Raw genomic sequence first — 72,089 nt, forward strand, 5'->3', positions numbered from 1 at the left:
ACTCCAGTAAAAGTGAAAGTCACCTATTAGAATACTACTTGAGTAAAAGTCTTAAAGTATCTAATATTTACTGTACTTAAGTATCAAAAGTAATTTTCTGATATTAAATGTACTTAAGTATTGAAAGTAAAAGTACAAGTAAATGCTGTTAATAAAAAAGCAAAGGGTCAGAATTTTGAGAATTATGAAGTTTATTATTTTAAGTGCTGTGGCCACCATGACCAAGGACAAGGAGGTACAAACAGAGACAGCAGCCTAACATACACCATGTGTAGCTAAACTAGAAGATCAGACACCTGTCTCCCCCCCACAGATATACTCCAATCCTGTGGGAAACACTAGAAAAAGTAACCACCGTGGTAAATGAAGGATGGTAAAGTACAGATATCCAAAAAACCACTGGGTAGGAGCAGGGGCGCCGCTAGGGATTTTGGGCCCCATGAAAAGAATCTTTACAGGGCCCCCAACACAGCGGCAAAATTTTTTGATGCTATTTTACATACAATTATGCATTTTAATGGTATTTTTGACTATCATTACCATATTTGTGAAAGAAGAACAGCATGACAGTTGACATGTACAGTAGGGGAAGAACTGAGCACTCTGAATACAATGGAATTCATTTTGAGTCATTTATTTGCTGCACCACTGATTCTTAAATTGGAAATAAACTCTTCCATGAAAAAATAGCAATTATAATCAGTGGAGAGAAAAAAATCTCAGCAAAAACAAAAACGCCATCAGAATACAAAATGGCCATATATGATTTCTCATCATTTAAGTAGAACTTAATATATGAAAGAATGGCAAATATATATATAATATAACGTTGCCGACTGAGTCAAGCTTCCTTTTGCAACCTTTCAATCACTGGTCCTTGCTCAACTCTTCTCACCAAAAGCCCAACGCCGAGCCTTCTCATGTGCAAAATCACTTATCAGGTCTTTGAAGTCCAGCTTTCTAGCCAACTGACTCTCAATTGACAGCATGGCAAGACTGCAAAGTCTTTCCTGAGACATTGTGGACCTCAAATAGTTTTTTATCATTTTTAGTTTACTGGGCCCCCCTCCATCATGGGCCCCTAGAATCCGTCTCCTTTACCCCCCTGGATGCAGCTATGACTGTGGAGCAGCAGTGGGGTTCACCTGTGGAGGTGTCTTCTGTGATTGGAGAGGCTTTTGCTTCACCCCGCCTCCCCAACCCCACAGTGAACACACTCCTCCTCATTCCTCCTCCACCCAGACGCACAACATGAGCTCCCAACCCTCACAGCGGACATACACCGACACGGATGTCTCCACAACTGTATCCCGCTTCATGCTGACCGAAACAGCTGTTATTTAGGAGAAATCTCTCCAACACCACCCTTTTTTTTTTTGGATGCGCCATGCAATCTCACCGGTGGAGTTGTGGCGTTCGGCTGGTGGCATGGATGTGGGTTTGGAGTCTGGCATTGCTCGGAGCTCGGTGCATCCCCGCAAACGAAGGTAAAGTCTGACCAGTTAAAGGATCCATGTCTGACCAGTTAAAGGATCCCTGTCTGACCAGTTTGACCAGTTAAAGGATCCATGTCTGACCAGTTAAAGGATCCATGTCTGACCAGTTAAAGGATCCATGTCTGACCAGTTAAAGGATCCGTCTCTGACCAGTTAAAGGATCCATGTCTGACCAGTTAAAGGATCCATGTCTGACCAGTTAAAGGATCCATGTCTGACCAGTTAAAGGATCCATGTCTGACCAGTTAAAGGATCCATGTCTGACCAGTTAAAGGATCCGTCTCTGACCAGTTAAAGGATCCATGTCTGACCAGTTAAAGGATCCATGTCTGACCAGTTAAAGGATCCATCTCTGACCAGTTAAAGGATCCAGACTGTCGGGCTGTTTGACTGTAAAACAAAAAAGGTCGCCTATAAAAATTAATTTGAGCAGATTATGTGTATGACAGCTGTGTCTGTGTGTTCAGAGACGGTAAAAAAAAGATGAGATTTAAAAAAAATAAAATAAAACAGACCTTTGATCAGAGCATGCGTCTCTGAATTCATCTTAAACCTCGTCCTCTGCAGCTCTGCACCTTAAAATTGCTTTTTGTGTTTTTAAAATAAAAAAAAAAAAGTAGGGAATCAAGAATTCCACTTCAGTTTTGACATCTCTTATAGTAATGGGGAACTTTTGGATTTGTGCTTTGACATTTAACCTGATTCCTTTTTAAAGATTTATCCTAGGTTTAGCCTATTGTGTCATTCTGTCTTTTCAGATTTCGGATTAAATCCCTCTAATGCTGTGAGTTGAGATAGCTCGCAGTAATGTTACTTTTCTTGTCAGCTATTAACAGTTTCACATTGGCACCACCACATCATATGCGTGCAGTGAAAACTGTTAACTTCTGATTATCAAAGATGGGCATTTGCAACAAGCCTTGAAGATATGAAAAGGGAAATAAGTACAACAGTGTGTTGACGAGTCAGTGTGTCAAATATTGTTCCCACGCCATTGTCCGCAGACTGAGCAGCATTTTAATAGCTCGGGACGAATGCCATTGTTTTGGGGGGCTACTAGACAGCATTATCCTGGAAAGAAAGAACATCCATCAACCTGCTTATTCTCCACGTGGCAGATTTATTGGTTTATAGTTTAGATTCACAAAAGCAGTTCCCAAAGTGTGACCATGGAACAGTCAGGGGTCCTGCAGGGCATCTTTTGGCAACGTGTAGAATAGTTCAAGTTTACCTGAAATGTATAGGTTAAATGACTGTGGGATAAAGTACATTTTGTACTGTTGGAAACTGGCATACAAGTTGCAGAAAAAGAGTGAAAAGTTCAACAAACTCACTGGAAAGAAGTATTTTACTTCAAATCCATTCATGCCTATTACCCTTGAGCTTTGTTGTCTGTACCTGCAGTTTAAGATACTTGAATTCCTGCCTTGATAAAATCAAGCTTCAGGTTGTGAAAAGTGTGAATCAATGGCAGCATGGATCATAAGTTCAAGTTTTGTCTGCAGTGAGAGAAAAGAGAGATCTCACATCATCTTGAAATAAGCCAGACATTTGCTTTCTCTGCTGTCTTCATTTATCACACCTATCCTTTGTTTTGTGCGCTGCAACGGCACATTAAGAATTTTTTATTTTTATTTCCTGTCAGTGCTCTCGGTCAAATTTGACTGAAAGACAGCAAACATTATTTTCTTCGTCAAAAACAACAGTTAACACCTCACCCTTTTTGCCAGATTCCACACAAATTTTAGACCAATTTGGCACGTATTTTGTATCGCAATGGATAATCACACATTGCATGCATAATTGGAGCGAAGGGTGCTGCCCATAATTAAAATAGCCGCTATCCTCTCATTGGGCTCATTTATTGTAATTGAAAAAGTCACATTAAACCATTTTTCAGCTCCTTTAAGACATCTTTGGGTGAATCATTGGAGACTTTGGCCACTGATGTTTCAATGTGTCCTCACATTACACAGCAGACTTGCCTCATGAACAGAATAAAATAGCCCTGATGCCTCTTTAATGGCATTTAGCCGTGAGGACAGTTACGGGGTCCTCCGCTCATGACTGAAACTGCTGAGGAATACCGTACACACTCTGCCAGCTTGATTAATTCCCTCTGTTGAATCTAATCCATTCTTATTGAAATTGATCAATTCAAGAGAACATCTTGATGCAGAGCCAGATGCCTCACGTCTGTTGTAGATTCTTTTCTTTGTGTGTTTCATTAATAATAATGTCTGACTAATGAGGGGTGTGTGAAGTGACACTTTGGGGAGTTTAAAACTCATATCTTTGCTTTTATTGGTAATGGCTTTGGTGAAATGAGGGCGGTAGATTTGTGGTAGTCACTGTAACTGTTTTGATGGAAGTGCGTGGTTGCCCGCTTGCCTGTGGGTTCTGATTGAGCGATCCAAGCTAACATGTAAATGTTACATTCAAACATCATAACACACAGACAGGAAAATAAAGGCAAATGTGCTGAGCAAATGACTAACTTACTTTTTTACTTACCTTTTGGTTTCAGAAGTAAGAGGTAGGACATGGTTTCAGACAATATTGTATTAGGGGTCACTGAAGTCAGGTTGGTGCTATAACCAGTCACCTGCTAGATTGCTCCAAATGTGCAATTAAAAGTAAATGGCAGCCATGTGGCTCTCAAATATTCAATGATCCTTTCAAAGAGAATTTTATCGGCACTCCCCATGCCAAAAATCCACTCACTCTTTCAAATATTTGAAATATTCAGAGTACCCTTGAAGTAATGTCACCACAAGCCTTTAAATCACTTTACTCATTTCAGTGGCGACGACTTTTAATAAGAAGTTGTATAGATCATTGTCGCGGCTGAGCTCCAACTTCGTTGGTTGGTTTGATCCTTAGAGAGAGTGAACGAGGTAACGTATCCCTTATGATCTAGTTCAGCATCACTTATCTCTTCTTTATGGCCTAATTAGTTGTCTAATCGCCTCCTAAGGACATCTTTTATTATTCTCCGCAGAGCAGCGGGGACAGTAAGACTAGTGTAGTGTAGTGTGTGTGTGTGTGTGTGTGTGTGTGTGTGTGTGTGTGTGTGTGTGTGTGTGTGTGTGTGTGTGTGTGTGTGTGTGTGTGTGTGTGTGTGTGTGTGTGTGTGTGTGTGTGTGTGTGTGTGTGTGAGGGAGGGAGGGGTTGTGAGCGAATGTTTCTCGGATAGTGAACCAGCTTCCGCCTCATATTCTGTTCCGCTCACTCCACCTTCTCACTGTGGACGTCTATTATTTTGTTGACATCAGGGCAGGGTTGATAAGAGGATCGGCTTTCTTGTAATAAAGCTTATCATAGGACTGGACATATTGTGCTCAACAGCTGCTTTTAAGACGTCGATAGTATTTATGAGAGCAAGACTTTGGACGATTGATTGAATCTCTTGCATGCAGTATTTGTCTTTGCTCTGTATTGATGTTACACTAGGAAACTTCTCTTGCTTACCAAACTTACTGGTCTGTGATGCTTTATCACAACAGAGGGAAGAGAGATGGAAAACATCTAGTGATGCTGAGTCCAGTGTCTCCTGTAACGAGCTCTCACTCACAATTTAAATTTGGCAGATCTCGTGGGAAAATAATACATACATAACATAATCCACCATTCAAAATTGCTTGCTGATAAGAGTTCCACTACATCAAATGTGTAGACAACCCTAAACAGGACATATTGCATGAAAATGTCCGTTCCTCTAGGAGTCAGGCATTCTCCATACACCTCATTTGGTTATAATGACTGCTTTTCATTTTTATTGAAGCCCCTACCTTATTTGTGTCCTTGTAAATTTTAAATGAGTATATTGTGTGATTGAAAGCATGTAACGCAAGTCAAAAAGGGGCTGAAACAGTGAATTTACAAGTCGTTCAATATTCTGTGGATGTTCTGAAAGGTAAGATAAGATAAAATGAGATAAGATAATCCTTTATTAGTCCCACAGCGGGGACATTTACAGGATTACAGCAGCATAGAGTATAGTGCAAACAAGAGACATAGTCAAAAACAAGATCAAACAAGTATTATAAATAAGTAATAAAACAGTAAAGAATATTAAATAAGTAAAAAAAAAAGTAAAAAATCCACAACAACAAAAATATTATATAGGTAGATATATAAGAACAGTTACCATGTAACATATACTACTTTGCTTCCGTTAGTGCTGTACGGACATGTCTAGCTCTCATATGCTCCCATCACATGGCGACGAGAAGCTTGACAATGGAGCGTTCAGTTGGATTTCCTCTTTTATTGTTTGGGTGCACGCTGTGTCAGACACTGAACAAGCCACACGTTATCACAGATGAGATAAAGAGAAATGAACTCCGCCCTCACAGAGCTTGAGTCGTGTTTTAAGACAGAACTCACGAGATTCAGGGTCACCAGTGCTGCAGAAGAGGAGTAGTAGACGTGCTTTAAGGAGTGCAGTGGCCGGGGTTATTGCACTTGACAGCTTTCAACTGAAAGGCTGAGAAAGGAGGATTTTAATGGACCGGTAAGAGCTGAGAGCACCGTTGAGGCACTGAACCGCTTGTAAAGTTGGGCAGTTTTCACTCAACAAGATTCAACAAAAGAGTGTAAATAGATAATGGTAAATGGAGATATATTTTCTAGTCTTCCGACCACTCAAAGCGCTTTTACATTACTAATCATTCACCCAATCACACCCATTCATACACTGATGACAGGAGCTACCATGCAAGGTGCCACCTGACCATCAGGACCCAAGAACAGCCTGGGGAGCAAATGTTAAGGACACATGTGGACATCTCTAACTCATGAAGTGGCATTTTAAATCTCTAACTCATGAAGTGGCATTTAAACTACTTTTGTACTGAATTCCTGTCAACTTCTCACACTTCTTCATTTGAAACCAGTGTGATTAAGATTGTCACAATTCTCCAAACTCGAATTCAAATCTACACATAAGTCAGCCATGATGAAGCACCAACAACTTCACCGTCTTTAGCTGACTACATAACTTGATTGTAAACTGTTTTAAATTGGTCGTTAATCTATACTTAAGATTGCCTGTGTTTTTAATCTTTAACAGTGAACCTGCTGGATTCTCGCTCTGTGATGGGAGACCTAGGATGGGTGGCCTATCCTAAAAATGGGGTGAGTATGACCATTGACCAACTTTCGTTGAGTGGAAGTATACAGATGTGTTGTCCTTTGTGTTTTGACACAGTTGAAACACCTTATGACATGAAAACACACCAGAAGCGATGCAGTTCAAATATCTTTATAGTCTTAAAGAATGTGCATTACCCATCAGCAATGAATTAACGATGTCTAACAATAAACTTGCGTCCTATTCAAAACAAATCATCAGCTCCTGCTTGTGAGCTCAGTTTAGTCAGTTTAAGTTGTAATCTTACCTTCTGTGTCTGACCGAAGGCACCTGTGACGTTATTATTTCACTATGGAGTAAAAGGTTCTGCATTTGTTTTATCAAGGTTATTTCAGGTCATTTCATTACCAAGAACTCTCAGTTCATTATAAGGGTCAATTGAATTCATGAATAAGATGTTGAAAGTCGCCACGGGATATATTATTCTCAGGCCAGGAATTGAATATCCATTACCAAGTACTCCCATGGTTAAGGCTGATTAGAGAATGACTCACTAGAGTTGGAAAATACATATTTTGTGGTATTATATATTGTGTTTTAATGAAAAAGAACTAGCGTTTAAAAAAAAAAAAAGCATTAATATATTCTGGAGTTTCAACACTACCGCGACTCATGAGACAGTAGCTGACAGACAAATCTGCCACCTTTCTTGGGAAAAATTAAATTCCCCAACCTCCTGGGGATTGATAGTGCTGTGGTCGCTCTAAACAGGAATTAATTTGTGCATCCATTTGATCCACATGGAAAATCTCTCACATAGTCACAACTCCTGTTGGCAAATATGCAGCTATACACGCCGGACCAATAGTGCTGACCATAGCGTTTTTGTCAGCTCTGGTATTCAAATCACGGCCCACTCTGTGGCTGTATGTAGATGGGAGAGATAGTGCTGACAAAAGCAGCCGTATGCGCAATCATATTAATGAAGATGTGATTATGGCGTGTGGTTTCTACAGTGCAAGTGCATAAATAACAGCTTTCAGGGGGGACGGGGGGAGCGGAGAGAAAAGACGTGATAAAGCCATGTAAGGATCTCATAATTACATCCTCTCTTATTAGCTCTTAGGTTTTTATTCAGCTACAGTTTCAAGTGATTAAAATGTTGTTGTATTTTCGTTCAAGTTGACTGACACTAAAGGGACAAACATGTCTGACAAAATGAATAATGTATTCCCTGTTTGGCATTTTAAATAACAGACGTTATCGCTGTTGGACATTATAATTCCCATCGTGTTCAGCACGTATACGGCAGAACCCAATATGCAGCATTCTCTCACACAGTCTCCACACACACACACACACACACACACACACACACACACACACACACACACACACACACACACACACACACACACACACACACACACACACACACACACACACACACACACTTTGCAACAGCAATCTTCCACTGCTAAATAAGATGTTGAGGAGGCACAAAAGTTTTTTTGTTTTTTTTGTCTCATGTTCCAGATGGTTTGTTCAATCTCTCATTTTCTCCTCCTCGATCCCCATCATCATCTCTCCTCTCATTCTTCAATTTTTTGTTCAGCTCTCATCCCTGCCCCTCCCTTCCTTCATTGTCCCAGAACATTCATTTTTACTCCTTATCCCCATTTTCTTCTCATTCTTGTCATCTGCTCGTCTGTTCTTTATCTCTCCATCTCCTTTCCGCTGCACTCTTCTCCCAAAGCTTCATGTGCTCTGACTGTTCTTGAAACATGCGTTTTAGCAAAGGAGATGGGAGTAAAATAAGGGATTTAAAAAATTGTCTGAAATTTGATGGATGACCTTGAAATGTTATGACACATTTCACTGAACAGCATTAACTTAGTATATTCTAATATTTTGATTTAATAGCTTAAGTTGTCACTGAAAACCTTTCTCGTCTCATCTCTGATGAGCTCCTTGAACTGATTAGAGTTAAGTCTTCTTCTCTTCTTCATACACAGCCTTCTCTATTCACAAGCACAATAAACACTGAAATTATAAAGGCGTCATAAAGTTCCCTTTTTAAAAAAAGAAAGAACTTCGAAGAAACCAAGCTCCCCGTAACATTGCAAAATAAAGAAGTTCTCTTGAATACAAGTCCTTCATGGCTAGTCAGGAAGACAATGATTAACTGGAGAAAGAGACAAGAGGATCTCAAAAGTGGAATTAGTTTAATTTTGTCTCATATCCATATCTCTGTAAGTCAGCTACTGCAGCAGAACAGATGAGGTTGATGTGAGTTTAGGCCTGAGTCCAGAGAATAGAGAGAAAAAGTGTGTGTACATAGTTGAATGCAATTAATTTACCACTTGGGTAGAAATATAATGTAGGACAATATTCAAAGGTTATTTTGCTGATGCAGAAACAACAAAGAGGATTATTAGGAAGAATAGAACCACCAAAGTTTAAGAAATTAGCTTGAGGCTCCGAAATTGAGCACATTTGAGTTATAGTTGTAAGACACTGAGCTGGTAATAATGGAATTTCAGTTGAGTTTAGAGTTTGCATCCTTATAAATAATATAAATGTAGGAAAATGTAGGAAAAGGGACAAAAGAGAAGATAATGAAGGTTAGAAAAAAACGGTCGCAATATGGTTTCTTGCTCATTTGGGACTGTTAGGCTGTCAACCTTTTTTTTCATCAAATACCTCCACTACTACTGCTTCCTGTTCCCGTTGCATTGGAGCAGTGCTTGTTCGTAGATTGGGTGGGTTGCAGATCATATGCATTTTGGTGGATGCTTTTAATCTGCTGCTTCTTCAAGCATCTTGAAGGGAAAAAAATAAAGTAAGAAAAGTCAGGAAGGAAGGTGCCATTAAAGAGATGGATCCCACAATATGGATTATCTAATTCAGTCCATCCGTCTCAATTACCTTCCATTCTGATCCGTCTTTATCTCGAACATTAGTAGGCAATGGCCCCTGGGCCTGTAAAGAGGCTGACACACCACACCGACCTCAAATAACCTATTGACAGACGCTGACTGATGACCTCAATTCTTCTGTTTAAAGTTTTGTTAGAGGAAAACACAAAAAGCTTTAAAGGGCTTTATACGGTATATGAACTGAGACTGAACAAAAGTTGCAATTGAGACTGTTAAGTTGTTTTTTGTTGCCTGCTTGTGCTTTTCCAGTGAGCTAAACTATTTGAGGAGACAATCTAACTGTGATTCTTTAAAAGGTCAGAAAAACGTTTATCTCAGTTTCCCAGGGTCCCATGTGACTTTTTCTAAATGTCTGGTTTTGTGTAACAACAGTCCACCATCCAAATATATTGTTCAGTTTAAACATTTATTTCAAGAAATAAAGATAAACAGCAAATCTTCACATTGGAGAAGTTGCAACCAGAGAATATTTTTAAAGTTTTGCTTTAAGAAATGATTTAAACGTTTAATCAAAAGTTAACAGTTAAGTCTCTGAAGACTAATGTACTAATCGCTGCAGCTGTAATTGCAAATTTAATCGAAACAACTTTGCATTTTAACTGTGATTAGTTTTTATAAATCAAACCCCGGTCCTGTAGTTGTGATACATATATGGCAATACTAATACTGCTGGCTTTGGCCAAGTGTGTTATGTACATGTTGTTTTATGATATAATAAACTGAGATATCGGACTGACAACCCCTAAGAATTAACAGCTCTGCACTTGTATCTGCTTAAGTTGATGGTGGACGATTAGCTCAAACAGTCTTATGTTAGTGTGAGAAGCAAAAAAAAAAGAAGCAAAACAGAAAATAAGGTGAAACCACGCTAAATTGGTGTAACTTGTTTGGCTGAACATCTACCCAGAGAGCTCTCTTTCATCGACCGCCTCAGCATGTTCAATTGACCAAAGATAAAGGCAAGCTAGCATCAAAGGTGCTGAACACACTGAAAAAAATACTCTGGGCAATGGAGAGGCGCAGACACTCAATGACGGCTAACAGTTGGCCCGATGTGTCAGGGTCCTAAACTGTCCGTCCCTAATAAGGAAGGGCAGCGGCTGTTTGAACAGTTCAAGGAGTGTTTGCTCAGGGATTCGTTCTGCTGCAGCTCATAGGGCTATTTAGCAGGCATGGTTTTCCCTTAATGCACATGACAGTACCATGAAGAAGGGAAGACAAGGTGGCGTAAAAGGGAGAGGAGAACAGGGTGATACGAGAATGGCGGAAAACAGTCGAACAGTGTTTCTAGGTTAGACTTGAGATTGGATAATTAAAGGAAGAATAGGGGACACATAGGGGGGGAATGATGATAGACATGAATGACATGAAAAGTCAGAGAAATGAGGCGCAAGAAGAGTGATGTTGGAGTGAATTAGATGGAAGCAGAAAAAAGGGTAAGAAGAGTGATGTTGGAGTGAATTAGATGGAAGCAGAAAAAAGGTTAAAAAAACGTTAGGTGTGTGTGTGTGTGTGTGTGTTAATGTAATGTGTGTGTGTGTGTGTGTTTTGTGGGGATGGGAGGGTTTGGAGTTGGGGTGTTCTTGTAGGGATAAGGAGGCAGAGGGACAGTTCTATCACAGTGTCATGATGGTCAGCGGTAATGGGCGGTAATAATAAGTTGGGGACAGCTTTATAGACTTAGAGCCAGGAGGGCACTCCGCACAGCCACGGGCAGTCTGCTGATGGATGCGACACACACAAGGAACACACACACGATAGTCAACAAGACAAAAAGACACACACTAATTAAGGGAGCCAGAAGGATGCCTATAGGGACAGTTCAGTGTAGGGAGCAAACTGAAATAGAGGCTAGTGCTGTGTGAGGAGGTCTGAAAATTTAGAACCTGTGATTATTGGGACCATTTGCCAGCGTTGGGACCAAGGACTCCCAATCTGTACGCTCTTTGAATTGTATCAATTCACCCAAATTGCACCAAAACAAATCATACTGCTAGTGTTATCTAGCCATGATGATAATTTTGGTTTTATGTGTCAAGGTGTTAAGATAATTGCCCCTGAAGCGTCTGCTGCCACCCTAATATAATGTAAGCAAACAGCATTGTGTTCATGTTGTTCAATGCTTTAAAAAAAAGTCCTGCAATAATTCACATTCTTTGCTGTCAACATTTTTTTATAGAAGCTGCGCAAAGCAAACATTTGCATTATTTTGAGTTACTGGTATCTTGAGGAAAGAAGCAGCAGGAATCTTAAAAAACAAATATGTGGAAACTCCAGTGGGTAAACCCGAAAGTGTCTGTTTGGCTAGATACCACTAGGAACAATGTCTTTTTTTCTTAGAATTCTGGATGAACTGACGCTTTTAAGAAGAAGTTGTGTGAGTGGCATAAATGTGAGGTGGCCATATTTATTTTTAAACAAATGGATGGTGAATTGGGCTACAGAATCATTGAGAGACAAAAATATGTAAACCAAAAGAAGAGCTAATGTAAAATGTAACGTACAAAAAGTTTTTAGGTTTTAAAAGCTACACTATTGTTTCTACAGTTCCTCACATTAGTATGGGTGGTCCTGACCCAGCAGTGTTAGTATGTTGCTCCGAGCTTTGTGTTTGGCCTCATGAGGCCCGCCCCCCACATAATACCATGTACAATAGATTTAAAGATCCCATGTTATAAGCATCTGAACTTAGCTCATTCCTGGAAAACCATGCTCAAAGCCGTCACAATCCCTTCCTTCTGCACGGGTCTACTGTACCAAATCAGTCTTATTCTCCATAAATAATAGCCCTTTGTTTTTTGCTTAAGATCTCTCATTTCTAACCTTGCTTTGCGAGGAAATGTATCAACCATTTATGGGTATAATTTTCTGGAACCTTTTTAAACTCCTGCTAACTTGAAGTGTGTGTCAGTGCTCTTTTCAAACTTGCAAATGTTCAAGTGTCATATCAATTTACATTAGTAATCAAGCACTGTTATTACAGCACTGCTTCAAAGCAGGAGGATTCCCAGTGGCAACAAGGGCAACCACACTTTAGACACAGATACTGAACCTATTTGGTTCCAGGCAAAACTGGAGAAGGTCGTCTGCTAAACTCCCTGCTGGGCTACCATTGATGGTTGGTGTGTATGTTTGTATGTATGTGTGTGCGTGTGTTTGTGCCTGTGTGTGTTAAGCTGTGTAAAGCCCGGAGCAGGCTGGTGGATCTGTGTGATCTAACCAGTAAGAGGCTTAATGTCTGCACTGGGACTGACAGGGCTGGAGTCTGGGAGAGATCGGGACTCAAACAAGCACACACAGTTTTATACCCACAGCTACCTGTGAGGACCCTCGTTAACATAATGGATTAAGTCTAACCTTAACCCAGGCTATGTCTAACCTTGACTCTTAATAAACTAATAGTCAACCCCTAAACAGCTCTTTGAAGAATTCAGCTTAGTTTAAGTTGAAAATGGGTTTTTCTTCACAATATATTTAAGAAAGAAATATTCTTTCTGGCAATAAGGTTAGAAAATGTTGCGGCATGCACATAAAGGGTATCGTGTCATATCTGACCCATGTTCAGTTTATTTCTCCTCATAAAAGTTATCTCTTGAATATTGTCCATAAAAGAAGACAGGCAGACAGAAATCATTCAACTGTTACTTTTATTTATTTACAAATTTTGCGTTCTCTCTTCCAAGAAATCCAGCCACATAACTATCCATTCATGACATAAAATGCACATACCCCAGGTAAATGCATCAACATGAATTGTTTGTTAAAAAGGCATTTAACTATGTAACAGGACGTGCAACAGAAGTAATCCCAACCAGTCATAAACTACAGATTATTTAGGTATTAATACTTTTACTTCTGGCTACAAAAGAGTCAGAGACAAAAGCACCAACACACACACACAATATGTAATATATCAACACATAGGGATGTGCATTTTAAACACATAATGTCTAATAACACTTGACTATACCTTAATTCCTACACAAATGGTTCAGAAACTGAATGATAGTTCGCAGAAAACACAAGATTCAGACTAAAGCAGGGATGAATGAGAAGAATAAAAAAGACAGATGGGGAGCAAGACAGAGAAAAGCCAAAGACAGAAGGTTTGTACACAGCGACTACAGCAAGTGTTGATTAATATAGGCTATTAAGCTATAACACCAGATCATAGTCTGGTCCCTCTGGCCATATTACAGTGACATGACAAAGCGCCTGTATTAGCCATGGGAGAGTGCTAGTGATGCAGATAATAGCCACCTCCCAGGAGACTTGCAGAGGGAATTAATGCTGCTGTCTGACACACACACACACACACACACACACACACACACACAGACGCACACACACACACACGTGCTCGAACACTGGCGGAATCATTTACATATAGACGCAGACGAACACACACACACACACACACACACGTGCTCGAACACTGGCGGAATCATTTACATATATGCACACATACAGGCAGGCACGAACACACACACACACACACACACACACACTTTATGGAGGTATGGCTCTTCTCTACACACAGATGAACACACTTTTTTTAGTGCAGGTTAATCATTTTTTTTCGCTGACAAGAACTCCACCTCTCATTCATGGTAAATGCATATATATACCCCATAACACTATCTCATTCTTTTCTGTCTGTTGCAGTAGGAGGAAACAAGGTGGAAGGGATGAGGATTATTCCGCTATCTATACCTAGCCACACACACTAACACACACACACACTCTTTATAATTTCCTCGCCAGTGTTAAGCCTCTCAAAAAGGCAAAAGGTTGCGTAGCTCATTCTTACTACAATTCCATTGTTCTCAATTCTCTGTACATCTGGGTATCATTCGATATATTCCAATATTAGCGCAGGTAACTGAATTTTGGCAATACCATTCCTACTAAGTACTGTACGTAAGTAATATTCTGAGGTTCTTGTACTTTACTTGAGTATTTCCATTTTAGACCTGTTTATACCTCTACTTCATATCACTTCAGAGGGAAATATTTCACTCATACATTTATCCGACAGTTGCTTGCTACTTTGCAGGATAGAATTCTACCTAAACAATACATGTAAAGCATTAAAAATACAGTGCAGATTTAGAGATTCAACCAGTGTTTACCAACCTTTTATGTCTTGTGACATCATACAAAAACCATGTAGTAGTGTGTAGTTGGGGGTTTCTTGTCACATAAATGAACGTTCAAGGCTGAAAAGGGTAGTATAATCAAATATATCACAAAAGTTAAGGAAGTCTTGAATGTGAATACAATTTTGAGTATCAGAACCTTTTTTTCTTCTTTGCCACCCCATCATGTCACCATCTCTGAACTGTATCTTTTGACCCTCCAAACTATACTAAACTACCTGAGTGTATTTAAAGTAGTTAAACGTAGCCCCGCCTTTACAGCTATAACTGTAAAAAGCTGCTTATACATTGATGCATCAGTATTAACAATTTAATGATTATGTATAATTATATATCTAGACAGAGGATGATTTACTTTTTTTTATTTAAAATGCAGGAATTCTACTTGTAGTGGAATATTTTCATACTGCGGTGTTGGTACTTTTATGTCAGTAAAGGAACTGAATACTTATTCTACCACTCTCTGTAAGATCCCAAAAAAGTATTGAGGTTGGATACCCAGCTCTACTTTCCTGCTTTGTTGTATTTTTCCCCTCTTTTGTGCTCTTTCTTTATTAACCTCCGTCTGTTATCCGTCTCAGTGGGAGGAGATCGGCGAAGTAGACGAGGACTACGCGCCCATCCACACCTACCAAGTGTGCCGGGTCATGGAGCAGAACCAGAACAACTGGCTCCATACCAACTGGATCCTGACCGAGGGCGCCCAACGGGTCTTCATCGAGCTCAAGTTCACCCTGAGAGACTGCAACAGCCTGCCCGGCGGGGTCGGGACCTGCAAGGAGACGTTCAACATGTATTACTATGAAACGGACGGGGGTGAGGAGGAAATGGAGGATGGGGAGATGAGAGATGGAACGGGGATGACGGAGGAGGAAGACAGGGCGATGAAGGAGAGCAGGTACATCAAAATCGACACCATAGCAGCCGACGAGAGCTTCACCGAGCTGGACCTTGGAGACCGTGTGATGAAGCTCAACACCGAGGTCCGCGATTTGGGTCCCTTGACCCAGAAGGGCTTCTACCTGGCTTTTCAGGATTTGGGGGCCTGTATTGCTTTGGTCTCGGTGCGTGTTTTCTACAAACGCTGCCCGTTTCTGGTGAAGAGCTTGGCAGAGTTCGCCGACACCATCCCGGGCTCAGAGGCCTCGCAGCTGGTGGAGGTAGTGGGCCGCTGCGTCAATAACTCCCTGCCTTTATATGAGCCTCCCAGGATGCACTGCAGCACGGAGGGAGAATGGCTGGTGCCGATCGGGAAATGCGTGTGCCAGCCGGGATTTGAGGAAATCAACGGATCCTGTCAAGGTAAGAGGAGGGTTTGTGTGCAGAGCAGTGAACAAAAAGTAAAACAAATAGTTGATTAGCTGAATAATCGTCAGCACTAATTTTGTTAAGGGCCAAACACATCCTTAAATGTGAGAATTTGCAGCTTGTTACTTTTTACATAAAATCCTCACCCAGGGTTCACATCTTTGGTCTTTTGGGGTTTGTGGGTGCGTGTGTGTTTGCTATGGGTTGTGATCTTCATACTGTTTGTTTATTTTTATATCCATGCACATGTTTGTTTTTAGTATTGTGTGCTTGAGTGTGTGCACAAACAGGTTTTTTTTTTCTTTTACTAAGAGCGTTTCTCGCCTTGCATCTGTGCGCGCGTCGCTCCCTATCTTAGTGCAGGGTATTCCCCCGAGCCCAGCAGCACTTTGCTGCTCTCATCCAGCCGCTGTTCTGCTCCGACTCGAGCCCAAACATTCCCAGCGACGACCTTAACTGCCATTTCCACGGGCGCCCAGGGCCTCTCTATTTTCCTCCCCTTCACTCCTCTCCAATCTTCCTCTGCGCTGTCTTTTAAATTACTCAATTTTCAGACTAGAACACTAGACTCTACTTGTGCAACCAAGAGCATCTCTGAGCGGCGTGGCGAAAATCTCAGTCATTACAGCGGCTTGAAGCTGCGTTGAATTGAACATCGAAATGTGTGATTATTTGGTAGCTCTCGAGTGTTTCATCTCTACCAATCAAGTGTCAGCCTCAAGCAATGAACTAAAAGATTGCTCTCAAATGCTCAACTACACATGGCCCAATCTTGAACAGTACATACAGAGGTTTGCTTTTTTTTTTTTTTTTTTTTACACTTATCTAATTTGCACATGCATATTGGTGAGTGCGCATGTTCAGTATGATAAATCATGTCTTAGTTTTGATAATAAGATGAGGCTGGTTGGTGGTGTGAAAGGCTGCAGTGATTTCAGAGAGCACTTCTCAAATCACATTTTCCATTGAATTCATCACACCATGCCTCCAGAAGTAACCAGCAGCATCTCTCTTCTTAGCTATATTTTTATCGTAATCAAATGGTAAAACATAGTGTAATAAAGTGTGCACCATCTCCAGCTTAACTTCGTCAGACATGGAGTCTCTGTGGGGAGGTCATTAGGAAATAGCTGTCAGTGTGCCACTGGCCTGCCTGCAGTCATACTGCCACCGACTGTATGGAAACACAGACCTGTGGCTGACGAGGCTGAAAAAAATAAATCCAATAAACGTCTCTGGTGTTTCCATCCGGTACTGTGGATATCAGTCTGTGACCATGAGTATTAAAAAACAACAACCACATTTTTGTTTTGGGTTCATGAGAGAAGCATCTTTGAGGATGTTATGAAGCTGTACATGAGAGCACCAGTGAATACTGTACTCAAAATGAACATATGCTGTATGTGAATAGAATTAGAAATTTGTGCACTTTAGAATTACTCAGAATACAGAGAACTACACCTGTACAGTAGTGTCATAAAAAAATATGACTTTTTGGGCTCTTGGATTGGACTCGGACTAGCTTTTTGCAATATTGGCAACATGCTATGTCAATTCAACGTTGACATACTACTTGTACAGTAGTACACCAAATACTGTCAACTGCAGTTTGGTTCTCTCCAACTGACAGAGCTACTGGCACTCTGTCGGTTGTTCGGATCACACGCCACCTTAATCCAGACTGAAATATCTCAACAACTAATTAGACGTTAAAGCTTCTCAGGGGTTGACTTTTGACTGCCATCTCTTGGACAATGGCCCGATGCTTCAAACAATGCTCCAGGTACCAATCTAGCTTCAGTTTTCCACATGTAGTTTTCCATTTTTCCGCTCCTTACATGCATACACTGCCTTTTCAAAATAAACGTCCGCTTTCATAGGAAACCCCTTTGTTGGGTTTAGGAAACAAAACTACTTGGTTAGGCTTAGGATAAGATTGTTGTTTTGCTTATAATAAGTACATTTGTTCAGTATGCTAAAATAGGGATGCAATGTAGTAACCTTACCTTACTTGAAATAAGTAAACATTGACATTTGGTTTCATAAGGGACACCAAAACACTTAAACTGGGTGAAAGTCCTTATGTTTGACCCATTCATCCATCTTTCACAATCGTTAGCATGCTGATAGTAGCAGTAGGTAACGTCTGTAAGTGCAGCCTCACAGAGCCGCTAGCATGGCTGTAGACTCCTAGTCTTGTTATTCCTAATGATTCTTTAAGTAAAAGAAACGTATTTGATGGTGCCTACAAAATAACACATTTTGTATTGTACACCTCTATACCTCTGTTTATGAACACTGTGGTGCAGTTATATAAATATGTGTTCAAGTAATACTATTAACTATGGAATAAAGCCCAGTGAAAAGAGAAATTGAAATGCATAGTTTATAAGAGTATATGTTTTGCATGTTTTCCCAGTTAGAAATGTAGATATATAATCAAAAGTATCATCTGCATACTGTGCATTCGCATGTGACATAAGGAAGACATTTTTACATTTATGTTTTCTAGAAGGCAGATGAAGCTAAATTATATCATTCACAAGGTTCAAAAGCCTATATAGTTGGTTTAAAATGTATTTAAACTGTTCCATTGATTTAAAAAAATACTACGTGTATGACAGAGAAGTGGTTTGTGTCTGTATGGAGCTGGTGTGGGCAGCAGCGAAGATTAAAACACAATTTGTTGTTTCATGAGACATCAATTAAAAACCACAAGTGAGTCCTTTTTGGCGTAGAAGGAGCTTAAAAGAGACAGACAAAAAGTGGCATTCCCTTTCAACCTCCAAACGTGAAAGTGGTGAGTGGTTGTCAGTTTGATGACAATGTGATTAAAGTCTGACCCTGCCACCATGTTTGCGAGACGCTGACCGTACGCCTCATGACTGTTGTTGCAACAGAGCCAAGTTTTAAGGCAGACAGAAGGATTAACTGATTTTCATTTTAATGAGTTTTGCATTCCATGAAGATGAAGCTTTGTGATATGCAAATTTGATCCATTGGTTTAAACGTTGTAGAATAAAAACATATCCAGTGCTCACAGTAGAATTGATTGATTCTTTTCTTTTTTTTCTATCGTGGTCCATATGTACAGCAAAAAGAGAGTAAACAAACTAAATAGTGAGCTGTCTGAGTAGAACACCCTCCGAGCAATTATTGAAGCTACAAGATGATTTTCAGTTTCGTATGCAGATGAGACCGACGGCCTTTGAAAGTGTCTACAGAGAGAAACATGGCAGGATTTCCTCTCGCTGAGCTTTGTAACCATATGTGTTCTCTACTTTGGCAAACACTTTTTCATGTGCATTTTGCTCACTCACATCGCAGTATTAAGTGTTGAATTCTGTTTGGAAAGCGTGCCTGGACTCCATACTGCGAGGAGTTTGGTATTCAATCTCTTTATGCTTTTCGGGGACGGTTATGAACATCTGTCTATCTGAATATGTGAACCTGCAATGGGTCGAGTGGTTTCATTCCGACTCTATTATGTCTATTTTGTTTTTTTATAGTGTTTTAACAAAAGCATGCAGCGTTGATAACAGACAAGTTCTATTTTACAGCCTGTTCAGCCGTTTCAGTTAGTGCTTTAGGCATGTTTTGTCTTACAGTATTCTGTGAATCACTGGGTTGCAGGTCGGAGTACAGTACAATGTGAGAGAAAATGTGTGTGGATCCTGGCTGTATTGGCTGCATGTGCTGCCTAGTGGAGCGTGATTTAACGCAGCCTCGGTGAATGTAGGACAGGACTCGTTACGTACAGCTCTTCCTCCCCCTCTTTTGTCTTTTTCTTTCTCACATCTCGAGTTCTTTGTCTCACTCATTTGCTTTCTGTCTACACCTCACGCTTCTTTTGTCCTGTCTTTCTTTCTCTCACTTTCTCTTTTTTTGCGACTGCCTATCACTCATTGCCTCTCCATCCCTCCCTCTATCTGTTCCTCTTTACTGCTGCCACTTCATCAGCAGTCTCCTGTCTATTACACTTAGAAACCAAAAAGAACCAGTAATACTAAAAAAAGCAATCTCCCCCCATTAAATATCTGTCCATCTTTCTCCATCAACAATCTTATTCTGTCTCATTTACTCATGTTCTCTCACCAACACTCACACACATACACAAAAGTACATCTATGTTTATAGAATACATTTGGCAACAATACCGCAGCACATAAGGAGTTTCCATAGATGGAAAATACTGAAGAATCTTGGACATACCATTGTCGCTGTACAGCAACATCTCTAAAGAAATGCATTTTTGGATTTGTGTTGTTATTTGTTGCTTTGTCCAGCCTCAGTGTTTGATTATTTCAGTATTTTTTATTATATAAGAGTGAAAGACAATAGTACATACATTTACATACGAAGCGTGTGGCGATGCCTTCTCGTTATACCAGAAATGTAAGATATTGTGTCAGATGACATCCAAAGGATATTGTATGTGGTCGTGTGAGATGTATAGATGTAGGCACAACTTTAGCTGGGATAATTGGAGATAGCCCGCAGCACTGTCAGCCCAGCGCGACTGAAGAGAGTGGATGGGGGGAATGAGGGGAGAGCATCCCCGGCAAGATGGATGGATGGAGAGACGGAAGGATTGGAGGATTACAGAGAGAGGGAAAGTGATGGCAAAACAAGGGGACCCAAGATAAATTGAAGGTTTCTCACCACAGGGTGTGAGGGCAGAGAGACAGAGAGATGGATGAATGTTGTTTCAGCGGTGATTGCGCTAGAGGAAGGATAACTGAGGATAGAAGTGGGCAGATGGATGGGGGGGGGGGGGGTGTAGATTCAGTGCAGCCTCGCAGATGTGATTTAGGCTGAATGAACACTAGAAGTAATGTGGGAATAATGGCTAGATGGAACTATGGAGTAATGTTTGAATTGAGTTTTTGGAATAAGATCTGAATGGTTTGGATCATATTCAGGGTATGATGAAATCCTGGCTATGTATATCATTTTGTACATTATCCTCAGCTAGTTTATGTCATTTTTTTATCATTTGTTTTCTGTGAGAAACTAAGAAAGAACCAAGTTTGTAGTCTTGGCTGCCAAGACTGCATTCAAGCCTCTGCTGGATTTGGCTGCTCCATCTCCCTACCAGTAATATCATATGAAAACCCCAATATCATACTACAACAAACCTATGATATCATTTCATCATGATTACATTATTTATCATTATTTATTTATTTTAAATTTTTTAAATCCAGTTTTATTATTTTTATTTTTTTATTTTTTTTATTAACTACTAGGCAAATTCACTGAGGATGTTGCAGCATGCTGACAGGTTGGTCAGAGCTAGTTTAAGAGATTTCTGGGTTTCTGGGACCAGGATATGATGTCTGCATGTGCAAAAAACCTCACCATCAAAACCACACATATACAAAACATTAAAACAAATTCTAGCAAAAGGAAGTGAATGATTGTTTGAATGATGGAATTTCGGTTATAGACAATGATGATGTAATGGAATAAGTGCTTATTTAAAAAAAGAACATTAAAATGAGGTTGAATAGAGTGTTGGCTGTTCTTTGAATGTTGGAATAATGTCACACGAGCCTAGTGAAATGTTGTAATGCCACTAAAACAGCTAAGTGACACACTGTCATGATGGAATAAGGGCTGGATTCAATGTCGGTTTAATGGAATAAGGGGTAAATTGGATGTTGGATGGAATAAGAGTTGAATGCCATGTTGGGAAGATGAAATAAACGCTGACTGGAATCCTGGGATTGACGGCTTTGTGATGTTCGGATTCAGGCTGCACTGAATTCAAGTGACAGAAGAAAAAGACTTGGAGGTATAAGATGGGCAGCTGAGTCGGGGGGGGATAGAGGAGGGGAAGTTTGGGGAGGCTGGGAGTAGGGAGAGAAGAGGAAAAAGGATGACAGAAGATGAGGAATACGAATGACAACGAGGATGACTGATAGTATCATCAATTAAAAGAATTGTACGGTGATGGCGATAAACTGCCGCTCACTGTTAGAAGAGCAAAAACCATGGAGTATTTGGTTCCACGAGCGTCGTCTTAAGTGTGTCGTGGGTAGAGCTGGATTTCCCTCGACAATACTTTGTTTCAGTGTCAGGGCTCCCCTGATGTTCCTCTGTGTTTGCCTGCCTGTCAGACGCCACTGCAGCATTATGTCAAACTCGATCTGGTCATGGTGGAGCTGCTGCTGCTGCCGCCAGGAACTGTCTCACTGGCGTAGTAATGCGAGGAAGCTTTCTGCCTTCCCCCTCCAGGGAATTATGGGATAGCGAACGAGCGGCTCACACTTTCAGTGTGGTTGATGGTGACAAGGGTATTACAGTGGCTAACACACAGATACACGTATGATCGTGGCGGCATCTGCCATTTTAACTTTGTGTGCATATAAGGGTCCGACTTCCAACACCTCCTTGCTATGGGTTGCATTAGTTATTTAATTCAGTTGTTTATTTGAATATTTTTGTTTTAGTGTCATGCAAAACCTTTTGCTTACTTATATGGGTTTCACCAAAGTCATGGGTAAAAAAAAAAAGACATCTTCCAGTAACACATATTGCACATCAATCATTTTACTTTATAAATTAATTTACAGGGTTCCCAAAAAAATAATTAAAATAAGTATTATTTGTATTATCTTCCTAATTATTTCCCCAAATTATTTTGCTTAATTAAACGTCATTAATCGTTGATGGATGTGAATTTTCAGTGTTAGCAAATTAATATTATTCCCGCTGTCATGGTTGCAAGATAGCAGCCTAAAAATGCAGATGCTAATTATTTTCCGAACTCGCTGAACCTGAATGGCATCGCTAGTCAGATATTTGCTCCGCCTGTATCTATTGCAGTGTGCCTTTTGAATTTTATCATTTGAGCTATCAGTATTCAGAAAGCCTTACTCATCCCTGAGTTCCTCAAGAGACAGAAAAGCATAGTGAATGATCGCGCAAAAATCTGCAAGTGGCAGGAAGCCTTTTTTGATTCCGTCATCTCCTGAAATATGAATCGACTGGATTTATTGCATAAAGAGCTGCCATTCATCTTTTTAGAAACCTGTTCAATTGGAAGCCTCTTCCGGACTTTTTTCAATACACTACTCTCTCTCTCTCCTCCATCTTCCTTCCCAGCCCCCTCTCCATCACCCCATCATCTCAACGTGGTGACGCTGTCATGACAACTAAAGTGCTTCCTGAGTGCTTGTTGGGTAAACTGACTTTCCCAGAAGTGCTTCCTCCCTGTTACCCTCCCCCCTGCTAACATGCACACATATTCACATCTCTTTTTTTATACTTGTGAGGACCCTATTTGGTACAGTGCATTACCTAACCCCTATCTTTAGCCATAAGCAACATTAATAGGTGCCTATCCCCATTTGCCCTGATGTTAACTTAAACCTAATTCTAACCTCACCCCTAAAACCAAGTCTAAACCCTCAAACACCTTCTTTGAAGAAATGTGGGCCAGCCGCAATGTCCTCACAAAGATATAGACGCACATAGACACACACATTCCCGCAGTTGGTGAAATATTAATAAAATGCTTCATTCAGCCGCGCTAGCTTCTTTCCATGAAAGCCTGTTCGTCTCCAGAGTCCCAGTCAGTGCTGGCTCGTACGACCGGTTAGACCGGTGGTTGTGGACACTTTTGATGCATTTAGGTCAGGCGATGAGATTACGCTTTGACAAAACAATAACAGTTTTACAACATTGTTAAGAGTTTATTTAAGTCTGGGAAGAGGTGAAGGTGGAGTTGAAATACATGCACACTTGGCTTCAGATGGAGCAGAATTTTAACTAGCTAAACGGTGCAAGTATGCATGTTTTACCCTCCTCACTTTTGGAAAAAGAAAGCTGTATGAATTTGTGTTTGCCTGTACATTTGCAAATTCAAATAAATGTAATATTATGCTTTGCTTCTTCAGGAAAATTTCGATGAAAATATACAGCCACTGTAAAATATCCTGGCTATATGTTTCTAATACAGATGCTGAAAAAAAAAAAAAAGTAACACCAAATTGTCAATGTCTCTTAATTACCTGATCATTTATTGTAACATCTGGCTGTTTAAAAATACATCAAAACACATTTTCCTGGGAATGGCATGAAAGTGCAAACAGCATCTGGTGAATTTAAGTTCAGGCTTACGGTCACCACATGTGTGTTTGCCAACATATTAGAGCAATGTAATACTGATGTGCAAACAGAAGCACAAATGGTCTGCTTACTTGCATTTAAATGGGTCAAAATAAATGATTATTCGATTCACTACCAATTTAACACATCCATTTCCTACGCACTTATGTCTGACCTGGAGTATCGTAATGGCACCGAGATCCTGACCCTTGTACATCTAATCTGTGGGTGCTTGCAATTTGGGTTTGCAGTAGACGATCCATACATTTATCAAGTAAATAAAAATGCTGAAAAGGCAATATAACATGAAGTCTGGTGTCATTGTTGTTCAGCATAACATGACACCTGATTTAACATTATGATGTATTGCTCATGTTTAATCTTCCCAACTGGGGCAATAAATTGATTTCTGTTGGAAAGCTATTGTAACCTGCTGGACCTCTGGGTGTCGGCTTGTGGCCTGAGAACAAATGGGTGCTGAACAATGACCTCCTCCGCTACCCAACAGACAGGAAACCACCATTGACTTTATTGTATATTGTTGTGGTATTATCATCTGGCTTTGTTTGTGTTCACACACTGGCATACACAAATATCAGTGTGCATCTGCACACACACATGCACACATTCGCACAAAGACAGTAATGCAACAATAATGCATGGAGGTCTGACACTATCATTCATGCAAACACACATAAATAGACACGCACACACATGGTGTGTTTATGTTCCTTCAGGCCAGTAGCTCGCTGTGGGACAAATGCAGGAACAGGATATTTACTGTTTCCCTGCCTGATTTATTAGTTCACAATAGTATCTGTTAACCACATGGGCTTTGTGTTGAAACTCAGCCTTACCATTTTTTTGTGTTTCTTCTGTCAAAGTTTACTTTCATACCAATCCTGCTGGATCTGTTTACAGTTGGAAGAGTGACAGGAAAGATGGAAATGTGAGTCCATGTCACGTTCCATAAATAGTGTGAGACATTTGGCTTGTTGTTCGTATTTTGTCTGACCTAAAGCTATGTTTGGTATTCTGTGGTGGAATGTAACCCACAGTTCGAATATTTGAAATACAATTTGTGCAATTAGATATGATTTTGAAATACGTGCACCTTCCTTAAACATGTCCATTTAATGCCACGAATACTTCTAATCCACTTAATGTCACCAAAATATTGCGCTTTTTACTCGACAAACTATAGCTGCACTTAATTTACAGAATCTCTATCCACAACATTCGACAACCTTATGATATGATGCATTACTGTGGATTGAACTACCCGACCACATAGTTAAAATTGGCGCCACTTTAACAAGCTTAACACTAAAATGCTGCGTGCATGCTATTGCTGAGTAACAATCTAAAAATATGCAATATATCATGTAAAAATGCATAAATAATATGTACTTCAATACTATGAGTGCCCTTTCCGTCTGAACTTTGAAAGCATGAATTGTGTAATGTAGAAACTGCTACTTTTGTTCTATGTCCATCCCTGCAGACCATTTTCTACTTTCTATTTTCTACAATTTAGTTTTCTTACTACCCAAATTACACTATAAATGTCTTCAGAAGGTTGGTGAATACTACTGTTTGATCCAATTATTCTTTAATTATATTTCAGTTTTAGGTCTTTATTTTCATCTTTGCATCTTTGCTGTGTCTTCACCCCATATAAATGAATATAAATCCAACGTTCTGTTGATACACAGTATGTGGCCCTTAACTTTAACTTCTGTTCTATTCCCCCCTCCCCCCTTTTTCGAGTATCTCCCTCTCCCTCTGCCTTAATCGCTTACTCCCTCTAATCCCACCAAATGACAGCCAGTCATATAAATCAACATGTTTACAATGAAATGTTTCCAATTAAAGTGGACGCTCGTTAAGAAGCGTCAACGGACACCGCTGGATCCTTAATTGCCTGGGATGCCAGTGTGTGATGCATATTAATTACGTATTAACCTTGCACACACACAAATGCATGCAGGCACATTAGTGTGTGTTGCATATTAATTACCTATTACCCTTTGTGCTGTGCATTAAGAGCTGCGTGGCATCAGAAAGACAGCTTGCCCAAGGGCAACGCACGCACACACACACACACACACACACACACACACACACACACACACACACACACACACACACACACACACATTAATACCACCAACGCCGTCTATTCACATTGCATTCTCAATGAGGAATGAGCCATTCCAGTCAGCCGCCCATGACCATAACTAATCTCACCACAGCAAGTGTGTGCCTTTCTGTGTGTGCTCGGATATAAAGATGCATGCGTGAGAGGGTGTGTCCCTTTAAGACACTTAAACAAGTAAAGCACCTCATCCAAAGATCTAAGCCTTTCCTTTCATCTGGAGACGTTTCATGCTGGGAAATCTAACAGGATGTATAATGAAGAGATGATTAAATTAAGTAAAGAAAATAGATGATTTCAGAGTAAACAACAAAAAAACAACATATATTAAGCGAGTAAAACTGTGTGGGTTTGAGAGTTGAAATGTATGGTACTGGTCTTTTTTTTTTAAAGACTCTGGAAATCTGTACCTCATTTGCCTTTTTACTAAAAACATACACAACTTCTGGGAATTCTCCATCAAGAGATCCCAGTTGGCAATATGTGCTCCATATATGTATTTTTTTTAGGGTTATAGATCAAAGTTCATGTTTGATCTTTAAACAAGACTGTGCTCACTTCTTGATTAAGCGTGGGAACATTTTGCCAATGATGAAGCACTAAGCTGAGACTGATGGGAAAGGTCATTAGTTTTGCAGGTATTTAGTCAGGGACAAAAGCATTGGACATATGGAAATTTAGACGTGATGATGGCTCAAGATGAATGTAGTTTTTTTTTTTCGCTCTTTTCTGACAGCCACACCATGGACTGTATGGCTACCCTTCAGCTCTCAGATTCCACACCGAACATGCATGCATGGTGGCATTTTAATCGCTTTATCCAACTTTCAGCCCTCAGCTTGCTGCCCTGACCTTTATGCCCCCTTTTGCCTGTGGGTGGTAAATCCTTAGACACATAATTAAATGAAAACAGTCAAAAATGGAGCATGATATATCTATGTTGTCATTCCAGCTCATATTGCCATGTCACGTCTCACAATGCAGGCTTGCAGCTCATTTCCACACGTTCTGTGTTCTCTTTTCCTGTCAAGCATGGATAATCTATTTACCCTAAATGGAAATGAGCTAGAATTAATGATAATAAATACCTTAACATCTACACTGTTGGCTCGTTTTAGTCAATTGGAATTGACTTTCATTAAAGTGGCATGCAATGGTCGTTTTTTTTTCACACCAATTTGCACATTTTAATTGCAAATGTTTATATCATTCTCATAATCATTTGCAACTTCCAGGGGAAATGAATGCATTATTTTAATTTAATCAAAACGCATCATATAATCTTTGACACCACATTATCAGCAAATGTCTATTTTTCTATGCAAATGTCTGCATTTATCAGGCTGTCTCTTCAGCAGTAACATTGTTTAGCAAACAAATGCAGTTTCATGTTGACCCTTTTTATCCCTTTACAGAGAAAAATCTGGGATCAGATATCGAACATATCTAATATACAATATGTTACAGGTGTGTGTAGTGTGTAACAGGATAAAAAAATTAAAAAACTAAAAAGTTATCCTCCACAGTGACAGCTGACAAAACAAACAAAAACAAATCCACAGAAACTCAAAACTTAATCAACAGGAAATCCAAGTACGAGCCATCAAAGTATCGCACTGTGCCCAACGCATACTGTTTGATTGACAGGTGATCTTCAGGGTGTGCAGCATAGCCACACCAGGAGGTAAGAGTTAAAAGAATAACTATAATCATAGGCACACTGGCATGATATCTGACCATACTATCTCAAATTCTGAATATGTTCATAGGGTTTTCCATCTGTCAGTATTTTTTTATCATTCTGCTTATTATCTACTCTAAAGTCTATTTCACTGCCTGCAATGTGTACCCGTCTTTGTGAAATGAGCTGCCACCCCATTTTTTATTGATTTGGCCATGGGGGTTTGGAGGATGAAGTCAAGGAGAACTAGACACCAGACTATGGCAATAAATCTGTATGCAACCATAAATGTGTGCGTGGCAACGGGCTGAAGCAGACAAAGGATCAGGTGTGTCCTACTGCCCTGAATGGCGCAGCCCTCCACACACACACACACACACACACACACACACACACACACACACACACACACACACACACACACACACACACACACACACACACACACACACACACAAGCGCACACAAAGAAGGTGATAAGGTTCTACATCAGTAGGCTGCAACGGAGTGAGATGAAGTAAATGGACTTGCTATAAGAATCATACATTTAATAACTATGGATCCATTTATCCCTTTAACCACAAATTGAATGGCAGCCAAAATCAAGCATTTAGACCATCTTTTCACATCAGAATGAAATAAAACCTTAAAGACATACATTACTGTCTGTGCTTTGTTGAGCATGAATTATTTCACCAGCTGCATTATTATCTGCTCATTCGAAACTAGGCCAGCCACATGAATGCCTCAAAAGCAATGTCTTGAGCCGATCAACTCATAATTAGGGTATGTGTGCCATCATACATGCTAAAGCAATCCGCACGTACACACAAGGCCACACAGAGGCTTCTTGTGTGTGTGTTTTTGTGTGTGTCTGTGTGTGTATATATGGTGTATGTATGTGAAGCAGAGGCGAGACACAGAGCGATCCAGGGCAGAGGGGGAATTTTTCAGGCCTAATGTTCCATGACAGTGGACCAAGGTTCCGTCAAGGGGAATCAGAGCTATTGCCGCCTAACGCCTGAAACACTCCCACACACACACACACACACACACACACAGACACACACAAAGACACAAACCTTCCGCCCCACTCCTCCTTTGTCTCATCTCCTCTCTTCCCACCACTCTCTTCCCTCGTCTTATTTGCTTTTCACCTACTTTTTCCTCTCCTAATCATTATCCTCCTGTCCTCTTACCTGAAGTTTAATTATGAATTTGTTAATCCCAGTTGCAGCCTGAATGAGCTTTACAGCAACCACATTTAGAAACGGCGGGTGAAAACAACAGCTCCTAACCTTTACGCCCTTCGAGGACGAACATAGATGTAACATCTCCTCTCTTTTGTCCTCGACTCGTCTCTCTGTTCTCCTATCCTCATCAATAAATTCAACTCAAAGCTGTTATTGACTACACAATACCTATCGTCGCAATAATGTATAGAACTCTGCTTATCGACAGTCTAATACCCCATTATGATTACATTCCTTATTTGTATCCGTCTCCGTGCAACAGCAACATCAGGAGGAAAATGATGCTGTGATAAGTCGGTGATTGGTTGGCTTGGGGGCGCAGCCATGGCGACAGAGGTTGATGATGTATTTTCCCGTGTTAACATTCCGAGTGTGTCACCCCGCTGTCTACCTGCCCCACTTAGATCAACAGAGTGTATTTCTGTGTGGGAGGAAGAGAGATTATGTCTGTTTCAATGCTTCTTTGTGTATGTTTCCCATACGGGGCCGGATGGGTGCAATATTGTGCAGCAGATGTGCACGATTCCTAACCAGGTGATGGTCACTGAATTGAAGATTATGAATAAGAAGGGAAGCTCCACAATAGGAAAAAAAGAATAATCTCTTTTTGGTTAAGATAATAAAGCAGGGTTGCTCATGTTGGATAAAAGAAATAACCCCCTGAGGGAAATGAGAAGGAATCAGACTTTAAAAGGAACAAAGATGAATTAAAGATGTGACAACAAAAACTATGTGTTGAATGCGTTTCCTTTCATTTCAACTCTGCAGCTACAGTTGTATCTCTGATGAGAAACCTTAAAACAAACACAACCACCCAGGGAATTGTCGATGCTGACCTCCTTTTTTTTTTTTTTTTTTCAAAGGAACTAACCATGCTGTCCTGCTTTTTTCTCTCCTTTTTTTTCTTTACCTCTCTCCCCATGACCCTTTTCCCTTTCCTATTTGTACGTCTATTCTTATCATCTCATCTCATCTTTATCCAACCCCGAACATCCCATGGCATCCGCCCCCTCCCCTCCTCGCCTCTCAGTCTGCAAAGTGGGGTTTTACCGCTCGCTGCTGGAGTCCTTGGCCTGCAGTAAATGTCCACCCCACAGCTTGGCCAAGCAGACAGGAGCCACTGCTTGCAGTTGTGAGGATGGATACTATAAGATCGACTCCGACCCTCCCAATATGGCCTGCACACGTGAGGAGTTATATTTGCACATGCTTACGTTGGATTTTATAACTAATGTTCAAATTTTGGGGGTTCTTGGATGTCATGTTGCTGTAGTGACCCCTTTTATAACTTCTCTTTCCATCTCTCTCAGGCCCACCCTCTGCTCCACGTAACGCCATCTCCAATGTCAACGAGACCAGCGTCTTCCTGGAGTGGTCCGTTCCCATGGAGACCGGCGGCAGGAAGGATGTGCGCTACAACATCCTGTGCAGACAGGTCTTGCCAGATGGAAGGGGCTTGGAAGAATGCGGCCCCAACGTACGTTTCTTGCCACGACGGGTCAGCCTGTCAAACACCTCGGTCATGGTGGCCGACCTGCAGTCACACACCAACTACAGCTTCCTGCTGGAGGCTGTCAACGGGGTGTCAGAGCTGGCCAAAGACCACGCCAAGCAGTATGTGTCACTCAATGTGACAACCAATCAGGCAGGTATGTTGCGCCAGATCTGTCACAACTGTCAATACATTTTTTGCCAATCACAGCCTCCCCATGAGTTCTCCAATCAGCACCACAGTTTTTTTTTGTTTGTTTTTTACCCCAGTATTCAAACTTAGAAACTTTTCCCAACGCAAATCATCACCATTTTTTTCTTTGCACCTCGTTATTGAGACTTCCACAGACCAACCTGCTAGTTGGATTCCTGGCTCAAATATCTTGGTTTGCTAACAAAGACACCAGATGATCAAATTATCACAGTATATTTCCAACAATTCTGTCGCTGTGTTAATTTTGTCTCATGCGCCATCCTTGCAGTGCATGAGGGAGCATTGCACAGTGGAAATCTTTTTTTGTGTGTTTCTGCATTCAGATTTGTCATTGAAAAAGCAGCTTGGTCCCCTCAATAAGGCAGCGCATTCCATCAACAATCTTTGCAGGAATCAGCGGCATAATGAAAGCTCTTGATTTGCAGGCTGTTTGTGTATGGGGTGTCTAGTTTGGTAGCAGGTGGGGGGGGGTTTCTGCATGCCTATCAAAAATGCTGAATCTAGCTGATGATATTTTTATGCTGGGAAGTACTTTTATTCATCAACTCTGAGCAAAAAAGCAACCTTCAGCTGGTATAATGTTTTGTACTTGTAGCTGCTGGGAATATTCCATTATCTGCAATGCCAGAGCAGTTTAGAAACGCTGTGTGACTATAAAAATATGCTTGAGCAAGGCACTAAACGAATAACACTAAAGTGAGCAGCAAAAGTGGCCAAACATAAAAGACCAGTCTATTATTAGACAATGAAAGAGTCCAACTACTCCCCAAAGCTGTAAATAGTGAAAGCTTTGCTGGCTTTCCTTTAAATGGAGATTAAATTCATATGGGCTTTGGGAGTGTTTTTTAAGGTTTATGGGTGCTATGTGCCTGTGTAGTTTATTTTATTTGCTTGTAATGAAATGGGTAGCACATGGCTTAATGAAATGAGATAAATACAAGACTAATGCTCTCCTTCCCAAGGCTACCATCTGTAGGGAAGGCTAGAGAAAAGAACAGTTTTGAAGGAGTGTGTTTGTTCCTGTTTTCTGAACAAATGGTTCATTGGCAGTCGAGTAACTGTAGGAAGTAGTAGTAGCAGTAGGAGAGAGAACGAGTGAGGGCAGATGGTTGTCTGACTGTCAAGAGTACCGACGGCCCTCTAACTGTGCTGTCATTGTGCCTGTCAGCAGACTGACTGGATTACACCAGACTACAGAATCCACATTCAGTTTATTGGAGTTGCGGCTAGATTAGAGTTAGCCAGACACTGGACCAAATAGAGATTAGGGATTACATTAGATTAGATGACACATGGTTGGCAGAGTCACAGACAGATACAATGTGCTGCTCTTTGGCATGGATGTGGTACAGGCTAGGAAAAGGCAGGTTTTTCTATTTCTGTCAACTGTCAGATAGATTTACTTGCTTTAATTCGGGGACACAATAAATGTAAGAAGCAGTCGCTAGCACCGCTGAGTTTGTGCAGCGATCGATAGAATAACATTAATTAACGGAGCTGTTGTGGTTGGAAGGTTGTAGTCTACTGCACCACTGACCATATCCAGCATTATTGACGGATGCTGCCAGAAGTTTTGCTACAACTAATTAAACCAGGGATGTCAAGGTGTGCAAGCCCTCAAGATTGAACTCTTCAATTTGAACTTTTTTAAATGCAATGGGACATTATGGCGCTAGAGTTGTAGTGCTATGTGTCAATGCTAAATCTCTCTCCATAAATCATTACCCGATTAGTCAACATAATCCACAGACCTTGTTTTGAGTAGTTTCATCTAGGAACTGTGGTAATAAGTCATGGTTTCTTGAAAGACACATTGCTGTTTAATTTTTCAAATATTTTTTTTTAGATTTCTTTAAGTGCCCAAAGCCGAGTGCCATATAGTACTATTATATTGGAGAGAGGGCAGAGATGTCTGCGCGCGATATCTCCAAAACTAAGAAACTCACACCAAAACCATCATTATTGATAAATAGCACTACAGGTAAGAGGGAAAATGTGCATTTTGATTTTGGCGTGAACTGTCCCTTTAAAGCTCTCAAGTAATTTCCCAAAGTAATCAGAAAAATCGTGTTCATTCAATCATTTAATAATACTAAAGCATTAATTGTAATGAGCAGTTAAACATCCTGCCTCGCATCTGTATCACAGATGTAATTACCCAATGGAGACTTTGATCAGTGTTGTAAACATCTGTGTTTTTTGACTGAGCTTCTGCTTGTGAGGGTAAAAAGGCACAAACAAGATACCATGACAGAAGTACTGAGAGACGGAGTCAGATAGACAGAGACGGGGAGAAGGAGTCGGAGGATCTGCCGTTTGATGTGTGGGAAGTGTCACACTCGATAAGGGATCTGTGAAATAGGTGATTTCACAGTGTCCCTGTGAAGCCCTGCTGAATAATAAAGTGTTGGTACTCCTGAGGAGGAGAGGTGAAAGGCAGTAGGGAAGGACAGAACAACAGGACGGAGGTAGAGGAAGAAGCTGTGGGTATGATGGGGAGGTTGTGATAAGAAAAGAAAAGATGAGATTGAAAAAAGCGGTAAAGGAAAAGGGAAATAGAAGGAGGGAAAGTGGGGAAAAGGAGAGGGTAGACATTAAGTGAGTGTACACATTATGAAAATACTGAGATATTTGCTTTGATGTTTCCTTTCACACTGATACATAGTTTTAATAAGGTAGCTAACTATAAGCCATTATTAGGTTGTGAGAATTTACTTACAATAATAAAAATAAATCACCAAACATTTCTAAGCTTCTATATTTTAGATGTTTCTTCATGCCTTGTGAATAAATCTGCAAAGGTTTTACTGGCAGTAATGAATACACCGTTCATTCTACACAAGGAGGATGTGTCATTCATGTATCTAAATCATGTGAACAAATAATCTAATTGACCATAAATCGCCAATAATCACAGACAATTCAGTCTTTTGTCAGCAGATAAGCTTGATGATCATATAATGAGTTCCTGCGGTAGTCTAGCTCTATTATGCCTTTTCTTTCTGACCAGTTTTTCATGTTGTTCACAGTGTGGGAGCACTGTGTGGTAACCGCACACTAAATGCTCCCATACATTGTTTGTGCTGTTGTTGCCTATTAATCAAATGAATCGTGATGCATTACCTTGTGGGTGGTAAAAAAATAAGAGCACAGCCTGGTGCTCTGCCCATGTGTCTTACTTTTGTTTTTAGTCATCATAATGGATATAAAAGTAGTGGGGTAGTCAGGGTGTACTTTAGCTCTGCTTGTTGAAATGTATCACTTTTAGTGACTCAGAATAACATTTGGATACCACTTGTACATTTGGAGTCTCCAAATGGTCTTTTTGGACATCTGCCTGTAGAGTCACACTTCAATTTGAGTGTGAAAGTGTTGGTACTTTCACAAGAAACTTTACTAGGAAGTTTATTCTCAGATCTTTGGTTTAACTTATGTTTGCGTATAGTAAGTTTGGCTCAGGAGCTGCGGCCATTTTAATGTAGGTATGTCATTTTAGGTATTTTTTTCTCCCAAACAGGGAGTGGAGTGGGAGACATTTCAAAGACAGATGAGACATTTCAAAGATCAGAGCAGAGGAGATTGGCCATAGGAAGGGTTAGAAAAGAAGCCTGCCAGGGGTCACATGGTTCATATTGTTCCTTTTGAGTTTAAGGAATCAATCTCCTGTTAAAGTATATTATGCTTTTTGTTACGTTAAACATATGACATTTCTATCTTTTCACTTCATAGGAAGATTGACTTCCACCTGGTTGAGTTTGTACATTCAGTATTCTTTTAAACACATTGTCCTATGAATTATGCCTTTTATTAGTTAGACGGCAGAAGAGAGATGACAGAAAATACAGGAAGATAGATGGGGAATGACAGCAAAGGTCTGTGGACGTTACAGTTCATAGTCAGACCAAGAAGGCGTCCTATACTTCCAGTTATGACTTTTATGAAATCGTGATTGACTGAAATGTACCAGTTGCAACTGATAACATTGCAATATGTTGTTTGAGCAATCACTTTCGCAGCTGCCAAATGACTGTCACTGTTGCAGTTTTATGAAAAACATGAGAGTGAGATGAGATAGAGCAAGTAGGCAGGTGGTTAAATTGCAAATAAGAAAAAAAAAAAAGATGAGAGCAACTTTGGTGCTTTACAACCTTAATAAAACCATCTCTCTCTTTGTCTCCCATATCTCTTTCATTCTGTGTCAGGGTCTCTCTTTCTGTCATTCTCTGCGGGTAGTTAAAGGATAATAAACCAGATAGTTGAAGGTCTGTATTGATTTTGGTGATGCTTCAGACAGATAGCGGTCTGAGAGGGTTATGTTCTTATGCTCTTATCTGAGGCCAGAGTTGTTACACTGGAGGGCTGATCTTGTCCGCTGAATAGCTTTCTCGACCTGTCTCGGTGTGAAATGGAGGCTCCGGCTCGATTGAAAAACAGAAAATAGCATCACAGACATTTAGAGTTCATTTGTGGTCTGGGATACGGTACTGTAGGTGCTCATTAGCAGATGTAACAGGCACTGGAAGTGTTCAACCCAGGGAGTGTGATTCCTTTGTCTTCCTTGCTGCTAAAATGGAAGTGTTGCTGGGGCCCTGTCTACACGCTTTCACGATGTCTCTCCCTTTATGTCTAATCTCTCACTTTTTTGTCAACCCTCTCGCTTTTCTTCCATACCCTCCTCCTCTTCCTCCACCTCCTCCTCTAGCACCCCCTGCATCTATTCCAGCACCTCCCATTAGCTCTCTCTCTCTCTGTCTCTGCACTGGCGTTTCTCCAATCCGTCAGGTTTTAAAACACTTGTTTGTTTAGTCTCAGTCGTTGAGTTGTGGCACTAAAAGGTGTCATGTTGTGGAGCTTCTGCTGACTAAAATGCTGCCTTGGGTGTTATATATGGAAGTTGTCCGTCTGTGCTGTTTGGTATTTGGTGAAAAGGGAAAGTTAGGCCTGAGAATGAACAGGACAAAATTATGTGATAATTAGATCTGTTTGTCGTTATATTAAAGAATAACTTATGCGTTAGATGCAGAGAAAACTTTCCTAAACTAAAATAAGAAAAAACATGACTTTCTGGAATTTATTTAGATTTTTAGTTGATGCTGGAATTAAAAGTTAATAAGTCAATTAACAGAAAATTCAGCCAATTAAATACCAAATGCAGCATTATTGTTATTTTCAAGAAAATCAATCCAAACCAGCAGCTGGTCCCAGATTTTCAAAAACTGTAGTATTTGCCCATTCTCTCTGTATTTTACTGAGAGAAGGGGGGGTTATCACTGTAAATCGAAAACATTTTGGTTTTGCAATCAAAGAAAACCAAGCAATTTGAAGACAACCGTTATTTACATTTAATTTTTTGGAAAAGCATTTGAAAAATGATCACTTATATAAAGAGAATAAGGTATTATTTTAGCAGCCATAGGTCAAATTTATACATATTTTTATAAGTGGAATGGCACATCAACTTTATTTTATAACCCCATATCAAAAGTTTGTATAACAGAGGGCTCTACAATCTGCACACAACCCTCAATCCTATTTTGATTAAATATAGAACGGCAATCTGCCTCCATTTTTGGAGGATTTAAACTTAAACTTTGGTGTATTGTTACCCGCTAAGCTGCTGGGAAAAGAAGCCCTCTCTCTCATCATCGCATCCGAGCATTTATACCATTTAAGCGTTGAGTGTGTGTGATTGGGTCTCTGGTTTCAGGCTTTTAAGATGTTGCAGATAACACTTCTGTGCGACCATCCACTCAGGATACAGTTACTGTGTTTGTAGCAATGATTTATTCCCTGCAGAGTTCCGCTGAGGCTATTGAAACCAAAACGCTGTTTAGCATTTGCAGGAGAAGCACACGCACACACACACACACACACACACACACACACACACACACACACACACACACACACACACACACACACACACACACACACACACACACACACACACACACACACACACACACACACATTATCAGGATGTTGCCTGAGGGAGCATTTTGCTTGGTGAAAAGCTCTTTATGTGTCAGAGACTCTCCAACTGTCCCTCTGAGAGATGGGCCAACAGTTCAGGTTACAACTGGATGGCTCCACGATTGATGCGAACGCACACAACCGAGCTCACTTGACATCAGAACTTACAGAATAAACTCCCAACAATCTTATTATGGAAATTGAAACTTGGCAAAGGGCCCAAAACAAACCCAAATTTAAAGGAAGGTTTTTTTCCTGTTATCTGCAGACTGCCAAAAGTGGTACACTTAAAGCTGTGTGCCAGATGTGTAGTGTCATAGTTGGCTTCATGGGCTACTCTGCCAAAAGCTTCTGAATAGCAAGATATAAAGGGATAGTTTAATTAGGCACAGGTGGACCTTGTTGCCAGATTGCAGAAAAAAATGTTTTCTTCAGAGCCAGAGCTGCTTTGGAAACAGAATTAATCTCAGTAGTTTAGATAAAGCTCAATGGACAGTGACAAATAACCGCAGAAGAACTTTGGTAACTAACAAACTTGAATTCATGAGTAGAAACTCTGGGGGAAATATGTTGAAAAAATCACCCAGCATGACAGGAATAACACGGCAGCAAAGACCGGTGTACATCACCGTGTGGTTTCTAATGTAGTAAACCCCTTCTTTTCATCCACCATGTTTAAAATCATTTTTGTTCTTTTTTTGTTCTTTGATGTTTCATCTTCAGCTTAATATTTAATAACGTACAAAAGTCGCAGTAAGCATTACAACTAGCTTTGTGCATGTAAACATCAAAGCATGAGGTGTCTTCAAAAGAGGGATGTCTTATAGATGCTGATGGTACCTGACCGATTTTACAACGTTGGCACCGTTTCTCTTGTGTTCATTAGGATGTAATGTCAGTCGTGTTAAATACTAGAATTAATAAAAACATGCACTGGCATGCTTTATATTAAACTGCTGGATTTGTACTGCTGTTCCTGAAATTGGATTATGTCTTTTTATCTGTGTGTGTTTGCAGCACCGTCCCCAGTGAGTGTGGTGAGAAAAGGTATCACGGGGAAGAGCAGCATCGCCCTTTCTTGGGCAGAGCCTGATCGCCCCAACGGCATCATCCTGGAGTACGAGATCAAGTATTTTGAAAAGGTAAAAAGATCGTTGCTCCTGATACAAAGCTATGTGTATCTGTCTGCTGTCCTTGGGCTTCCTGTGGTTACTGAGTATTTTTTACAGATCACATTATACAGAATACATACAGAATATTATTAATTATACAGAATATACAGATTTTGCATGGCCTATTATGCATAAATGTATTTTATATACATTATACCACATGTATTCTTTTCATCATATATTAATAACAATCTAGCTTTATGATTAGTAAAGGGCAGAGCTTTACCTTGCTGCTCCAAGTAGCTTTTATCCACAGGTACTGCCAAAATCAATACAAAATTAAAGTTTGTTGTAGTACCTTTGTCTTCAAACTAAGTCTATATTGCATGCATTTGAGAATTTGCTCTAATGACCCCTGTCGCCAATGGAGCTTTGCCTCATATCAGCCCTGTGCTCCATATATTCAATCTGTTATATTTACGGAAATGTATCAACAAAGATTGTTCAAATAGGCCCTCAGAAATACAGCTGAATAAACATTCAATTTAGCTTGAAGTGTCTTTTATGTGGCCTCTAAGAAAACATTTGCCTCAAAAAGACTTTCATGTGACGGAACTTTAGCTCTTTTTTTCCCTCTCTCTTTAGGTTGGATTTGTGTAGAGGCAGCAATTTGATACTTCTATTCAGATCATTGTTCCTGTGCCCTTCCTCTTTTCTTTCTTTAGTCCTCTGCTGTCGTCTTTTCTGGGAAGGTCAGAATAAAGGCATACAGGAGAGCAGAGCAGGGTTTGTGGTCAGTGGTTAGCTAATGGCTTCTGGCTAATGGAGGGGGCATTTAGCTGTGTTTAAACCTGATGTGGTTACAGTTGGGAAACTGATCCTTGCACCCATGCTCTTACACACACTCGCACCCACACACGTACTACAGGTAGCTTATAGGGATGAACCGATCTGTCTTTTTCAGTCCTGATGCCGATACCTTTTGGGTATCGGCATATACCAAGTACTGAGCTGATACAAGTGTTTGATTAATAAGCTGTATGCCTCACATTGTGGAAGTGACTGAGATCGTTCTTTTATGTGTAAGGGCACATAAAGGCTTTACTTGCTTTCCTTTATAAAACAAACTGTAACACAGGAATTGCAAATCAATTGTTAACCTTTTTAATGCAGCGACACATTGGTCAAAACTTTAAACAGGAAATTGAACTCCAGTATAAAATGTATCTGATATATAGATATTAAATATAGTTGAATAGATCGGCCCCATTTTCACCTATATACAATATGCAAACACAAAGCTGTTTGTGCGGGCAGGAAGCCCGACATGTGCAATATCTGCAACAACAAATAATCATCAAGGCTATGAAAATATATCTATTACAAGTGAATGAATTACAACAACCCTCCTCCCTCTCTCCCACAGGAACAGGACTCCAGCTACACTATAATAAAATCCAAGGAGATTGAGATGGTGGTGGAAGGCCTGAAGCCCTCTTCAGTCTACATCTTCCAGGTCAAACATGGGTTAAAAAAATTAATAAATGAAAAAGGCATTGATGAATAATAATGGGCAAAAAGTACTTAAGTCTGAGATGAGATGAGAAGATGTAAATAAGCAATTAGAAATAAGTTGTTGAATAAAAGTGTCAAATGTAAAGTACATATGAATATTTATTTTAAAAAAAGTATGTGTGCTTTTTACTGTAGATGTGATATATTTGGATATGCTGCATTACAGGTGCGAGCCAGGACCTCAGCAGGCTATGGCGCATTTAGCCGACGTTTTGAATTCCAGACCAGCCCTTACTGTGAGTACACCCGAGACAGAGAGCTCCAGCATACAACTTCAGCTCGTACGTGACTCCCACCTGCTATCTTTTTTGGAGGCTGCATGAACAGCAGGTGGCAGGTGGGCCTTTGTCTTCGTACTATTTGTGTCTAAACCCACCTCTTTTCCTTTGGCAGTAACCGCCACCAGTGAGCGTGCTCAAGCTTCGATAGTAGCGGTGGCCATCACGTTGGCTCTGGTCCTACTGGCGGTAGTCGCTGGATTTCTGCTTAGTGGACGGTAAGTCCTAAACACACACCTGAAGGAACACAGACACAACCAGGAAAGCAAGATCTAAGTGTGCAGGTGTGAGCACATGCACTTACAATATATTACCACACACACCTTTCTTTCATCTTATGGGCGGCTGTGGCTCCACTGCTGATCTTAAAATGGGCAGTTTGATCTCCAGCTCCTGTGAGTAGGTGTGAGTGGGTGTGAATGAGTGTTTAGACTAGACCCTGATAAGCAGGTTGGCATCTGGCCTCTGCCATCAGTGTATGAATGTGTGTGGGAATGGGTGAATGTTGAGATGTAATGTAAAGTGCCTTGAGTGGTCGGAAAGGCTGGAAAGGTGCAATATAAATATAGTCTATTTACCACTTTGCACCTTTCTCCTGCGAAAACTCAGGTGATTAGCACAGCTGCAGCACATTAAAGGAGACATATCATGCTCAATTTCAGGTTCATACTTGTACTTATACTCGCGATACATTTTGAAAAAGCACTTCATTTTTCTCAGTATTTTCCCTGTCTGAAGCACTCCATTTTAGCGCCTGTTTCTTGAAACCCTCCTCACAAAAAAAGCCCAGTCTGCTCCGATTGGTGACTGTAATGTTGTGAAACTGAAACCTTATGGAAGTCCTGAAGGCTCATTTTAAGGCACAGCGCCTAAACCTGCTTTATTATCAAAATAGACATTTAAATCTCACTTTATAAAATAGTGGACATTTAAATGCTATTACCTGTGCTGACATAAATGTCTGTAGTGACACCACTCATCCTCTCATCTTTGGAGCAAGTGATATTGTTAGATGATGGGAATAAATATGCTCACTTCAAGGGAATGATGGCGAATACATTTTACAAGCACAGGACATTGTGACGTATTTTATTCATTATGATGAAAGAGGCTGCTCAGCGTGACACCTCTAAATACAGTTATTATCATTTTGTAAACCACAGCTGTCATGAACATTTCTGAATATGTGGATAAATGTTAGCTTAGTCAGAGGATAGCCCCTTATCCTTGTCTGTCCTATTGCTGACGAACAAAAATGACCAACATCAAATCTCATTTGTGACCCAGATATTTATGTGTTGCAGAGCAGAATTATGGGATTAGATACATGGCTTGAGGTTAGAGATTTGTAATAGGTCAGAAGGATTATGGGTTTTAGGTTATCGCTTCAGCGACAAGCCGTGGAATCTTCTCAAGTCTGGGGTCACAACTTTTGTCTGTTTAACATCAGCGTTTAACATTACACACTGCTTTAATGTTCTATCTGCAAGCCTCCGGTCTCATATGACCTTTACTTTACGGTGTCTTGTAATTGGTACAACCAATCTTCTGATTTCATTTGCACATATGCATACACACAAGTGACATGAATACAAATAGTGTATAGCAAGGGAAGCGTGCAAAGCGTGTAATCACTGGCCAGAGTAAATGTATGCAGTGTTGAGAAGACATCCAGTTTATTGTCCTCATATGATCTTAGTCCATCAAACTCTTTTATTTGTCTGCAAAAGTCCATTGAACTCTTGAATTTTTGTTTTGCATTTCCATCTTCATAAATCACATTTTACTATGACATGTATCTAGTTAACTTAATTAACAACTATTGTGTCCAAATGCCTTAACTGGACCATAATTAATAGAGCTGAGGGCAGTTTTACGAGGCTCAGAGTATGAATTCATGTAGTTATTGGACAGTATGATCAGATGGATAGACAGTGGGGGCTCTGGTAATGTTCAAGGATTAAATAGAAAATCGGAAGGAAACAGTGGTGATTTCGATTTAGCCGAACTGGGATGAGGATCGCCCTGGTTTCGTGTGGGGGAGGAGAGATGGAGGAATGCCAAATTTCTTCCAGCGATGGATTTAGAACACAAGCGCCACAACCCCCCTCCAACCGCTGTATCCCCCCCTCCCTCTCCCCTCCGCCTGTGTGACCCTCTAGACTACACACGCATGCATAGACACAGCACACATGTGTGGACACACGCACATACTCACGGATGCATGTACTGTATGCATGAGTTAACACACAGACGCACACATGTAGGACGTTGGAGGGCTGGCTGGGCGTGAGCGTTCTCGAACCCCCTTGACTCAACAGATCCGCCAAACTAATCAGCCTCGGGTGGACACACATTTACAAAACGCACAGACACACACGCACGCACAGAAACAGACTCCCCTCCCCCAGACTATCCAGCTGCGCGTATCAAACCCCTCCAGTCAAGCCTGGCTGTCCTATGGACATGACCCTTGTGTGTTGTGGGCTGTCTGTCTTCACACTCCAGAAAACTCAGGCATCTTAAATCTTCAGTTGAGTTTTGGTTTTACAAATACCATAAAGTGAATCAAGGCATTTACCTCTATAGACCATTGTGAGTGTGTCTCTGTGTCCATTCGGTCAGTGTCATATGTTTGAGAATGTGTTTGCGTGTAAAATCAAGACATCAATCCTCCTGGCCCATTTAATCTGGGTCATCTCTGATTATCTGTGATGCTTCTTGTCCAAATATTGAAATAGGGAAGCTTTGAGCACACACACAGACACAGATATGCATCCGCACAACAAACTCAATACCGATTTTGGCCTATACATCAGGGGATAAGCAGACGCAAGAGAGAAGGATATAATCTGGACGCAGCCAGTTCTTCGGGCAACTTGATAAAAAAATCTTTATTTTGTGCATAACCTTTATCGAAAAGCTGGAGACTGCTCTCTCTCCTCTGCCAGAAGTCAGAATTGATCTGTTGACAAGGGCTTTCTTTGAAAAATGTATTATTTGAAAACTGCAGTCCTTTGCTAATGTCTAAAAGGCTGGAAGTTTACACCGTTTTCAGCAATATTTTTTGAAAACCTAGAAAGGTAAGTTAGCAGAACCTAGGAGGAAATAAAAAGCTTATCTTGCAGTTAGATCCAAGTGTGATTGTACCGTGTGTTGCCAGAATTTGCTTTTATGTGTCTGGGCCATTTTTATGGTATTGTACAGGCTGACAGGTTTGGCTGGGCGGGACAAAATGCTGGGATCTCTGTCTGGTACCCTTTTCGTCTCTCTGAGTGTAAATGCCACTGTTTGCTCTTTGTTTAGATTTACGGTAGATAAAATGCATCAGGGCGTACAGCATTTTTATGCTATCCTGTACTATGTATTGGAAATGCATGAACTGTATGACTGAAACCCCCTGTAAGTCATCAGTTTGAACCAATAATACAAATATATTTAAAGGTGTTCTACATTGAAAAAAAGCAATATTAAATGTCGTTACATGTGCACACATAAGAACTGTGGCATGACATTGACTTTGATGTGTTTGTGTGTCCTCCCTCTCAGGCGGTGCGGCTACAGTAAAGCAAAGCAGGATCCCGAAGAGGAGAAGATGCACTTCCACAACGGTCACAGTAAGTTATCAAAGCCCAAATTCATTCTGTGTATGCAAGTTCATCCACCGTTTCCACTTCATGTACAGTAGAGGGTTCAGACAGCGGGCATGTCTGTATGAGTTTGTTCATCACCGTAGACGTGTGTGTGTGTACAGGGCCGCTGACACAGGTTTGGCCAAACTCTCCAATGGGCCCCCCCCCCCCAAAAAAAAACCACACACACACCTCTACTTTCTCAGTTTGTCGTGTGTGTGTGTATAGTTGACAATGTTTTGTCCTTGGATCTATTCTTTAAATGACTCAGCTACAGACCAGCTCCATGGCAGCCGTGTTGGCAGACGACACACAAAAGCTATGATGATTTATAGGCTGTGACAGCTTAATATATTTGGCCACATTTTTGGCATCGCATCCTGCCATCCATCTGCTGGCATCACAGCCGACAGTGACGGTGTTCATCAGCGCTGGAGAGCTCAGGAAAATAGAAAGTGTGTGCCATCATGGTCACATTGATTCATATTTAAAATGAATGTTAATTACTTACCATGCCTACACAAAGCAACTTAAAGAGTGTCTTGTTTCGGGGATAATTAAAGGGATGAATCATTATATTTTGTTCTCTAGTTGTATTTGAGTAAGTTTTTGTAAGTAGATTGAGTAGGAGTAAAGTTTTCAATAAAAGGTAGACTAAAGTGTTTTAATAAAAGGTAGAATAATCATAAGGGCTCCAGAAGTTCAGAGCTTGTACTGAATCCCATCCATAACAATATTAAAAGGAATACAGGGGTATGGAATATGGATATAATTTTTATTACAGTATATATTCTTTTATGATAATACAGACCATGTTTTAGACATATAGAAACTGACAAATCAAGATACTACTCAGTACTACTAAATCATTCAATATTGTTGTAAAGTAATCCTGCTCCTTGCTTAGCGATATTGCCTGCAATAGCCTTAATACAATTCACATTATGCATGCATGCTTTCTGGGTACAAGCCTGGATAAATGTTAGTGATTGTAAAAAAAAAACATCTAAATGGTAATGATGCCATGCGTGTGTGTCTGCAGTCAAGTTCCCGGGGGTGCGCACCTACATTGACCCCCTCACCTATGAGGATCCCAACCAGGCCGTGCACGAATTTGCCCAAGAGATTGATGTTTCATTCATCTCCATAGAGAGGATCATCGGAGCTGGTGAGTCAACTCTGTGTGCCTGTGTGTAGGTGTGTGTGTGTGTGTGTGTGTGTGTTTGTGTGTGTGTTTGTGTGTGTGTGTGTGTGTGAAAGTCTTACACTCATTCTTATTCTGAGGCGACAGTTTCGGGCACATTTCAGCGACAATAATGTCTCACAGAAAAAATGATGGTTCATTCTGAAGCGAACCTGTTCAGTCAAGCATTCTTAGGTAAAAATACTCTCATCCTGTAACAGCTGAATTTAAACAGTGCTGTATTCATGGACTGTATAGTTCTGCATTTAAGCTGTCTCCATCTTGTTTTTTTGCCATCGTTATTTCATTCTTTTGCAACCAAAAGTGATGAAAGAAGGTAGCGCTAAGGACAACCGAACACTGAATAAGACATGTGACCATAAGACCGTGGTAGCAACCAGTAAATCACAAGTTAGCCACGCCCTAAATCATACCCTGCTTTATTGTCTATTTTACTTTAAATGGCACCATCATTTACTAAATCAACATCATGCTCTATTGAAGATGACTTGAAACCAGAGACTGAGACCATAAACTGTTGACAATGTTTACTGAGGTAATAAATCAATTGAGAAGTTGGTCATTTTCTCATAGACTTCTGTACAACCAGACTTATTTTTGCAACTAGAGGAGTTGCCCGTGGATTGCCATAGTCACATCTGCATCGGTTTCACTTTTTGTACCCGGAGTTAGCCAACCCAATGTATTAAAATGCACGCAATGTACAGAAATAACCGTAATGATTGTGTCATGTTGTATAAAATGTAACAATTTCATTACCTTTACAATTTGGCGACATGTTTTCTTCAACCTGCATAAACATGTCACATTCATCTTGCGCGTCATTGTATAGAAGCATGCTCACACACATACTCAATTAAACCCACCACTGCTAGAAAATGACAGCTTGCGAGGCTATAAATGGTGTTTGTGTCCTGCTGACAGCCATGTCTATTTCCAACATTTGTGAGCCTTACAAGCTTTCCAACTGTACAGCAGCTTAACTTCAGTTCAACAATTATTTTGGTTTCTATGTATCTATCTGTTGTGATATTCAGAATTCAAAATTTCGTTGTATTGCAACTCCAACCCAAAGCAACATAAGAAAATGATTGCAATTGGTGGACTTTTTAAAAAACAGAGAAAAATGCATCAGCTATTAAAGTTTTTTTTCATCATTGGACAAGACTTTTGCAGATCAAGGTGGGCTGAAATGTTAAGGCCACAGTCAAGCTCTGTCTCTTTTTGCCTCAGGGGAGTTTGGCGAGGTGTGCAGCGGACCGCTGAGGCTGCCCGGGAAAAGAGAGATCCAGGTTGCCATTAAGACCTTGAAAGCAGGCTACACCGAGCAGCAGAGACGCGACTTCCTGTGGGAGGCGTCGATCATGGGGCAGTTTAACCATCCAAATATCATCCGTCTGGAGGGCGTCGTCACCAAGAGTGAGTCATCAGCATGTCTGTTTCTAATCAGACTTTGCACACTTTGGGTTTTGGTTTTGAGCCCTGCAGGATTTAGAACATATATCACAATGTAAACTACTGCGACTTCACATATGCCAGTTGTATGGTGAAGATTTCTGGGACTCTCAAGCTCAACTTGTCAGACGCCCTGATTTCTTCAGCCTATAAGCAGTATTTAGTCTGTTTGTTTTCCAACATCCATCAGACCCAGCTGTTCTTCATCAGTCAGGTTTGGATTAGCTTCGACAGCTCCAACTGTGAATAATAAAGCTCAGTTGTGCTTTTAGAACTATTTTGAATCATTTTAAAATGACCTTTGTTCCGACATACTATTTATGTATTTATATAAGTAATATAGTAATAGCACAATTAAATGTAATTTTTGTGAATAGTTGAATCAACTGAAAAGAATACAAATAAATATGTGCTACTATTTTTGTAGAGAAGTTATTTTCTCATATTTTGCTTCCCAGGCAAGCCGGTGATGATCATCACCGAATACATGGAGAATGGATCACTGGACACTTTCCTCAAGGTAGGACAGAGGGGGACAAGGATGCTTAAGAGAGGGAAATCTATGAAGAAGGGATTGAAGGATGATAAGTCGATGGGGAGGAAGGGTATGATAATTATATACAGGAGAAGATGATGGGGAGTAAAGAGGATGGGAAAGAAGAGGAGAAAGGCTATTGTAAACCACCACTGATTCTCAAGAATCAATTCAAAATGAATTGTTTTCGCAGCATGTTTGTGGTTTATGAAAATGAAGTGGTGTCGGCTTTCAGACACAGATCACTGTTGGTCTGTCCTGAGGTAATTGGCAAATGGGCACGGCTGGAGAGCCACCACTTGCTGCTATGTCAAATTGGGAAGACAATTATCACAGTGGTGGGAAAAAAATAAAGGTTCAATCCTTCGAAACAGGAAAATACATTTATGAGAGCTGTTTTCAGTGGATATAGACGCACAACTGTGGGAGAATATGTCCACCAAAGCTATCATTATTCCAATTCAATACCTCATCATTCTACATGTTCAAGCAGAAATTAACTAGAGGAGAATATGTGATAGCCATGAATGTCTGCGTAAGGACAAAGTGTTTTATGACTGTGAAAAACATAGTGAATGAAGTTGAAGTTGACAGGTGTCAAGGGGAGGGCAAAGTTACTTTGTCATTTACTGAGGGTGGGGTAAGTGTTTTCTCGAAAAACCCTTTAGGGAACAACAATAAATTACACTGAATAATCGCAGGAGGCCAGTCTACATTGTTCAGACTTGGAAGTTACTCTATAATTTTTTCAATGTTTACTAGCCCGGACTGCGAGACAGATCACTTTGCCAGAATATATGAAAGACATCTGAGCACTCTGGGCTGGAATCACGTCTGCACTGTCTAGACAATTTGGACTTCACTACGTGGAGAAGGTGGGCTTATAATGAAGGCTGGCAAACCTCTGAATGAAATGATCCCTCTCCAGAGCACTTAAGTCTATTCACTGGTTACAATGGCAAGATGCTCAGTTGGCAGATAAGGCTAAATCCTGAATGGAAAAAATGGGGTAAACTCCTGCAGCAGATGGCTAATAGAGAGATAAGAGAAATAAGGTCTGTGTGTGATTGCATGATGTAAATGGCATATTTCAGCACTGCAATTATGGAAATTTTGGAAAGGTGAGAATAATGTGGTTCTCGACCAGAATGTGTGGAATGGGCAGGATGCTGTGAGACAAAAGACAGAGGAAGGACGTGCTGCAGGGCTTTGGTCAGTGGAATCTGCTGCCCAGTGAATCTTGGGGAATGATGCTCCTGGATGGCAAAGGGAGGCAGAGGAGCTTGGAGAGCCTGTGAAGTAATTACATGGATGTCTGGTGTACTGAGGCTGGGTAGAAATGACACAGCCATGACAGAAGCCAGGGCTGGACTGGCTCCAGGATGAAGGGTCACAGTTACGGACAATGCAGCATTACGCTCGTAACCCACATCTTTGGCTTTACATCTCATTTCACATGTAAATGGGATGGTGTGCTGCTGAGGATGGATGGGGAAAGTAGTTGCAGTAGTGATAGAAACTGAGGTTGAGACCGTGATGGGAGAAGGCGTAGAGGAGCTACATGTTTGCTGTGGAGATTTGGAGAAATGATGAGGGGAAGGTTGAATGTGTTACATTTGGTTTGGAGGAAGCTGAGGCTTAAACAGTCAGAGAGATATCATTGGGAGAAAACAAAGAGGGACCCTGTTGGAAGGGCTTTCTGTTTGATGGAAAGAGCAGTTACAGTGCTATAATTGACTGTTTTTTTATCAGTATTTTATGAAGGCATAATAATGCATTTGTCTTAAGTATTTGGCAGTCAGCCTATTTTATGTTCTGTGGTAGCTGTGTTTACAGCACAAGAAAGATTGCCCATGGACCGAAGGCTACAAGCTAAAAAAATAAAATAATCGGGCTGTATGTTGGGCTGGGTAATAATTTATTATGATAATTTATCGGCTTTCGATGAAATTGTATCCTGGTGAAAAATGATATCAAGATATTGTGATAGACAATGTTATTTTGTTCTAAAATGAAAATAAAAAACACAATTTCAAAGAAAATCTGATGTGAAATATTTTGGGGGAATAACATTTGAATTTGATTCTTGTTACATCACACCATCATCATTGTAATATATTATTGTCTTGATCATATTACTCTTTATTTGTGTGCATGAATGGTGCAAACATAGTCACTGTATAGTTGGAAACACTTCATGTTAATTTGCACCAAAGCTCTTTATTAAACTAGAAAATGCTCAATACAAAAATGGGCTTTACCATGCCGTTCTTTCATATAGACTTATAGATTTATTGAATTACCAGAAAGTATGTCATACTGTGATATATGTTGTGATCTTAGTTTCAATGTGGGTTATGCTGGCGCCACTGGTTTTGACAAGGAAGGCATGGAATAAAAAAGACTACTGCATCAATTTTAAGACTTTTTCAAAAGGTCTTTTTATGAGCGAATCAGTGTCATCCTCTTTTAAGTCTGCCAGGAACAAGAAAGTGGCTTTGAGTTGCTCGAGGGAGACGAGGCTTGGCGGTGTCTAGAGAGTGAACTAGAGGCAGTGATTTCATAAAACATGGTGTGACTCTGGACAGCAGGGCAGCAACAATCTCTGTGCAGGATTAGAGGAAGCCTTAATCATAGTTTGGGGTACAAAAGTGCACAGGTGATATCAAACAGGGAGAGAAATGGCCATCATCATTGCCATAATATGAAGGAAATTGGTATTATTAGAGATACATTATTTGGAATTCATATTTCAAGGAATGAGAAACAGAAAAACCTCCACTGTGAGTTAAAGTGAATTATTATTATTATTGTTTTCGTAGTAATTTGCCTCTGCACTATACTTTTGCTCTGGTTTATGCTTTTAGATGCTTGTTTAAGAAAGGAGATGCACTTATGACTTCTGGTGACTAGTAGTTCTCTTGAATACCTATGTTGAATACACTTCCTGTAAGTCGCTTTGGATAAAAGCGTCTGCTAAATGACTGTAATGTAATGTAATGTTAAAGTTGGTTGTGCAGAGGTGTGTCTTTGTCACGATACTATACTGTAACTTACAGTAATTGTGGCATTAATGGCTTTCATGCTACAAGGTAACTTTTACGCGGCCATTACTAAAATGCTGAGCTATCATTTTTCAAAGCAGTGGTCATACGTGTCCTCTATCTAACGCCCTTTTTATATTATTTTGCAAGTCAACCACATATTGCAGGCTACACACAGAAAAGTAAACGTTCTGCATTGAAGCACATTGTTTCACTGAGTTTTGAAGACTTGTTAATGTCAAACCACGCGGGAACTTGATCAGCATTACAGAACCAATACATATATAATGCAGAAATCCAATGCAGTGTAGACACTATAGAGAAGCACTGCATTGAATACCTGCTATGTAAATAAAAGTGCAGACAGAGAATCCTGTTTCATCACCATTTATGTTGCAGTTTATTGTCTTTTGTTTGAGTGGATTTGCAACATTGTGGATTTTAAATATGTCATGTGATTAAAAAATATCCCAAGTTTTCCTTCACCCCCCTGTTAATGCTACCTGTTCCCTGCTCTCATAGACTACAGTGGTGTTACTAAAGATACCAGAGCCATTTAATCAACAAGTCTTTTTCTTGTCTGTCCCTTCTTTTCTTCAGAAAAACGATGCTCAGTTTACTGTCATCCAGCTGGTTGGTATGCTGCGGGGCATTGCTTCTGGAATGAGGTACACAGAGACACAAACAAAAATATATTACAGTACACATCATCAGGGCACAGTGTTTAGATATAATCCTCCCATTTCTGTTGATTAATGCAGATACCTGTCCGACATGGGCTACGTCCACCGGGACCTCGCAGCTCGTAACATCCTGGTCAACAGTAACCTTGTGTGTAAAGTGTCCGATTTTGGGCTGTCCCGAGTCCTGGAAGATGACCCGGAGGCGGCGTACACCACACGGGTAAGACTGGGCACTTCTTGAATGTGTATAATAGGGGTGCGACTAGTTTTTTTTACTTTCATTGTCACTCATGGTTTCAAGTAATCAAGGCCAAGATGTTGGTCACAATTTCCCGTACCTCAAGGTCACGTCTCAAGGATATGTTTGACAATTTACCATGACATGAAAACCAGATTAAAAAGCAGTGAATCTTCACATTTAAAAGATAGAACCAGCAAATATTTGGCAGGTGTGAAACTTAAACAAATAATCAATGGTTGTCAGTTTTCTGCTGATCCATTAATCGTATTGTAGCGACCCCTGGTAAAGAAAGCTACGAGACATTATCTTGCTTATTTGGATTTATTAGCGGACAGTACACAGGCTACTGTGGGCCGTAGCCTGCTCCCAAACAAAAGATAACACCGCTAAACACAGTCTTAACTGGCATGACAAACCGCTCCAGCACACAGACTAACTCTTCACAGGTTAGCAGGACAACACCAATACATCCCACCTCACTTTATCTGCCAACCCCAGTTATCCTCTCTTGTGCCAACTAACCCCCATAGGGTGCTAACATGACTGACAGGTTTGACAGCTATACGGGTCATGAGACCTTCACTGACCCCCTGAACTCCGTAAATGCAATAACCATTACACTTATCTCGAGCAACTTCTTTCTGTAAACACAGTAACACTCATAACATAACAGGTCAACATTACAGTCACTCAATCTGTTACACTATATGTTAGCACTAGTGAAAAAGAGAGAGAGAAAGAGGAAAGGTAAACTAGCGGGCACCCTGTTGTGTCTTTGAGGACATTTATATTCATCCCGTGTGTTTCTCTTCGTGTGTGCAGCATATTGTCAAATTTTGGATTAAGTTGGAAACTCTTACACAAGAGTCTCGCTCAATCTGAATACACACACACACACACACACACACACACACACACACACACACACACACACACACACACACACACACACACACACACACACACACACACACACACATGCAGCAGCAGCAGCGGGTTTTAAATTGAGCTGTGTGTCCCGGGCTGAGTGGCGTCCTGTCAGCCAGAAACGGGCTGCCTCCTGCAGGAGGAGGGCCAATTAATACTCAGCTCGGTCTCCGCAACACTCAATTAGCACCGAGTCTTGCTGCCTTCGTGCCAAATATCCTGTCACTCCCCTCTCACTGCCAGGCTATATCTCTTCTTCCTCTCTCTCTCTCTCTCTCTCTCTGTCACTGTGTCCCTCTCTCTCTCTCTCTCTCTCTCTCTCTCTCTCTCTCTCCCTGACAGTGGTGAGAATAACATAATTCACACCCTTCAAATAATCAGACCCTGAGACATCCCACTGCTGTGTTCATCAATACTGCATCAAGCTAATTTCACTACTCATCAGCCGAAGAAACACATTTTCCTCTGGAACTCAGCAGTCATCCTGTGAACTTTTTTCTATTTTTGCAATGAAAGCGCGATAATGAAGATGAGGAAAGCAAGCAGAGAAATGCCAAGCCCCCCAACAGTTAAGACAGGGGATTTGTTAAAGAAAATGAAACTTGGAACTTGTTCCTCAAACGGCATTCATTAGTGTAATTGTAGGTCGGACCACATGCGGCACAAGTATCTCAATTAAAGTCTGTTCTTTGTTTTCGTCTTTGGAATTTTCTATACACCGTATCAATACACCGGAATGTCCTTTTACAAGTACAGCACTGAGCTGTTATCGATTTAAACATGTTAGTCTTATTTATGTTAAGCACCACATCTAACTGAAGTCACAATTTCGAAGCTTAGTTTCCCTTTTAATCCAACAAGGTGTTTGCACTATCTGGTGAATGTTGTTGCGTGTTGCTACAGGGCGGGAAGATTCCTATTCGCTGGACAGCTCCGGAGGCGATCGCGTACAGGAAGTTCACCTCAGCCAGCGATGTGTGGAGTTACGGGATCGTCATGTGGGAAGTGATGTCATACGGAGAAAGGCCATACTGGGAGATGTCCAATCAAGATGTAAGTTTGACGTGACGTCGTCCTTGGAAAATATTTGTGCGCATGCTCTATGCATTTTGTTAGTTTGAATTTGTCTTGTTTTGAACTAGTCGCCCCCCAATTTAATCACCAAGTGGAAGAATGTTTTCAACCTTTTGGGAGATGCATGCAGGGAAAGCAGGATTGTAAAGCAGCCATGAAATAGCTAGAACAACTGATAAAACAGTCTCAATTCAATGTCAATTCAGTAGTTGTTCTGGTGCTTTCAATAATATTACATGATCTTCATCAGCAAGTTGAGTTTGCCCAGAAGTCATGGAATTATAAATGGCCAAATTTTGATTTTTTTCTATTTAATAACACAATATATCTTGTTTGTTTAATCTGTAGAAATGAAATGACAATTTGCTGTTTTACGGGGGGTTATGTGCCGGACTTTTTCCTGGTAGCAACCAATAACTTCCAGGAGTATGGTCGCCTGGCAACTGCCCAGAGCCAAGTAAAAGTCTGGAATTTAACAAATGAGATGGACCATGAAATTAGTGACTTTTAGCAAATTTGTTACCATTTGACAGAGCCGTGCAAGCTATTTCTTTGTATTTAACAGGTTGCTATGAGAGCAAATAAGCGTATTTCCAAAAAGGTCAAACTTTTGCTTGAAGGAACTTGGAAACAGCAGTTGAGAAAAACTGCAAGTTCCAAGGTCAAGAATGAATTTTAAACCTAAACTGGGACGGTCTTTCTTGACCTTGGGGTTGCTTTATATGTTAAAGAAGATCGTGATAGATTTCTTATCACATTTATATTGGTATTAGTTTCATATTTATCAAAAATAAATCACACAAAAATGCATTTTCTACTGTTTTAGAGCACAAAATATTATTTTATCCTGTTAACTTGGGCGATGAAGACATAAGGGGGAAAAAAGACAAAAAGGTGAAACGTACATGTTTCCTGTCTGGAGGCTGAATGGAGGTTGAAAAAGGGAGGGCTGTGCAGGAACCTATTATTACGAATCTATTACTGCAAAGTGAGAACAATGAGAATGAATAGCTTCAATGGAAACACACAGAGAGGCATTGCGGGTTGTAGCGAAAAGGCGTGCGTAAGCAAAACAGTGGAACAGGTGAATACACATGGAGGTGCAGAGCTAAGCAGAAAAACAAAACAGGGAAAATAGAAGCCTGTACACTCACTTAGGCTATCTGTATATCTCACATTAGGGTTTAGGATTGTTTGGAACACTTGTTAAATAAATCGCAGCAATTTTGGACTCATTGGCCAAAATGAGTTGTTGCGGTAGTGAGTTAGCTCTACTCAGCAACCTGAATGACCTGTGTGTGTCTGTGGATCAGAGAGGAGACGGAGAGAAGAAGGGGGTGATGAAAAAGAGGAGGAGAGGCCAGCACCTACATTACACTGCAGCCCGGAGGTCATTTTAATGAGGAGACCTGCCATCGTGTCACAAATGCCGATGAGTGGGAATGTATAGCATTTGCCTCAGACGCCGCGCACGAGCACTCATTTCCCACCCCACCCACACACACACACACACACACACACACACACACACACACACACACACACACACACACACACACACACACACACACAGGCAACATATGTGCTCACAGCGCTCCAGTGACCTCTGCATCCCCTGCTTCAGACCCCTCCCTCCTCCATTCGGTTATTAGGCTGTCTGTCTCAGAGAAGTCTAGGGAGGGTGTGGGGGGGAGGGAGGAGAGGAGGGTGAGAGGAGAGGCGAAGACGTTTGATGTTTAATTGAAAGCGTTATGCTGGATTTTCTCTGATCTGCGCCAGAGAGTGCAGGGCTCTCGCACTCCTCTCTCTATCTCTAAGCGCTCTCCTTCTGTTCCCCATTTCTACCCTTTTCCTCCTCGCTGCTTCCTCTCGTCCTCTCATTTGTCTCCCCAAAAATGCATTGTTGTTCCTTTCCCTCTTGTTGCGACCGCTCTTTCTTTCTCGCCCACTTCGGTCTCTCATTTTCCCTCCTCTGATCTTTTTTCCCTCCCTGCCAGTCAGCCATGTGTAGTTCCTCTCCCCTCTCAGCGCGCCGTTCTCTTGCGCTTTGGTGCGAGCGTACGTGCGCTTTCATGCATGCACGTGTATTGGAGTGCTATCAGGTCTGTGTTTTGTGTGAATTTGACACAAGCAAAGGCTTTCTGAACTCAACAAATCAATTCCCTCCAGTGTCTTGCACTGGCAGAACTAGGCTGAAAACTCCAGATTTCTTTCCACTGCAGGGTTTAACGGATAGAGAGAGAGAGAGCCATGGTTTATTTATTATTCATCTAATTCAATTCCCCTCCCAAAAAAACAACATTTCTGTGATTCAGTGCTGTGTCTTGTTACTTGCGGAAATGATTAACTGGGCAATGCAGCGTATCAAAGACACAAATTATGTCTTTTTATGATGTATTGCTTCGTTGATCCTTGCAGGGGGGTTTGTTTTTGCTTGCTTACTTCATGGAAGTTTGAGTGCAGGGTCAGACAGAGAGCAGGAGCATCCCTGGAGCAAACTTCAGGGTTTTGGAATTTGCTCCGCAGATTTCAAATTGGAAGCGACATTACTTCAGGTGAAGTTTTGTCGGAGTCCTGCTGTGAAAAGGTTATTACATGTTCAGGCGTCAAACAGGTTGTGTCCTCTCCATACCATGGGAATGAGTCTCCTTCTTCAGACTTTGTCCATGCAGTAGCTGTCTCACATTTGCCATCTCTCTTTCTCATACCTTTTTTTCTTCCATCTCTTTAAATGTTAGTAGGGTGGTCTTGTGGTGCATCTTGCGTCATCATATTATGTCAATAGTCCCTCTTAAAATACACAAAGACAGCTTTTTGGTTTATTGTTGTTTACTGCGTGGGCCAAAATCCAGAGTCTTTTGAAACAAACTTGAAAACTGATCATCGTATTTTAAACATAAATCAAGATTCTGTAGCTGCACAGTTTACATTCTGATTACCAAAGGCCAGGCCAAACAGGGTGAGAAATTGTTTTGCCATTCATGCCATCAGTGCAAACTATGGCAAAAGGGCTGCTGTAGCCGCCGTATGAGAGCAGGGCCGAGCGGCTGCCATTAGCTAACCAGTCGAGCACGATCACATACACTAAAAGGCCCGGCTATGTCAACAAAGCATGGAGAAGCTCAGATAACAACACACACAGTGGGAGAGTGCCTTTATTCTCAGGTAGACATTACTCCACCATATCTTTACTTAGACAATAGTTGTTTGCTACTCTGTTAATGCTCTGGATATTACATTTTGCACCTTTAAAATGCAAGTCATCCTTTGAATAGGAGGATTGAGACTTAATGACTCCCACTAAACCTTGTGGACAGCCTTTGTAACTCTCTCTCACTCCATCTCACACCTTTTCTCTGTTAGCAGATCTTACTCTGAAACTAAAACCTAACCTCTCTTTGTCTTTCTCTATCCCCCCTTTCTGCCTGCAGGTAATAAAGGCAGTAGAGGAGAGCTATAGGTTGCCGGGTCCTATGGACTGCCCTGAGGCTCTTTACCACCTAATGATGGACTGTTGGCAGCGAGAACGCAGCAGCCGCCCCAAGTTTGATGAGATTGTCTGTCTACTAGACAAACTAATTCGCAATCCAAGCTCGTTAAAAAAACTGGTCAACTCCTCACACAGGTATGAATTCACAGTGCAAAACAACCAGACTTTTATTTGGAAGAAAGTCTCTGTTGAGAATGTACTGTTGTTTTTTTTTTATTATTCTGAAGGCCAACACTAAAATATATATTTTTGGATTCAACCAGTAGATTGCAAATTGTTACACTGATATATTAATAGGATATTCTTTCTGTTCAAAATGTAATTGTATTCAATACTTTAGGAATTGATTTTAACACCTACTGCTAGTAAAAGGCTACTTAATGTAAGCTTGTGTTTATTTTCTTTTCAAGAAAATATATATTTCGGTTATTACCAACATTCTTGAAAATGCCTTTTTCTTTTAATTGACCTAATGGTTCTTTAGTGACATAACCCAGCTCTGCAAGCTAATAGACTCGTTACCATTCAGATGAAATAGAAATGGAGTCGTTATTGAAGTCTTGTGTAGCCGCATAATTAAGGTTGGACATAGTAGCAAACTGCTGCATGCCTGCAAAGTAGACGAGAGAAATGAACGGCTCGATTTTCCTAAAACCACACATTAGTCTGAATTGTATTCAGTGGGGTATTATCGTAACATTTGGATATTCAATTAGTATTTCCCCACTATGCACATGCATTGCATTAGTGTATAATGGCATGAAACGGCTATAAGTGCTGGGAAGCAGACATTTAGTCAGACACCTTCATTACCTGATTTCTCTACTGAGATAATGTTTTCCTATTACCAACACACACACACACACACACAGACACACTTACAAAAACATGCAGGAACGCAGTTAATAAATCGGTGGCATATCTAACAGCCCATGCATGACATATGACAGTTAGCCAGATTAAAGGGACGCCAGTCCTTGTTCCACATGACACTCCTATTCTCGCTACAGCGTGGAGAATATTGTTAGCTTGCATGAACATGTCTGTTTGAAAGCGTGGAGAGTGAGCTGAATGACAAAGAGTATTCAATGGACGGCATTTGCAGCTTTGCGTGATGATGCATAAATAGCATAACAAAGCCACGCTGGTGACTGTCAGGACTTTTGAGCTCAGCCCTTGGCTTTAAAATGCAGTCGAATGCACAGTGAATCACACTCCTTATTATTTAATATTAATTGTGTGCTTTTATTTGACTACTGTCTAACTCTTTCTTTTACTGTATATTCATCTTCCTATGTACCAGGGTTTCCAACCTGTTAGTGGAGCATGCCAGTGTAGAAGGGAACTGCAGCACTCTGAGCCAGACCGTAGGGGAATGGCTCGATTCCATCAAGATGGGTCGTTACACTGAGCTCTTCATGGAAGGAGGTTACTCTTCACTGGAGACAGTGGCTCAGATGACTTCAGAGTAAGGTCACTTCCACACACACGCAAGCATAAAGAAGTACCACAACATCTAGCCATGCAGATGTTTTTAGTTTTATTCACTCAGGGTTTTAGATATTTGTCTAAGTTTTCTGCAAAACTAGTCCTGATTATCATTAGTTTATATAGGGACTATTTCTGTTTAAGTGTTCCTTACAAAAACTTTTGGTGAACTGTCAATTTGAAGTTCAAAATCTTGTTTAATGACGTGATCCAGACTCAAAAGACAACTATTAAATGCTTATTGCAGAACATCCTAAAAAAGTATATTTTTTTTCTTTCTATGTTTTTTTTTATTCACGGAAACAACTGACATTGTCACTAAATGTTGTGAAGGTCGAGACTAAATTAGGATGCAGGATCTGTTACAAAGTTGCAAGCTTGTGAAAAAGTTCTAAAAAGCCTGCACCCTTTACAGAACTTTAAAGATAGATATAGCTAAAGAATATCAGTGTGACTTATTAATGCATAACTCGGGGACCATCCGGGAACTACTGTATCAGTATAAATAAAGGTTTTAAAATTGCTTTAATGGGGATGATTACAAGATCTGAGCCTTGTGAGAGTATTATATATTGATTTTCTTAATTGCAACAACAATGTGCTACAATATCTATAAAAATGGCATCAAAATGCAAGTTTTAAAGGAAACATTTTTAAAATTTTAAAAGTACAGTGTTTTTTTTACAGCATCATATATTTGTTAGTAGAGTGCTTGATAATGTGGGCCTATTGTTTCTGTGCTGTTTTTCAGGGATTTGCGAAGAGTAGGAGTGAACCTTGCTGGACATCAAAAAAAAATCATCACTACTATTCAAGAGATGAGGGTCCATATGAACAACACCAACTCTACTGTAAACATCTGATGGATATGTACAGGCACGCACACACATGCAAATGCACACATATAAACATACACACAGTATATGGACCTAGTATTTGACGAAAAGACTGAGATTTGCTGTTGGACCTAGAACGGCTTAGCACTTTCTACGGACAAAGAAGCCCAGTGTTTATGGATCTAAACTGGAGGATCCACATTTTTGTGGTTCTTGTGTGAGGAGTTTGCTTTTGGTGTCATTGTGGATTTTTGACATTGCAGCACTAAAACCAAACTGAACTGAGCTGAGTGGTGCTACATGAAGGAAAGATGATGGTGAGCTAAACTGATCTGCGTGAAAAGTTTTAATTCTAATTATTCCATTTGTGTGAATCTTGGAGATTGCAATATCTCTGTGCACTGTTTGGATTCTTTCAGATCAAACGTGAAACACAGACCGCAGATCTTGCCCTGAGAGCAGTCAGCACTATTTGGCTGTATCACAAATACAGGGGGTTTCATGCAGCGGGCTCAAACTTAACTTTTTAAGCCTGTCTCAGGTGATCTGAACCCGGTGGATCTGAACTGTTTCTCTGGCAATTTACTCTGGAAGGACAGTTCTATCACGAGTCATTGAACTAAACATCATTCTCAGGCGGGGAAAAAAAGTAATAGCATTAGTTTCAGTCTTAGCTTTGCGATGCTGATGTGCTTTGGATTTTGTTTTCCTATCACAGGCACGTCTTCATGCGACAAGACTGCAGTTATAACCCAGCTTTACAATTCGTGAAAGGTCCAGACTCATATTCAGCATCATGTACTTCATTGTCTTACAAAGCGATGCAAGACCAGACTACATAATGCGACCTTCATCGTATAAAGAGGATGCAATTTAAATTACAACAAAGTAACAATGAAATCTTCTGGATCTTATCGAACCTACAAAAGAAAGTTGTGAAAAAATACAAGGCTTAAAGCATTATGGTACCCTATAACTGCTCTTCTGGCTGAATGTATAGCACTACACAAAACACAACGCTCTGTTGCCACATCATTCTGTTTTGTTTGATATGAAAATGCTGTCAAACAGTGATAGAATGTGATCAATCTCATCCTTAAAAAACAGCTTCTGATGAAGCTGCCGATTGTTAAAGATATTCAGCTGGCTATCAGTCATCTTTGCCATGAAAATCTGTAGGGATCTCCACAAAGATTTTGATGGGTTCCTAAAGAACTCATTTAGCAATCAACTTCATATAACTGGATACTTCACGCATGTTTTTAGTGGAGCGTTCACTCAGATGCCGGGCAACCTTTGTGTAGGTCCACACAGCTTCATTTCAGAGTCTAGAAGAACTGTTTACTGTGAGTGATTCTACTGGAACTTCTGCTGAGACCCCAATGGATCCTTCACCCAGATTCTGATGAATCTTAATGCAGGACATTCAAATGGAACAGTCACAGAGGTTCTAATGGAAATGTCACATGTTCAAAGGCACTTCCGGAAGAATTCAGCTGGAACATTCAATCCAACGGAAATGTAATTACATGGCAATGCATGGAAAGTGGATCCTTATTGAACGTTTACTCATGTGATAGTGGAACCGCCACTAAGATTCCAGTGGGACTGTTTACTGATATTCCAATGGAACCTTCACTCAGATTCTAATGGAATCTCTACTAGGATTCCAATGCAGCCTTCACTCAAGAGTGCACTCAGATTTTCATGGAGCCTTCACTAACCTTCAACAACCTTCAGGTACTGCAGAAAACCCTCAGCAACTTCTTCAGTTTACCATGTCGTAGAGTCTCTCTCCACCACATGTCTGCTACACCACAATAAACCTCACTCTAACAGGACTGCTGAAAATAAGGAGGCAATATTGATCCACTTGATAATCATCTATTTATTTATACTTGTTTAAAAAAAAACTAAAAATGATGTAGACAGTTTGTTTCATCATAATACTCTTTATTGTACTACTGAGCAGCTCTGCCTACATGTCTTTCATGTATATAATGTATAATATATTTAAAGCAGGGAGCATTGTTTCTTCTGTCTACCATTATGTGGACAAGTTGGTATTGATCAAGCATCTCAGAGTAGTACACAATAGTACATAGTTACAAATATTCTAAATCAGCATTCCTGCTACTAAGACCTGGGTCACTGTCAGGCGGGGGCAACCAGCACCTCTGTGCCCGTGGGAGGGTGCCCCAAAGGGTATGCAGAATTATCAGATGTTCATGTTATGTTGTTGGTGATTGTGTTTCCTTTCAAGTTTTTGTCCAAGACAAAGAAATATTTTCAGCGGCCCTAAATGAGACCGCAATTATTACTCTCTTGTCTCTAAAAGCCAGAGGAGTGTGCACAGGGATTGGTATATGAACTTCTGGTATGGTTTAAATGTATACAATGATGTCAATGATCAAGCCCTTGCTTTAGTTCTCTTTTGGTATGATGTATTATACATTGCTACTCAGTGCTTTATTGCTTAAACTTGACCCTTTCCACCGTTGTGTTCACATAAGCATAACTGAGTTCTGACAGTATACATATATTATATATCCTCTTTGCAGATGACATGCTAATATTTTCTTTGTTATACACAGTGCAGTGCAGGTGCTGTGGCTTAAGAGTCGAAACGAAATGAGATTGTAAAGCTAGTTTTATAAGAAGTGGTATCACTTGACTGTATGAAAAGCATAGAAAAGCACACAATAAGAATGTAAGGTTTTAAAGGAGTATTTCACTTTTTTATAGAATATGTTTCGCTTTTTAAAACCCAGACCTCCCGCTGACTTCCACAGGAGTCCAAGTAAAAGGCCTCAATGGCCAACTCACTTGTGGTGTTTAAACTTTTCCACCTGCTGATCAAGATCATACTTCTTGACCGGTTTCATAAAATAATGTGAGTGAATTGAATTGTTCTTCTATATGGGTATGTGTTTTTAAAAGTCGAAATGTTTTAACAGAGTGAAAGTTTGCTTGAAAGCTAAACATCTGCATAGTCTTTTTAGTCTACATTTATCATTTTGGAGGTTTGGCTCCTGTTTCTGCGTTAACATACAATATTGTAGTTTCAATGCTGGCAAACAAAAGCCATTTTAGATCTTTGGTTTTCATACCTTTTTTTTTAAAACATAGTGGACTTTTTTTATTCAAACAGGTTTTATCCTTCTCGTCATCTAAAGTGAAATCACTTTTTTGGCAATAAAACATATATACTCTAAGTAGACTATTGAGGCTATGCAGATCTTTAATGTAGAGGGGGGAATGCATCAACAATATGATGCACCTTTTATAATTGACAATATAAGGCATGTACAGTGGAAGTAATTGTGCTGGGTGGTTTCTTCAGTCATGTGAATACTACAGGCGCTTGATGAAGTTTCACAGTGTTTTGTTCCCACCCAAATTTCATGGTATTGGCTTTTTACAACTACCCTTTTCAACTTAATTTTCAAATTAAAACCTATGCCTGGACCATGAACCGTGAAAAGTACACCCTTATAAGTGCCTCTCATCTTTCGAGCACCATTTTTTCCTCCCCTGCCAAATGCTATGCCCAAATTGTGCCCCAACTTTCTATGTATTTACTTTTTGCCAACAATATCTTCAGGCAATAAGAAGAATGTCAGACAATGTGTATGTTGGAACTAATTTAATTTGCACTTTATGAGAAATCTTGTGCCCTTTTTGTTTGACTAAAAATGTCCATGGGTGACTTTTTAGTGTCAAAGTTTTTCTTAAATATTAACTATACAATTATTATAATTACTGAGTTCCCTTATGCTGAGTATATCACTTTATATTCTCAATGCTTCCCATAGTGTAACATCTGACAGTTAAGCACAAGGCATTGTTAATATTTTTCAAAAACAAAATCAAAGTTTTAAATATATATTGAAAACTAAAGAAACATTGATGTAGAGCACCATTTTATTGTGTATGGCACACCGATACACCTTGATAACGTAAGCAGGGGTTTGATAGAAATCTTTTAGGACAGTGAGCAGATGATATGACTTTGTGCAAACGTCAATAGCACTAGCCCTTGATGTCAACAAACATTTTGTCTGAGTGTTTTTGGCATTATAGCATTATCACTGCTAAGTGTGAAAGCAGGTATTGATTGGTATATCTTGCAAACAACAATACATATAAAGTTATGTTGATAGGTTTTCCTGCGCGAAACACCTTCATTAATTCAAATGGTTTAATCTCAGCAGTTTTGCAATGGCATGATTTTATCCTTGCCGTCTCTTGTTAAGCAATTTTCATTTAGCAGTAAGAAACAAAGCACAGCAAACCAGCAGAGACTTGTAAAGATGTATTGATGTGTTGTTAATCTTCAATATCTGTCAGCTGGAACTCCATCAACCAGGCAGTGAAGTGTTATGCAGGAGCCAATTTTTTTACTTTCAAATTACATTACGTAACATGTTTGATTTAACATCTGAATAAAAAAACTTGTTTGAAGTTGACTTTCAGAAGAGGGTAATCTAATTTTAAATCAATATAAACATGCATTTCCATAACAAGTTGTTGCATTGTACTCATTGGAGTTTGTTGGAATTGGCTCTGTGATAAGAATACTGCATAAAACATCAGATAGAAGGTTAAACTGAATTCTAGCAAATGTACAAAAGCAATACCTGATATAAATAGCACCTGATATCTGACTGGTTTTAAGACATTTTCTAATTATGAAAAACATAGTGTTGGCTTCTTTCATAACCACAAAAACAAAAAGTGGGTGGGGTTATATCTGGGCCACAGTTTTAGTAACAGTCCTGATGTTTTCCTTGGACAATATATTACTGCTTTTAACAGGCTGTTTGAGCATTTCCAATATTAGACAGTTTGAAATTTCTTTCAGACAATGAGAAACTGCAGATAAAAAGTCATGGGCACAAGACTGAGTAAGACAAAAGTCTTTTTTATGGTATGTTTGGGATGAGCTTCAACTGATTTAACATCTTTAGCTGAAATGTGTCATGACAACAGCCACACTGTTGGGGGCGGGGATCTCAAAATCTAACCCTATTTTCCAATGGCCCCACCCACTTCACATCTGTATAGTTAACTTCTCAGGAAGTGGAAAATGTATACATTTCTTGGGACATGGAGATGTTGTCTTAGGCAAAAATGTGCAGCTCTCACTGAAAGTATCAACATACAAAAGCAGATATGCTGTATTAGGTTTTCCCAGGTCAAAGACAACAATCATGTTATCAGTAACTCACACATAAAGTTTTAAAGATCTGGATAACTGTTTTGTGATTCTTTGAAAGCACAGTAAAGATACAATTGATGTGCTATTGGTTTGTCTTTGAGACTGTCATGTAATATGTTTGTGTTGATGTTTTTGTAGTGTGTTATCAAATTCTATATTTTTGCAATAAAACCTTTTAAAAAATATCAACTATTGAGGTAGGTGTCATTACAATGCCTAACAGCCAGGGCTGCTGCTTGATACAACACATCCACAGGTAGGGTTGATTCATTATTGATTGTATGTGTATAGAGTGCTGCAGGAATGAGTCCTAAAAACCTGGTAATGAGCATTTTTGCAAAGACTCCCTCGTCTTTTTTTTTTTTAATAAGGTCCGTGGTAAACTTACGTTTTGTTTTACAATATATAAAATGTCTCGTTCTTGTGAATTTTTAAGCTTTAACATGTCTTAGAAAAAGATGATGCTAACAAGTTGCTAAATGAAACTAAAAAACGTCATCACACCAACTAGTCTGCCTTTACAGCCTCATGGTGTATATTCTTGCTCATGCGACTGTCGTGTAGTTTATTTAAAGCCCAACTTTGGCTTTTTTCCTTCTGACGATTGCATTGGCGTTGATTTGTGAATATTATATTGACGACAACGTTTAAGTATAATAAACTTGTGCTCGCTGCAGAGCTTATTTTCTGCAACAATCTGAAATACAATAGAAAATTCCCTTTTGGCTTTTTGTCAAGGGAACTAGTGCAATGCTAACTACCGAGGTTGGCCTACAAAAATGTGTCATCCCTGCAACATGCTATGGCATCACTACCAGGGTATAAAATGTTTTTTATATCGGTTATCTATGGGCTCTTATGTTCTAATAATAATGTTCTACTAATAGACAGTCTCACTACATTACTTATTTTGCCATGCTAGAGGCACTTTGGTCCAGACTGATATATCTCGACAACTATTGGATGGATTTCCATTAAAGTAGAGACCTCCATGGTCTCCACAGGTTAAATGATACAGAGTTTGGTGGTCCCCTGACTTCCCGCCTATTACCATCATCTGGTCAAAATGTCAATCTGTCCAATACTTTGGTTTATGACCAAAAATCTTTAGAATAAATCAACATTCTTTTCAAATGTGGCTGTACTTTATTTGGTGTTAATTAGCAAATGTACATATACCAAACAAAAATGGCAAAGATGTAAACACTATACCTGCTAAACATCAGTATTTTAATGTTGTCATTGTGAGCATGTGTTACATTAGCATTTAGCTGAAAGCACTGCTGTGCCTAAGTATAGCCTCACGGAGCCTGGGTATCGTAGGTTGTTACTGTCATTGCTGTTCATCTTCACCAGTTAATAGCCCAAAGTATAGGCTGTAAACTTTATTGTAATGTTCTTTGTTAGGATTATTGTTTTGTTTGCCTTTATATCCTTTGTTGGTTTCTATGTTATGAGCTATAAAAACCTAACAATGTAATTGCTAAAAGAAAATGTCAGGCAATGCAATTAGACACGGTTTATTGGTTGGAATACCGATTGTCAGGGTAACAAGGGAGCTAGTTAGCAGTTTTCTCTTTGTCATGGTGGAGACTGAGAGGGACTGAAATGTGACATGGATGGATTAATGAACAGAGAGGCTGTTTTTGATTGAAATTAAATGAAATACTGCCCTAGTAAAGAGAGTCACCCTAAATAACACAGCCCACATCCATGTGCTGAGCTATTTGGTGAAAGTTACTGTCAGTGGTGCATCATGGCGTACAACACAATCAAGTAGGCTACAGTTCATGGCTGGGTTATAGTGATTATGAGCTGTGAGGCTCTATAAAATGCACAATGTTGAAAAACCTGATGATGCAAGACCAGGCAATGATGTGTGTGTCAGAAGCATTAGCTGCTGATGTCAGCAACTCATGTTATTGTGTGTTCGCTCTAGGGTGAGAGCCTTGCTAACAATTAGCGTACTTTTTTTTTTTGCAAACAAAATCATATAAAGAATGGAATGAATGGTCATTATGGATTATTTGATTTAAATAATTATGACGTTGTTTTACAGTAGAAAATGTTTTGCTTAGTATCCTTTGCAATACATAAAAACAATCAAATTCACACGTTTTATCATACATTTTTTGTTAACCTTGAATCATGTGTGAAGGTGATGCAGTTCTTACATTGCTAAAGTAGTTTATATGTAAATATCAGCACCAAATGGTTGTGTGTGCGTGTGTGTGTGTGTGGGTTGTGGTGTAAAATCAAGGCTAGCTGATCTCTGGGGGAATCCATTGACTGCACGGCTCAAGGTGATTATTACACTCACACACACATAAAGTGTATGAAGGTGAAATTAGCCATCACACCATCAGCGTGGCTATTACCAAAACCTCTGTATCAGCGGCTTGAAGAAAAAGGAGCTGCAGGGTGTGTGTGTGTGTGTGTTTGTTAGTGTGTGAGTGTGAATGTGAATGTGTGGTTAGGTGTGTGTGTGCGCGCCTCTGTGTGCGTTGGGATTGCACTGGGGCCATATTTCCCACTGGTGCTGACTGGGATTGTTCTTGGATGGGTGGACTGGTGTCTGGCTTTGGGCTAGCCCTGCTGTCCGTCTGTATGTATGACGTCCTCACATACCCGCCCCTCCTGCTCGTCTGCTCTCTCTGTTTTGACCGTCCCCGTCTGCCCGACGGCCGCACGCCTGTACATCTTCATATCTGCATGACATTCAGTTTGTGACTCTATTAGGTCTTCTTGTCTGGTTTTCTGCTTGCTTTTACATCTCTGCCTCACTCTGCCGCTCTTTACGCTCTCGCTGTCTATTACACTGTCACTGTGTCGGACTAAAGTCAGTTATCCTAGGGCACGATAAAGTAATTTTCTATTGAAGAGGTGTCAGTGGTCCAGGCGTCCCCAGGGTCATTTGAAAATCATTGCCGAGATGCCTCTTTTAATCATTATGAATGACCTTCAGCAGAACCTTAGCTGTCAGTGTAGGCGAAATGGTGTGGGTGTCTGTGAATTGATCGTCTTTTTGTGCAAGTGTCAGAATGTGAGCATGTCTGTTGGTATAAGAATGCATATCTTTGGCTCTGTGTGTTTGTGCTCATGTGCGTCTAAATGTGTGCCTGTTTCTGCATTTAAGATGATGGATGTGGGTGGGCTGATTGTGACATTTTGTGCAATTTCATCGTCTAAAGAAAAAGGTGCTGTAGCAGATTTTACAGTGGGCTTTGTGTTAAAATGGCAGTGGTGTTTTTAAGCAGACTTGACCATATATTGTTTGATTTTTTATTTATTTTTTACAGGAAAAATATCCTCCCCTGAGTTGAAATAGTAACTGCTTGCTTTTGTGTGCGACTATTCGTGTGAGCATGCTTGCCTTTTCTGTAGATACAGCATTTCCTTTGCATAGAAATCTTAATTACAAAATAATTTAAGTTTTGTTGTTTTACTTTTCAATGATTTTATCAAGAAATGTAATGAGCGTAACAGTCTACTTGCTACCTGTGAGCTTTAAAAAGCGTTTTAGTTTGGGGAGGTTTTGGGAGCCGATATTGTCATTGATAAAAACATTTTTATTTCCATTTAAACAATTTCAATCCTTGTGTTCTTGTGGCATCATGTTTTTCTTATGTCCAGGTCCTGACCTCCTAGCTGTCAAAATGTAATGTTTGAAATGACTTCTCATGCAGACGGGAGCTCAAGGTGCATATGGCCAGATAAAGCCACTCGGTTTCTTTTCTTCCTCCGTGTAGCGGCCACCCTCAACACCCATTAAACCGTTACTGGAGGTCTGACCCAGACCAAATAAGCTGCTGGTAAATAGCCTTATCCATTCTGCTACTGATCCGAGGAGCCTGCCATGAGAGGGCTGTGTGATGTCAAGTGGCTGGCAAGGACACACGTTTACACACACACACACACACACACACACACACACACACACACACACACACACACACACACACACACACACACACGCAAACACACTCACTCACACAGAAAACCTCAATAGCAGTAACAGTCTGGCAGGTCTTTGTGTAGCACTGAAGATAACTCACACACACTGGCTCTGTCTCTCTCTCTCTCTCTCTCTCTCTCTCTCTCTCTCTCTCTCTCTCTCTCTCTCGCTCTCTCTCACCCACAGTATCCGTCTCCTTATTACAACGGCAGCCAGAGGGACGTATTTGTCACTCGCCCAGATGTTTTTCCAAGGTCCTTTATTCGAAGTAGTCAATCATATGAGCAGAAATGTCCCTAATGTGAAGTCCCTTTGGCACAAGGGCTCTTTGTGTGTGTCTCAGCTTGTGTGTGTGTGTGTGCATCCATGCGCGTGTGTGGAAGGTCCGTCAAGGTGAGATGAAAGTGCATTTGACCTGAGACACAGGGGGGTAATATATGTATAACAACTACAATAACTTGCACACAAGCAGGCAGTTGCTGTTTCCCTGGTCTAATGAGGTCTGTCACTCTGGCACACACACACACACACACACACACACACACACACACACACACACACACACACACACACACACACACACACACACACACACACACACACACACACACACACAGGGTTTTAAGTGACTTGGCACACACTCTTTGTTCCTATTTCCTCCATGAAATTAAGCATCTTCATCCCACACAATTTCATTTGTGATTGTCTTGAATGCTCACAAAACCCATTTCCATGCAAGTTATCTGAAGTGACTTTATAAAAATGCATGTACTTTGACGCAATTTAAAGAAAAAAAATTAAAGGAGAAACAGTGCCAATATGTATAATAAATAAATATATCTTGTCAACCAATAGTCAGACCATATTTGTGTATTTCACAATCGAAGTGCTAAAAAAAAAATGCAAAAGCAGGAAAATGATTTGAAGAGCTGTGCTGTATGGTGGGCACTGCCTTATTTGGAGGTTGTCAGCCCCCTCAACCTCGCTCCATAATGAAGAGGTGCTGCCTGCCCACTGAGCTGTCTCGTCTGATAATTATTTTGACATTACCCACTGAGAGCTGGGGGGGAATTGTCCTCGACAGAGTCTGCTTGCCATACATTCTCCATAATCAGCCTCGCCATGCATGGGTAAATGTGTCCATGCACTGTGCGCGACTATGAAGCCTGTCTGTATGTGGAGCAGCATTGGGGACAAGATGTTACGAATGGGCTGCAGTCACTTTACTATATAATGTTATAAAGGTGCATGATTCAGTTCAATCATGCAACAGTGACGGATCAAATTGTGAAACTCAACAAACACAAATCTGCAGGCTTTACTTTTTTATTAAATTCTAAAGGATATCTTTGTCTGTCACTCTTTGACTGCTGCTTTAATTGCTTATGTCTAAAAGTGATATAATGGCATGCAAACATAGTGTTAAGGGAAATGCAAATAACTGGACTGGAGAGTTAATTAGAGATTTCTTGCTATTTTTTATATCAGATTCACTACAACACTGCTACTTCAACATGCAAAGCCACATAACTTTGTTTAATAACCTTGTGATATCCCTCACAGTGGTGCTTGCACGATGCACCTACTCATAATTCTGACATGTTGCATGCAGTAATGCAGAGCAGCAGCAACCCCCCAGTGAAAGCACCCTGAGGGAGAGCAGAGCCAGATGTTTCTCACAGTTTCAACATGTCACGACATTTTTTGTTTTTTGTTTCGTTTAAAATATCTTCATTCATTAACTTTATTTATTATTAACTATAGTGAATAGTTAATCTACTGATCCTCATCATTTGGGGGATTCAAATCTGCATAAGTATATTCGATTAATTCATGTTATGTTATTTTGGATACGTTCAGTTAAATGTTTAAATAGGTCGAATTCTGTTCATTAAAATCCAATCAGTTCCAATCGGTAAATAACAAATCCTTTGATCCCAGAAAGTGTTGGTGCATAAGATGATTAAAAGCTCACATTTAAAAAAATTCTAATCAAAATTGAATCACAATAGAGCACAAACATTTGAAGCAGCAATTCTGTAGTTTTTATAGAAAATGTAATTTCCTAGTCATATTACGGAAAAAAAGGACACCCACTTATATAGTACATGATATAAAGATTTGTGGTTTTCCTCAGATATGTATAAACTGGAGTTAATAGCTATAAATGTCTGTGAGAAGCACCACATTTATCTTAATATACACTGCGCTCTGCATAGATAAACTAATGACTGCAATGCATCACCTGGATATTGTATTTCAGTGAAAAGGGTGTGTGTGTGTGTGTGTGTGTGTGTGTGTGTGTGTGTGTGTGTGTGTGTGTGTGTGTGTATTTGAGCGTGTGACTATGTTCTTCTCAGAAACTCTCCCTTCATGTCTGTTGCATATTCTGCAAGTATCTTGCTCAGCACCATATATTGTAATGCATCATATTATGTGTAATGAAGTGACCCTCAGTCCAATGCCTTCTCCTTGGAATTCCATATAATGATTTTGAATTGTGAGGTACGTTCACTGGCCAATGCACATATATTTCCAATGCACAGTAGATCAGTGTGATGCTCATGCAGCACAGGTAAAAGTGTATGTGAGCAATTACTGTCTCCCGAAGAATTAAAAATGGTTGACAGCGACATCTGTGGATCACCGTGAGAGACTTGCACACTGTCTGGTGTTTTTTTTTAAATATTTCAATGCTTTGAGCAGAATAAATTAAACACCATTCGCCTCCATTCTTTTGGGATGGTATTATTAGCTGAAAAGATGGATCATTCTGTAAAAGTATCTCACTAAAGATACATGTGTGAACTGCAGCTGTATTGTGATCCCAAATAATGGGGAGAAAAAATATTATTTGGATGGACACTCACTCACAATGGACAGTTAAAAAAATTATAAAATTGATCTTGCAGAACTAGAGATCATCTTTTTAATCCACACATTATTTTCCTTGTCAGAACCTGGCACCTATGTTCCCAGTGATACCTGATTTGATTTGTTCATCCCCAAAAATGCAGACTCAAGTGGCATCACCTTATTAATCTTTATGCAACTCCTTCTGGAGCCAGAAAAGTGAGTTCCCCTTAAGCGAGGCTGTAACTTTTGCAAAACTTTCTCTAAGTGCTCAATCTCAATTTATTAATATTATTTTAATGGCCTAAACAATAAAAGAAAAATACCTTAACTACTTTCACACTTTGTCACAAATAGGAAAATCTTAACAGTTTCCAGGTACAGTATGTTCAAAATTAAGGTTTTGCTGCTATGTTGGTAGAGATAAAATACCCCCAGTTAGCAACATGTATTTAGTTAACACAAACAGTTGCATTGCTGTATATATGACTAAGAAATGCCTGCTTGGTCTGGCCTTTGCTTAGAAAGTAGTGCTCACTACAGTGTGTAATGAGTCATTATTAAGTCATGTTTCTGAAATGACTATTGATTTTGCCCCACAGCAAACAACAAAATGAGCAGATGGAGATATGAGTGAAGTATCTGTGACGACAATCTCAGCAGACGATCGGTTATCATTCCACTGCAGAAGATGATCACTTTGCTGTGCTTTGATCACTCTGTGCTTTTCCCTTAGTGATATTCCCCTAGAGGTATTCTGTTCTTATTTTGTATGCACCCTGGCAGAAAAATCAATGAATGTTTGAATTACTCTGAATGGATGAATTTGTCTGAATGGATAAAGACTGAATGATTGATGGAGAAGGTTGAGACGAGCACTTTTCAGAGCAGACATCTAAAATGTCTTCCTGCTTTTAACATCTGTCTGAAGTAGAGGAAAGTGGAAGTCTTGCCTGCTTGACCTCATTTGGCGCAGTGGCTGATTCTGTCTCATGTTGTTGCGTTTTACTGCAGTCAGATTTTATATACAGTTATTAAATACAATCACACCTATGTTTGTGTGTGTGTGTGAACCCATTTAGCTCAGTGTCAGACCTTCTGAAAGTGTATGCTGTAATACATTCAAGTCCATTAATGCCTGGGAATGAAACAGAATCCGAAAAAGGACACACACACATGCATGCCCAAACACACACCCACACACACAGAGTGCTGTATGTCTCTGATAGCTTCTATTATCTAGGTCTCCCTCCTGGCTGCACATCAAACATGGATGAGCTCCAACCATAAAAGGCTCCATTTTCCTTTGATTTATACAAGGAATAAAAATCGGAAAGGTGAAAAGTCCAAACCATGCATATTTTATCAGCTCGCTGACACCAAAGGCAAGACGGAACAAATTTTAACATCGAGCAAAACTTAAAATAGACTGTGATAGGATCAAATACAGGAACTGCAATACCGAACCTCATGACCTCATTGGCCAAAAAGCCGTCTGACCTCATACTGGATCAACAAAAACGTGTCTATAATGGTCGGTTTTGGGCTATTTAACAGGGGAATAAACACTTGAATTTAAAGTCTAGACAGCAATGTAAACAGGA

General features: G+C 40.2%; 1 protein-coding gene across 2 annotated transcripts; it reads left to right on the forward strand.

The window, feature by feature from the left end:
- The first annotated feature begins 1,230 nt into the window (after positions 1-1,230).
- Positions 1,231-58,525, forward strand: LOC129102490 (ephrin type-A receptor 5). Of its 2 annotated transcripts, XM_054612666.1 has the most exons (20): positions 1,231-1,487; positions 6,571-6,635; positions 15,271-15,991; positions 30,235-30,390; positions 30,515-30,853; positions 37,900-38,024; positions 39,421-39,510; positions 39,736-39,805; positions 39,897-39,899; positions 39,963-40,065; positions 43,397-43,464; positions 44,522-44,647; positions 45,917-46,102; positions 46,597-46,658; positions 50,318-50,385; positions 50,479-50,620; positions 52,472-52,621; positions 56,074-56,267; positions 57,436-57,600; positions 58,372-58,525. In XM_054612666.1, exons 1-20 carry the CDS (start codon positions 1,388-1,390, stop codon positions 58,481-58,483), a joined length of 3,045 nt encoding a protein of 1,014 aa, XP_054468641.1. In that variant the 5' UTR covers positions 1,231-1,387; the 3' UTR covers positions 58,484-58,525. The 2 variants fall into 2 exon arrangements, with proteins under 2 accessions (XP_054468641.1, XP_054468640.1); XM_054612665.1 differs by lacking the exon at positions 39,897-39,899.
- The last annotated feature ends 13,564 nt before the right edge of the window (positions 58,526-72,089 follow it).

Source organism: Anoplopoma fimbria, chromosome 14, assembly GCF_027596085.1.
Source record: "Anoplopoma fimbria isolate UVic2021 breed Golden Eagle Sablefish chromosome 14, Afim_UVic_2022, whole genome shotgun sequence".
In the NCBI taxonomy this organism is placed as follows: Eukaryota; Metazoa; Chordata; class Actinopteri; order Perciformes; family Anoplopomatidae; genus Anoplopoma; species Anoplopoma fimbria.

What these genes read in the sequence shown, in the direction of transcription:
- LOC129102490 (XM_054612666.1), top strand. Translation starts at nt 1,388, where the DNA reads ATGCAATCTCACCGGTGGAGTTGTGGCGTTCGGCTGGTGGCATGGATG. An exon ending in AGATCAAGTATTTTGAAAAG is followed by an intron (nt 38,025 to 39,420) that starts GTAAAAAGATCG and finishes TCTCTCCCACAG; the next exon opens with GAACAGGACTCCAGCTACAC. An exon ending in AGGCGGCGTACACCACACGG is followed by an intron (nt 50,621 to 52,471) that starts GTAAGACTGGGC and finishes GTGTTGCTACAG; the next exon opens with GGCGGGAAGATTCCTATTCG.